At 49.5% G+C, this 70,727-nt stretch overlaps 2 long non-coding RNA genes and 1 pseudogene across 3 annotated transcripts; 2 read left to right on the top strand and 1 right to left on the bottom strand.

Annotated features, from left to right (window-relative positions):
- Positions 1–23,545: 23,545 nt before the first annotated feature.
- On the top strand, positions 23,546–58,453 carry LOC306650227 (phosphatidylinositol 3,4,5-trisphosphate-dependent Rac exchanger 1 protein-like; annotated as a pseudogene). Its single transcript has 24 exons — positions 23,546–23,766; positions 28,434–28,552; positions 29,351–29,496; positions 31,269–31,413; positions 31,491–31,691; positions 33,193–33,382; positions 38,168–38,237; positions 38,461–38,660; positions 38,814–39,227; positions 39,831–40,103; positions 41,783–42,022; positions 44,369–44,457; positions 45,555–45,640; positions 45,738–45,825; positions 47,682–47,809; positions 49,192–49,233; positions 50,151–50,371; positions 51,791–51,890; positions 53,547–53,690; positions 53,782–53,889; positions 55,002–55,068; positions 55,910–56,082; positions 57,267–57,369; positions 58,442–58,453. The product of its transcript is annotated as a phosphatidylinositol 3,4,5-trisphosphate-dependent Rac exchanger 1 protein-like (transcript).
- On the top strand, positions 42,937–43,905 carry LOC306650422. Its single transcript, XR_013760926.1, has 3 exons — positions 42,937–43,095; positions 43,306–43,336; positions 43,835–43,905. It is a non-coding gene; the product is annotated as an uncharacterized lncRNA (long non-coding RNA).
- On the bottom strand, positions 43,011–43,736 carry LOC306650423. The gene is made up of 3 exons (XR_013760927.1): positions 43,685–43,736; positions 43,380–43,440; positions 43,011–43,109 (listed from the first exon to the last, which is right to left on the bottom strand). It is a non-coding gene; the product is annotated as an uncharacterized lncRNA (long non-coding RNA).
- Positions 58,454–70,727: the final 12,274 nt, after the last annotated feature.

Below are 70,727 nucleotides of genomic sequence, written 5' to 3'. Positions count from 1 at the left end.
CTGATCGAGATTCTACATCAGCCCACTGTCTGGAGGCCACCCCTGTGCAGCAAGTACATGCGCCCCTAAAACTTGGAAAAGAGTGGTGACCTGGATTATATACCGAAGGACGTGGCACAGTAGGGACTAAATGCCACTGAGAGAACTTCTTTTCTAGCTCTGTCTCAGATAGTTCCTGTTCTTCAGAGTCACATGCCTGTTCTGAGTCTGAACATCTACTTTCTCTTTCAGAAGCTCAACTCGATTGTTCTTCTTTTACAGTTTATCTCTTACCCTTCTCTTAGATGTTCTTGAAATTTTGGTTTTTGAAAGTCAGACAGAAATGAACTAATGTCCATATAGGCAAAGTACCAAGAGGGAGAAGCATTTTTTCATTTTGTTTATGGAGGTCCTTTCCCAAATGCTCCCACTGAGAGATAATAAGGAGCCCTTCTTCTAAGAACCAAGGACAGGCATCTTCTATAGTTTTAAGGAATGTCCACACAATTTTAGACTTTAACGGAGTTCCATTTTCTCTTAACAATGCCTTAAGAGAGTCTTCCATGCGAATCCATGAAATTTCCTATCCCATGGCTATAATATGGCCTCTCTGATCACCATCACAACAACAAACAGAAACCAAACAAGAAAAAGTAACAAAAATATTAACACAACTAACACCTTACACACATTCATTTACTACAGGACGTCCTTTGCTGTCTCTTGGGACAGCCTTCTGTTAAGTTCCCTCACTAGGAGAGCCTTCCATTAGTACCTTAAGGCCACTGTTTCCTCGAGTAGGGAAACCTGCTAGTTAACTGCTAGTTGACTGTGCTAGTGAAAATTTTTCTACTTTATTACTTACCTAAGCACTCACCGTTCCCCATACAGACCACCAAATGTCGCTGTCCAGCGGGACATAAAGACACATACACCACAGATTGTCATGAAGGAGCTTTTATGTTTTTTATTTGGACAACACCCTCTATATATAAGCAGTCTCATATAAGCAATTTCAGTCAGATATGTCCACCCAATCCTGTTAAAGATCAAGCAATCATGAGCTCAAACATACGTGTAACCAATTGTAATAGCTTCCTATTTTTCTCCAGGCATACCAAGCATGCCCTTTAGCTCCCTGCCAGCCCACAGGCCACATTATTTCACAATAACTAAGATCAGAGGCAAGTGTTGAGTTAGAGCTGAGCTGCACTGGCTTGACACTTTTGCCATGGGAGTGTCCAATGGGTTGGAAGAGAGCTAAGAACCGGGAAGCCAGAAATCAAGGTCCCAGGCTCTGTGTGTTCAGGGCCCCATCATCCTGTCCCTCTAAAATGTAGAGGAGGATCTCTAGCCACCCTTTAGGAAGCCCACAGTGAAGCTTCTCACACATCTTGGGAGCAGTGTTCTTCCTGTGGATCTGAGTCACAGGTGTGGACCATGCTGAGCAGCTGCAGGGACTCAGCCCACCCTTCTCTGTCCCCTTGGTGCCCTGCTGGGGGCTTCTCCCCCACTTCTATGCAAGGGCAGAACTTGCTCAGAGACAGGAATGTTCAGTGTCTAAATGGGCAGAGGTGAGTGCTCTTCTCTCGCACTCCCTAATCATGAAGCATGATTTTCCACTGGTGGAGGAAGCCCAGCAACACCACGAGCAGCTTAGGCAGAAATGGAATCTTCCTTTTTGCAGAACTGCTCCTGATTTTAAAAGATTGCTCTTTTAGAAAGCAGATCATATAGCAATTACAAGATATCTTTTGTAAGGAAAAAATTAAGACTTTGGAATAAACCAGAAAATCTACTTAAATATCTTTTCAGTGGAATGCTGGAGTCTCTGGGGAGTCATTTGATTCTTTAAGGGATTCTGCACCTCCATCACTTTGAGGTCTCTTATAACTGCATGTTGTGGATACCTGATAGCAGTGTAAATAATTCTTATCTACAGACACTGGAACAGATTCTGTCTGGCAGAAAAAAATATACTTGGAGTCCATTCATATCTTCTTTCCCACTTCCCTTATTTACATGAGCAAATGACTCTCTGATCTCTCCTTTGAACAGAGAGAGATAAGGAGAACCAACAATAGTCTGGTTCCCTCAGAAATCAACAGCTAAACAAACTCTTTGCCACATCTTCAGTTTACATCTCTATGAGAGTCATGATTTTATTACTCTTAATGTTTCTCTTTTGACTCTCTAACATGGAATTTTGAAATTAAAGTTTAATATTTTTAAAAGATTTACTGGTTTGGGTTTTCTTTTCATCTTAAGTTGCAATAATTTGGGAAGACAACTGCTACTATCTACTTAATATCAATATAATTATTAATGTGGTTAAAAACAGACAAAACAAAACTTTGATTTGGTTGGTTGGGAAACAAAAGAAGAAAAATGTTGATAATTCTGATAATAGTTCATCTAATTGTGTGATTTAAAGGGTGAGGTGATTCCATATAATCAATTTTAGGCTGTTGGTATTTGTCTCTGTTTCTTTGTTGCTGTAACTGAATGCCACGAACTGAGTAACTTAGGAATCACAGAATTTACTTGGCTCACAGCTCTGGAGCTGGGAAGTCCAAGAGCACAGAACTGGCATCTGGCGAGGGCCCTCGGGTGACATCACAGCATGACAGAGGGTGCAATGTAGCTAAACTGAGCAAATGTCTCCTCTTGTAAGACCACAAAGGACATGATGGTGACCCCACCCTCATCACCTCATCTAACCCAATTCCCTCCCAAAGGCCCACCTGGGATGCCTTTGACATGTAAACTTTGATATTAAGTTTGCAACACATGAACTTTGGGGACACACTCAGCAACCGTCTTGTAGGGTCACAGAACCTGCCCAGAACAAAGAGTTCCATGGATGTCACAGGAGAGGACACAGACATCATGAGGTTGCAAGGTCCCTGGGGGTGGGGATGTTCACCCCCACCGCCTTGCTCTGCACTGTCTGATATGCCAACTCCCTCCTGGCTCCCAGAGGCTCCCCTTCTTTCCTTGTTTTGAAACGGCTTTTCCCAGGCCAAGATCTATCTGCCTAGGAAATGTGAAAACAGGAAAGAGTTCAGGCTTTTAAGATAAAGAATGTGACTCAGATTGCCACTTGCAATGTGACTGGGAAGTTCATACCGATTCTGACTCCGTTTCCCGGTCTTTGAGAAGCAGATAAGGACAATCGAGATGGCGGCCATCATGGCAACCTCCCTCTTCACCAGGGTATTTGCAGGGAGCTGGGGCAGCACAGCACCCAGGTTAGTGTGCCAACCTGTGGGAAATTCCTCTGAGCACCAGAGCTTGTAAACTTCTCACTGGGATTAGAGAGGGAATAAAAGGAAGTCCACAGGCAGGTGTGTGATGTGCAGAGTCCACAGGAGTGAGAGACCTGATCACCTTGCCCTCACCGCCAGTGGCTGGGCCTGCACATCATCTCTGCTCTGTTCAGGTTCACTGGCTGGGCTGTTGGTGTTGCACCACCATGTCTGGAAGGCTGCTATTGAATTGGGTTCTCTCTATTTTGCATATTAATCCCTTCTTAGACACATGATTTGCAAATATTTTCTCCCATTTCATAAACTCTATTTTCACTCTGTTGATTATTTTTACTTTTGCTTTGATGTTTGTGGGGCTACAACCCAAAAATCTTTGCCAAGACCAATATCACGGACCCCCCTTGTGCAGTCTACATTCTTCCTTTAGGTCTTTGACCTGTTGTGGGTTATTTTCACTTTGGCGTGGGGCACCTAGCTTGCTCTTTGTGTGCAGACGTCCAGTTTCTCAGTGGATTACTGGAGAGGTAACTGTCTCCTTGGAAATGCTCCTTCCCACAGAGTAGGACAGAGTCACATGGCTAGCCTGGGCTTTCTGACACCCATGTGGGTGTGGGTGGACCCCAGGTATCCCTGAGAGCTCCCATGGGAGACCAGGCAGGAGTGTCTGGGGGTCATGCTCAGATTAGGGGAGCTGCAGCCTGCCTAGCAGATGGGTCCTCTGATGGATCAGGCATTGGAAGGACTGCGGTGGTAACTGTGGCAGACAGGGTGTGGCTGCAGAGGTGACCAGAAGTGTCCCTTCGGGCTTTGTGTTTTGTCCTGGTGCCTCGCCCCTGAGTCTCTCTGCTTCCTGGGCAGGTCTCCTCTGCTAGGCCCTTCCCTATGACATGGGGATCACCTCAGGCCCAGAGCCCTGGAGCAGGCCGGCCATGGACTGGGTCCCCAGAAGCTGGTAGCCCCAAATCAACATTTCTTCTTCTGAGTTCTTCTGGTCACATGTTTTTGTCATGGCCATGAAGCTGACTAGCACATGTTACCTTTGAAACCCAAGTTCTGCCTTAACACTTTGTGACTCTCCTTATGAAAGTTGACTTGTCCCCAGGAAAGGAAGCCTCAAGATGGAGCTCTTCCAGGGAACTCTGCTACTCCAGTTGGCAGATGGCCTACCTGGTCCTGGCTCAGAACCCTTCTGAGCTACACAATGCAGACCTGTCATGGAACACAGCCAGTCCTGGAGTCCCCATCCACCCTCATCAGACCCAGGAGCTCGGCCAGCCTGCTGCTCCCAGCTGGGAAGAAAGAGAAGGCTGTGCTGAGTGCCAGGCTCCATCCATCCAGATGACCCTCAGTCTGTTCTGCCCTGTGCTGACTCAGCTCCAGAGTGACTCCATTTGTCACCTCCAGGTTTCTGGATTTTGGTGGGGATGAAAAACACAGACCAAGTTTCCAAACAGAGGATCCTGAGTCCAGGTGAAAGGAAATGTAAGTAGCAGGGCTGGGTGAGGGAATTCCGAGGAACAGAATTCCCTTTTCCAAGGTGGTCTCTGTAAGTGCTTGAAATTACTGCCACTATTAAGCTGCTAAGCCTCCCCCAAACATGGCTCAGACAAGCAGGTAGCAGATGGTAACTGGGCCTGTTTTGAATCAGATATTTACCCCGAGTTTTCCTCCAGCTTTCAGTGAGAAGATCAACACCAAATATCTAAGACATGCTGTCTTATATTTTAAAAAATGAAAGCAAAGGAAGGGGAAATTGTCAATTTTTAACTTCAAAATTAAATTATAGATACACAGAAAAGTGTTCTCTGAGTGGTTTTGCCTCCATGACTGCCCCACTCCTGCCTGGCCCCTTCATTAACTTCCAGAGTGGATGTCTGAGGTATCTGTGCTTTTGCTGTCGATTATGAGGAAAGCAAAAGTGAAGGTGAGTCCCAGGCCTCAAGAAAGAGGCTCACTGGGCTGGGAAAGGGACAGATGATGACAGGTGGTGGCTGGAGCTGCACAGGAATAGGGAGAAGAAGTGGGGGTGACCGGGCAAGGCTGTTCAGAAGGAAGGGCCAGAGAGCACCTCTGGGAGACAAACTTCTGAGTTGCTATCTGAAAGAAGCCTGGGGAGACCTGGAGGACCTCCGGGGGTAGGTGCTTCTAGTCCCTATGGTGACACACATGGTGTATTAAGGAAGAATGACAAATCAGTGTGGCTAAGGCAGATGACAGGAGGCTGTGCAGGAGCTGAGCTTGAAGGGTGCTTCTTAGTCCATTTTCTATTGCTCTAATGGAGTATCTGAGGCTTGGTAATTTATAAAAGAAAGAGGTCACTTTGGCTCTTGGTTCTAGAAGCTAGATGTCCAAGGGTGTGGCCAGCTGCTCTCCATACTCTGGTGGTTCTCCCATTGCTTTGGCTCCTGGTGAAGAGCGGAAGGGCCAGCAGACCTGTGTGGAGGAGAGAAGAGACCATGGCAGGAGGAGACTTTAGCCAGCTCTTGGGTCTCCACCTGTTGCTCACATTCCTCCCGCACACCCACCTCCCAACACTGCCTCTCCGAGGATTGAGGATCTGACTTGTGAACTTCCAGGGCACTCCAGCCCCAGCAAAGGGCTTTGTTGAGGACTGTGGATGTCCAGCATGAGGAGAATGTGCTGGAGAAACTTGAGGAGGGAAGAGATGTGATCCTGTCTACATGTAAGACTCCTCTGGTCCACCATTCAGGGACAATCATCAGTGGAGAGGCAGCAGGGCACCCGTTAAGCAGGTGCTCAGAGTTCACACTGGAGGTGAGGGTGATGTGGACAGAACTGGAAGCTGTAAAGACTGGGAAGTGGTTGACATGGGATGAACCTGAAGGCAGAGTCCATGGCAGGCTCATGTTTGGGTGGGATGGTGACCTTCCAAAGGGGTGTCCTCAGCTCTGTCCCTGGAACATGTGGATGTGGCCTTATTTGGAAAAAGGATCTTTGCAGAGATGAGTAAGTTCCAGATCTTGAGATAAATATCCTGTATGACTCAATGGGCCCTAAATACAATGACAAATCTCCTTATAAGGGGCTGAAAGGAGAAGACAGAACAGGAAGAGAAGGCCGATGAGTTCAAGGCAGACTGGAACTGGCAGGGCCAGCAGAGTCCTCATGGTTTTGGCGGTGCACAGCCCTGCAGCTCCCTGGGTTCAGACTTACAGCCTGAACTGTGAGAGAGTAACTGTTGTTTTCAGCCACCAGCAGCTCTGTACAACAGGCTGGGAGACCAGGGATGGTGTGTGAGTCTGTAGCTCAGGGGAGCCCAGGGCTGGAGATGCATCTCTCCAGTTGGTGTCTATGAATACTCGCTTTACAGCTGGGGCTCAGAGCATCTCAGGGGAGGTGGTATGGGTGCAGGAGGGACTTCCGTGCCTGATCCCAGAGCAGGCCAGCTCCAGAGGTGAGCAAGAGAGGAGGCATGGTGGATGGAGCCATGCCCTCTGTCAGGAGAACAAAGGAGGAGACTTGTCATTGAAGCTCAAGGAGGTGTGTCCAGGAGGGAGGGAGCATCACTTCCCTAAGGGCAGACAGCTTGATAGAGACGAGGAGACTTTAGCCTGACAGCAAACCCAGCTCCTGTGTACATGTCATATACAGAAGACACTTAGGCAGAAGTGATCAGAAAGACCAAGCAAAAGGCATAGCAAGTGAAGAGTCTTGGAAGGTATCCACCTGGAGTCAAGCAGGCATTGACTCAGAGTAGAACCTTCATGAGATTGGAGCCCCAATACTCAGTGGAGTAGCCAAACTGGATTATCTATACACCATGAAATGCACAAGCAGTTCATGCAAGGAGAAACACCTAGGATGCAGAGGAATGAGAAATGCTCAAAATGCAGAGAAAGGAGAAGCACCTTGGGTGCAGAGAAAGGAGAAACATCCAGGGTACAGAGGAAAGAGACATGCCTGGGGTGCAGAGAAAGGAGAAGCACCCAGGGTGCAGAGAAAGGAGAAACACCCAGGGTGCAGAGACTGGGACACACTGACATGTCCAAGTGGATAGAAGTTAAGGTTACAGAAGATCTGAGCAAACATAAGCAAAGGAGGCCTGTTGTGTGTGTGTGTGTGTGTGTGTGTGTGTCCACACTTGCTTGATAAAAAAGAACACAGCTTTCTTTCTAGCACACATAGGCCACTGGAGAACCTCACCATGTTGGGTCACAAAGAAAACCTTCCCAAGTCCCTGTAGTGGGCAGAATGTCCCCAAAGACATCTGTGCCTAGAACTGGCAGCCTGCCAGCCCTGCCAGATCCCTGCATGTCTGGAGGGCTTGGCAGGTGTCAGGAGGACTATAAACCCTAAAGTGTGGAGATTATGTTAGATTATTGGGGTATGCCCAGTCTAATCAAGGAGCCCTGGACAATCCAGAACTGTCTTCATTTGAACTGGTAGGGTTGAGTGGAAGGAGAATCCTGGAGATCAAAGCAGTGGAGACTCACTACTGTTGCTTGGAAGAGCCTGTGGAAGGCAAGGGAGGAATATGGGAAGCCCCATGAGCAGATCAGCCATGGCTGCAGCCAGCCACGAAAAAGGGACCACAGACCCAGGGCCGTGTGGACCTGATCTCTGCCCAGGCCTCAGGGAGTGTAAAGGCAGAGTCCCTCCAGATCCTCCAGATAAGAGCCCAGGCTGTGGGCCTCTTGATTTCAGCCCTGGAGGACCAGGACAGAGAAACAAGTCAGGCCCATCTGGACTTCTGCCTGCAGAATAGTGTACAATAAGATTGTCTTATTTTACTACACTGACTTCATGAGGATTTTTATGGCAGCCATAGAAAACTGAGACAATTTCAAATAGCTGAAATGATTTGAATAGCCATTTCTGAGCACAGGATACAATAAAAAATTTAATTAGTAAAAACAAAATTTGGGGTCAAATGGCAAACACACCCCAGACTGTGAAATTTCTGAAAGAAAATTAAAATGAAATTTTATAGAGCTAAATTCTTAAAGCACAAAAAAGAAAATTTATAGCCTTAAATATTTATGTCAATAGAACAGAGAGTTAAACTTCTACCACAGAAGAGTAAAAAATGTATCAAAATAAACTAAATGAGTAAAACAACATAATAAATCACTCTCTGAAAACTGTATAACAGAAATTAATCAGTAATTTTTGACGTGAAAAAAATCATTAGTACACAAATAAATGACAAAGGAGAAAATATAATTTAGTAATTTCATAAGAAACTATTTTATACAAGTCTAAATACATTTGGCAACCAAATGGCATGGAATGTTTTCTATGGAAATACAATATGTCAAAACTGCTACCTATGGAGAGAAATTTAAAAGCCAATTTCCATAGAACACATAGAGAAAATCTCAAAGATGCAGACCAGTAGGGTTTCATGGGGCATCTACCAAATCATTTTGTTGCTGTTCTTTATAGACACACGTGACAGCAGACTGAATTTTGACATATTGTACACACATGGAGTATGCCTTTTTCTAACTGAGATCCCATTCTTGGTATTGTGCATGATGTGGAGTTACTCTGGTCATGAAGGTGATGTTCGATTTACTTTACTGTCCAATCCATTCCCATGCTCCCCTCCCCTTCCTCCCCCTTTGTCTAATCCAATGGACTTCTATTCTTCCCCTCTCCACCCTCCCTGTAGTGTGTTAGCATCAGCATATCAGAAAGAACATTGGGCCTTTGGTTTTTTGGGATTGGCTTATCTCACTTAGCATGATATTCTCAACTTCCATCTATTTACCCACAAATGCCATAATTTCATTCTTCTTTATGGTTATGTAACATTCCATTGTATATGTGCACCACATTTTCTTTATACATTCATTTTTTGAAGGGCACTTAGGTTTGTTCCTTGGCTTAGCTATTGTGACTTGAGCTGCTGTAAATATTGATGTGACTGTGTCACTATAATATGCTGACTTCAAGTCCTTTGGGCATAAAGTGAGGAGTGGGATAACTGGGCTAAATGGTGGTTCCTTTCCAAGTTTTCTGAGGAATCTCCATTCTGCTTTCCATAGTGTGGTTGCACTAATTTGCAGTTCCACCAGCAATGTATGAGTGTACCTTTTCTCCCACATCCTCACCAAAATTTGTTATTATTTGTATTCTTCATAATTGCCATTCTGACGGGTAAGCGGAAATCTGAGTGTAGTTTTAATTTGCATTTCTCAATTGCTAGAGATGTGGAACATTTTTTCACCATTCATGTTTCTTCTTCCATGAAGTTCTTGTTCAATTCCTCTGCCCATTTATTGATTGGGTCCTTTCTTATTTTTGGTGTTAGTTTTTTGAGTTCTTTATATATCCTGGAGATTAGTGCTGTATCTGAGATACAGGATGTAAACATTTTCTCCCATTCTGTAGGCTCTCTTTTCATGTTCTTGATTATTTCCTTTGCAGCAAAGAAGATTTTGAGTTTTTTTTTAATTGTAAACAAATGGAATACATGTTGTTTGTCTGTTTGTACATGGAGTAAAGGCATACCATTTGTGTAATCATAAATTTATATAGGGTAATGTTGTTTGATTCATTCTGTTATTTTTTCCTCCCCCCACCCCTCCCACCCCTATCTTCCCTCTATACAGTCCTTCCTTCCTCCATTATTGCCACCCTCCTTAACCCTAACCCTAAACCTAACCCTAACCCTAACGCTAACCCCTCCCACTGCCCATTATATGTCATCATCTGCTTATCAGCGAGATCATTTGTCCTTTCGTTTTTTGAGGTTGGCTTATCTCACTTAGCATGATATTCTCCAATTTCATCCATTTGCCTGCAAATGCCATAATTTTATCCTTCTTTATGGCTGAGTAATATTCCATTGTATATATATGCCACAGTTTCTTTGCCCATTCATCAATTGAAGGACATCTAGGTTGGTTCCACAATCTGGCTATGGTGAATTGAGCAGCAATGAACATTGATGTGGCTGTATCTCTGTAGTATGCTGATTTTAAGTCCTTTGGGTATAGGCCAAGGAGTGGGATAGCTGGGTCAAATGGTGGTTCCATTCCAAGCTTTCTAAGGAATCTCCATACTGCTTTCCAGAGTGGTTGCACTAATTTGCAACCCCACCAGCAATGTACGAGTGTACCTAAATTTTGAGTTTGATACCATCCCATTTATTGATTCTTAATTTTACTTCTTGAGTTTTATGAGTCTTATTGGGGAAGTCAGTTCCAAAGATGATGTGGTGAAGATTGGGGCCTACATTTTCTTCTAGTAAGTGCAGGGTCTCTGGTCTAATGCTTAGATCCCTGATACACTCAGTTTTGTGCAGGGTGAGAGTTGGGGTTCAATTTCATTCTGCTGTATATGGATTTCCAGTTTCCCCAGCACCATTTGTTGAAGAGGCTATTTTTCACCAATGTATGTTTATTGAGCCTTTGTCTTGTACAAGATCACTGTATTTATTTGGGTTTGTCTCTGTGTCTTCTATTCTGTTCCAATGGTCTTCATGTCTGTTTTGCTGCAAATACTATGCTATTTTTGTTTCTATATTTCTGTAGTACAGTTTAAGATCTGGTGTTGTGATACCTCCTGCTTCACTCTTCCTGCTAAGAATCACTTTGGCTATTCTGGGCCTCTTATTTTTCCAAATTAATTTCATGACTGCTTTTACTATTTCTATGAAGAATGTCATTGGAATTTAAACAGGAATTGCATTAAATCTGTATAGAACTTTTGGTAGTATGACCATTTTGATAATATTAATTCTACCTGTCCAAGAGCATGGTAGATATTTCCATTTTCTGAGGTCTTCTTCAACTTCTTTCTTTAGTGTTCTGTAGTTTTCATTGTACAGGTCTTTTACTTCTTTTGTTAGATTGATTCCCAAGTATTTTAATTTTTTGATGCTATTTAGAGAGGGATAGCTTTCCTGATTTCTCTTTCAGATGACTCATCTTTGGTGTATAGGAATGCAATTGACATATGGGTGTTGATTTTATAGCTTATTGCTTTGCTGAATCCATTCATGAGTTCTAGAAGATATCTGGTAGATTTTTTGGGATCTTCTAAATATACAAACATGTCATTGGCAAATAGGGATAATTTGAGCTCTTCTCTTTATATTTACATCCCTATAATTTTAAGACCACATAATCCCACATGCAAAGTTAAACTTTTCAAGAAAAATTGTGATGGGCTGACAGATCTGGCTCCATGAGAATGTTATAGGCCAGACTATAAGGGAATTAACTAAACACACTCCATTTTGCTTTGAGACTCCATGTTATGTAGGAAATAAGTTTCTCCCATGGGAACACTCCACCTCTGTACCCATCATCAGTTACTTAGTGTGACATGTTTAACAATACAGAAAGACAATTCCTATGTAAAGAAAAATTACTCTCTTTTGATTCCTATTGCTCCTAACCAATGTATCATGTAATCAGTAATTGTGTGGATGTTAGTAACCATTCTTTAGTTTGTACCTAGGTAAGGTCATTTTGACCCACTTCTCCCTGTTGATGATCTCATGATGTTAATTTGTAATTTTGAATCACAGCAACAGACACTTATGATTGATGTGATTTTGGGTATAAGAAACCCTACAACCCTATGGTTGGGGCTGTTCTCCCAATAGCCATTTTTTGGGGGGCATTGTGTGAGACAGTCAGTTGGCCAGCTTAATAATTTGGACTTCTCAGTGGTGATTGGTCTGTTCTTAAGAAATAAAGAAATGCACATATTATTTTTATAAAATGTGTTTATAATGTATAATTTTCACATATAAGTGAGATAAATGAGATAAAACTTTTAAAGTAAGCATTGGTAAAAAAAAAAAAAAAAAAAAAAACCTGAAATATAATTTTCACATTAGGATCCACTGGTACATTAAGCAATTGTGTATCAAATAGGTTTTCTTTCATCCTTGCAAGAATTTTTCAGTATTAATCAATCTGTTAATAGGATGTATCATATCATTAGATCAAAGTGAAAATTATAAGGCATCCCTTAGTACTAAAAACATGTTTGACCAACTAACAGACTGAGAATTGATGGATATTTTGAGATTTTTCACTTAGTGAGGGAAAGTCAGCATCATCCTTGCTAAAGTGAAGAACAATGGGATCACCTCCCTACTTTAAAAAATGTTTGCAATTGTATATAGACACACTTGAATGCATCTATTTGCATTTTCTACCAGAAAAATGTTCTCAAAACTGTCATGAAGAAACTATGTGGGTTGTTTTGGACTATTCAGTTTTAGCTTGAATTCATGAGCATTCTGTGTATCCTATTCCACACCAAAGCAGGTTAGTAATAAACAATTTTTAATTAACAAGGCATATTTTTAGGAAAAAAACAGCTTTGTATAATAGTCACACACTTTTTTGCAAAAACATTGGCATAAAATCTGTGACAATTTGGGGATAAGGTATGGTAAAGTCTGGTCAAATTCAAAAGCCTTCTTGGGTCTCCCAGATCCCTCCAAGGCCCACAGAGCATGGATTCTCTGAGGCATCATGGAAAGCATTTGAATACTCTCTGGTTTGTAAGCAGTCTTTATTCTTCCTAAGCTTTGAAATTAGTCAAAATAATCTTCTCAAATTAGAAATGTCTTACTATGTGCTCAGAATTAATTTTAGGTATAAAATCTCAAACAGCACTTGAGTGTGAACAGTGAGTAGGGCACACCTGGACCCCTGGCCCACAGGGAGAGGTTTTGGGAACAGGATGCTGGAGGACAGGTACTGCTCAGCCAGGGCCTGACCCTGCCTCCCTCACGCAGGAAGCCAGGAGCAGCACAGTCCAGCTGGCTCCCGGCTCAGCACAGCTAACTGCTGGTGGGGTCACTATGAATGGTCTCAGCTGGGCAGCTGAAAGTGTAAGAGGAGGAAAACAGAACAGCTGCAAGGCGCTGGGGTTGTTGGTGATGAGGGGCCTCACAGGCAGGTCAAGGGTGATGCCAGATGTGAAGGACACTTACAAAATCAGAAAAATAGCCTGAGTGAAGCTACACGCTTATCATAAAGCAGTTCATCACAGGTTTTCCCTGGGCAGGCCTGTCTGTGTGGGAGCCTCCAAGCCTGGCACCTTGAAGGTGAGCGTGTACCCGGAGCTCCCCAGTCACAAGGCCTGGCCATGCCACCTGTCCTGACCAGACATCCCCAACCTTCAGCTGTTCTACAGTCAACCTTTTGAGATCTGGATTCAACATTTGGAAACCAGAAACTTCAAAGCCATGTGTGCAGACAAGGTGAAGCTGGTGGGATGCCTGGCCTCGGGGTCGGGCTGTGGGGCTGGCTGGGCTTAGCCTCAGTCTGCTAGAACGACTGGGGTGCTCATCAACTTAAGGAATTACTCATTTTCTAGCTTAATTTAATTGGAGTCTTAAATATTTGCAATCACAGTTTTAAGTTGGTTATAAAAATATAAACTTTATAGGCCAGCATGCGGCTCAAAGGGGAAGCCCACTGCCCATCGCCCAAGGCCCACCACCTCCCCATCTGTGCCCCAGGTACAACTGCTCAGTTTCTGTGTGAAGCAATTTGGTTTATAAGAGTTTTGAAAAGTAGTCCACTACAATTTAGACAAAAAATATGCAGCACACATAACTGAGAAAAAAAATGTTTAAAATTTCCAAATTAGCTTTGCATGTTGTGAGTGGGAAACATGTTAAACACGAATCAGACTGCCAAGGTGGAAAGGAGTCCACCAGCGTCTATACTCCAGACTCCAGACCCAGGGTGAGGCTGGGGACACACTGGGGCTTTCAATTAGAGCCACAACTAATCACCCTGCCTCCTAGTTTAATCCAGGTAATGATATTTGCCGAGTGTCACTGTGTGCTGGGTACCATACAGAAGCCTTATATGGAATAATTCAGTAGCCTGTGAGGCAGATGCTGCAATGGCCTCAATCTGGACTGAGGAAAGAGGGGGACAAAGACATGAAGCAACCCACCTAAACTCTGGAAAATAAATGACAGTCATAGGCAAACCCAGGGGATTCCAGGATGTATATGACTGTGCATGGGAAGGTGGAGAATGCCTGGCTGCCTCCTGATGGAGTCATGAGACAGAACCAGGAATTGAGTGCATTCTCAATACAGGCTTTAAAACTGCCCCAGGTGATGAATATGCTGATCACTGAGTGATTACTACCCAACGTGTGTGTGCATTGAAAGGTCCCACTGTACCTCACAAAAATATGCAAGTGCTATGGCATCAATCGAAACAACAAATACAAGTTGCACATGAAAGCAATCCAAACACTACAAAGTACTACATAAGATACAGTGGCAAGCATATATAGAAGCTAGAAATATCAATAAATGCTGAGTCTAAAGTCAGTATTTGATCACTGTGTTCCAAAGTACCTTTGGAGAAAGTACTTTGGAGAATCAAGACACATTGTATAACTTAAACTGATGGATATACATTTTAATTAAGTACACTTATATGCACACAACCAAGAAGTTAACTCCATACAATTTTTCAGTATGATTACAAATATCTATATTTGATATCAGTTACTTTGTAAAATTAAGTAAAATATAAAATTAGGGTAAAAAGACACTCAAGTGCAAATATTTCCCATTGTGATATTTGGGTCTGTTATGATTTGGATCTGGAATGTCTCCCAGAGTCACGTGTCAGAGAGTGGATCACCAGGACTCTGACCTCATTGGAGGATTAATCTACTGGATGGATTACTGGGAGATGGTGGCAGTTGGGGGCAGGAGGGCCATGGGTGCAGGAAGTAGATCTGTCTTGTTCCTGCCCCCTCCTGGCTGCTGCCCCCAGCTTTCCACTGCCACGCCCTCCCACCATCCTGTTAGGTGACCCCAGCACAGAGCAATGGAGCCAGCTAACCATGGACCCAATCTCTGAAACCCTGAACCAAAATAAATGTCTCCTCTCCTAAGTTGCTTTCCTCGGATATTTGTTACAGCAACATAAAGCTGTGACATGGATGGTCCCTATAATGAGGTGCCATCCTCTCAGGAAGAGTGGGAACTCACTAATCTAAGATTATGGGCAGGACTTTGGAGCAGGGCAATGAGGGTGATGCAGAAACCAGCGTCCCATGTCCCTGCTTTACCTCTGGTGGCATCAAAGCCCCATGATTGTCACTGCAGGCAAGGGAACAGACAGGTGATGATGAGGCCAGGGAAGTTTGTGTCTGGAAGATGAGTTCAGCAGGTGGGGAGCATCAGTCAGCGGGACCCAGCCTTCCAAGGCCCCATCCACAGGCTCCTGGCCATGGGTACATAAGCTGGGTCCACTGATTGGCACTGGTGTCCCCAGAGCAACCTAAGCACTCACTCACATGCAGCTCAGATGAAGACCCCAGCCCCTGGTGTCTAAAATAAAATACTGTAAGTTCTGAGCTGCTGGACTCCATTAGTGTAAGGAATCCCACGAAAACCATGCCAGACACGGGAAATCATATAAGGGAGTTTATTAAGCAAACAGAGTCTCCCTGCAGGGTAAGAGAGAAAATGAGAGGAAAAGAAAGGGAAAGAGAAAGGGTGCACTGCAAGAAAGAGTGTGAAAAGTGAGGAGGAGAAATTAAGCAAGCGTGTAGGAGAGAAAAGCAAGAGAGAGAAGATGGCAGTGAAGCTATCTTTAAGAATTTCGCCAGGCTAACAGGGGACCAATAATGGAGAAGGATACTTGCAAGTTGACTGATGAACCAATAGCTAGCTAGGATGTTCACAGACTGACAGTAGTTGGGAGGTGGGGAAAATGGCTGCACCAGAAACGGTGGGGAAAGCAGCTTTCAGACTGACAAGCTAGTGATGAAAGGGAAAGGGCGAGGTAGCAGCTTTGTATTACAATTAGTGTGGACTCCATTTCCCAGGAGGGAAGAGAAAGCTGCAGACAGGAGGCCCCAGTCACCTGCCCTTCTGGGAAGACCCTGGACCCTGGGTTCTATGTGGATGCACACTTGTGTCACTGTGTCAGACACCATAAAGGATGGAGCTTAAAGCAGAGTGGGCAGGTGAACCTTGCTTCTGCCATCTGGGTCACCTCCCCCAGTCGCCTCCACTGTGTCATCTCACCTGAATCGCCTCACCTAAGTCCCCTCCCCTGAATCCTCTCCCAAGTCACCTCCCCCAAGTCTTCTCCTCTGAGCAGCCTCCCCTGAGTCCCCTCCCTGATCCCCTCCCCTGAGTTCTCTCTCCTGAGTCCCCTCCCTAAATCCCCTCCCCTGATTCCCCTCCTTAAATCCCCTCCTCTGAGTCTCCTCCCTGAATCCTCTCCTCACATCCCTTCTCCTTTCCTGATCCTCTGGACCCATATAGCTGAAGCTCCCGCCATGCTCTGACAGTGTGGTGCCAGCAGGGTCTCACCACAAAACCTGCTCAGGGGGCCATTGGCCCATTGAGACAGGGCTTGTGACCAGTGGCCCAGAGCTCCTGAGCTACAGGGTGCCACCAGTGCTCCCCAAGCACTTCTATCCCAGGGGTAGACCCTGCTGAATTTGGGCCTGGGCTTCTGGACTCTGGGAAGCCAGAGCCCAGGACGGCATGAACGTTTTCCAGGGGCAGACACTGACCAAGACTTCTAATTTAAAAGGCTATCTCTGTCTTTAACAGAGCCAACCCAGACAACTCTGAGAAGTGCTGACCGATGCACTGTCATGACTAACTGTGTATCGAGGCTGTGCCTGGCACACAAGAGGAAAAAGCAAACCAGGTTCGCCATGGCAGATGCCAACACTCCTGGATACCCCTGGAGCAGATTTTCTGAAGGGATCTTTGTCTTGTTTTCTCCCCTCTGAAAGCCAGAGGTGGGGCCTGACTGATCACACCATTGTTTCTGGTTCCAGTTCTCACCCACGATGCAGTCAGGGAGATATCTAACCCAGAGCCACGAGGAGAGAAGAGTACCCCTGGTTGACTTACAGACACAAATGGTTTAAGCCTGGTAACTGCTTTTCAAGAAAGATCCTTCAATGGTCTCTGCAGAGGAAGAAACTGTGCCCAGGTTTCCCCAGCAGGCATGTGCCAGAGTAGGGACAGAGACCTAGGCACTGATGAGTCATGCCTGGCTTAACATGTGGGCTGCCTCCCACATGGACCTGCTGAGACTGATGGCAGGTGTGATCTGGATGGTCACGTGCATTTCATTGTGCACTGAAATGCAGGTGACCACACAGTGGTTGCAAGTTCCAGGTACCTCTTTCTCCTGAGAGCTGGCAAGATCCTATAAGGAGAGAAGCTAAGGAGCTCTTGCCTCAAGGCAGAGTCTGAACAATGATGGTTACTTCTCACTTCAAAGTTCCTGATAAAAATTTTCTGTCTTTGCTTATTGTCCCAAGCTTGATCTTTAAGCAGTACACAGTTGATTTCTTCAGGAAAGGTTGCCTGCACCCTCCAGACTGTCCAGGATCCTGGCAGCCTGCCCTGACGCCTCAGCTTGGGCCTAGAAGAGCTGACTCTGATCTGAGCACCCTGCTGCTGTTCTGCTTCCTGGTTGTGGACCCAGCATCATCAGGCTCTGCTGTGCTGATGACCTGAGCTCTCTCCCCTGCCTTTGGCCAAAAGAACCATTTGCTACTCAGGCCCTGAACTGAAAACTGATTTTGCATTGCACAAGTGACAAGTGACACTTGTCACTTTCTGGAAAATGAAGTGCCAGTGACTATTTCTGTAGCAGCACCTGAGGAGTGACTGGCTGGGGCAGAGTTTCTGTTTGAACTGGTAGTGTGTATGCAATACTATCTGGGGAATATCAGCAATCATGTGTCACCCACACCATGAACCTACACAGAGAAGAAATAAAGACTTATGACTAGAATCTTCACATAAGTAACACACACAATTCTAAGCAGAGGCAATTCCCCGCCCGGGGTTTCCTTGACAAAGCATCTGCTCAATTGGTTCTCTGATCCACTGACTTGGCAAGTATTTACTGGTTTGCAGTACTTTATGGTCATTCCCAAAGGATGAGAATCCATAAAACAAACACAGATATAACACTATCACCTCCAAATTGGGGCCACAAAGCTGATTCTTTCCAATTGGTTCTTTATCTGCAATTTGATTAGCTATCATTAATGGATAGATTAGACTAACTTTTGATTTCATTATAAAATTATCTTCAACAAAGCACTCTTATGATAAAGCAAGGCAGTGGTTATTTATATTAGTGGTTCTCAGACTTGATTACCTAGAGTCCTTTGGGAGCCCATTTTCATCCAAGTTAGGATCATCAGCATTTCAGTGGGTCGGATCCACATATGACACTGTTCCCCAGATGATGCCAACATATAGTTGAATTTGGGAACAATTATATACAGGGAGAGTTTAAAAACAGTAATGTAATTTAGTACAATTGAATGATGGGGAACACTTGTTATCTTGTTCTTGGTGTGCACCAGGCATTGTGGACAAAGTAAAAGCTACTCCCTATTATTGTGAATTTTATGTCTACCATCTGCATTTTATTAGCACTTATTAATATAAACACATTTAATCCTCCCTTTCACTCCATGATTGCTCTATTGCTGTCTCCATATTAAAGCTGGTGAAACTCAGGGTCGCTTCTGTAAAGTTGCCCACATTACAAGTGACAATGATTTTTGCTCCATTCTTCCAGCTCTTAACCCAGTGACCTCCCTCTGGTGAACTTGCACATGTTCAGTGGAGTGGGAACAAGTGGCTTTGATCCTGCACTTACTGTGAACAGTGCACTCCAGAGAGCTTCGCAAAGAGAAGCAGGGGTAGTAAGAAATTCTAAGTAAGTGCCACTCTTAGAGTAACTTCTCCATTTAACTAATGCTGATTTTGATCGTTCTCTCTCTGAATAAAACTCTTCTTCTCTCACCAGTTCCAGAACTGGAGACTGCTTGTTGGAAGCTCTCTCTGCTGCTGCTGGCTTCTCCTCCCAGGCCCTGGCCTCCCCACTTTCCCCACGACCTCCTTTCAGCTTCATTGACACCTGGATTTCACAGAAACCATTACCTTGGCCCCTCAGGGCACAGGGAGGAGGAGCTGCCTCCCCCGGCCAGCCTCAGTCCAACAGGCACCTCTGCTTGCCCTGCCCCTCCCACTCAGAGTCTGTAGCAGCTCATCCAGGTGGAGTCCAAAACCCTGTCAGTGGAGAAACCTTTAGTACCCTGCCCTCTGAGGATCACAGGTCAGCACATAGCACCCTGCAGAGCGTGGGCTATTCCCTCTCATGATCCTACAGCTGACTGCGAGCCTCAGTTTGTTGCCCTTGAACATCATGAGAGAGTGTTCCTGATTGTCACTAGCTTGGGGAGAGATCGAGTCCAAATTCAAGATAAATTTCTACTAAATGTCTTATATTCTCAGTGTTACAGTCAGGGGCCTTCTGAACTTTCATCTTGTCCTGTGGGGACAGGTTGGCTCCTGGCACCTGTTCCTTGGCTGGGCTGGGACCAGCTGGGTCTGGTTTGGCCCTGGAAAAGGCTCAAGAGATCCCTTGGTAAGGTTGGTATATATTTGTGTGGTGGTGCATGACCTGAGCTTGGCTGTGGTGGGAGTGCATGGCCTGAGCTTGCCTGTGGTGATAGTGCATGGCCTGAGCTTGGCTGTGGTGGGGGTGCATGGCCTGAGATTGCCTGTGGTGGTGGTGCATGGCCTGAGCTTGACTTGCTCCCAGTGAGCAGTTGACTTATTTCTGTGTCCACCGTGCATCTTAGCTTTAAGAATCACATCTGTTTTTCTCTTCTCTGCACCTGACTTCACATTTGAGCCTCTGATGTGGACTAGACAGGGACTGTGGTCCTTTCCTTTTCCCTTACACTCACTGGTGTCTGTTGTCCAAGTCCCCAACTCCAGCTGCCAGCAGGATGGCCACCTGTTGCCAGGTCTCCCTGGGCCTCTGATTGGTCTTCTTGCCCCAGATCTACCCTCGGGCCCTTCTACCTCCAATTGCCAGGCGCTAGGTGTGCTTCACTTCACTGGCCCCACCCTGGGCCCTGGGGTGCTTCTGGCTGTTCTCCTTCCCAACCTAGCTATCCCCCAGGCTGCCTTACTGTCTTGCAGCCTTTCTCCCTCTATAGCTGGGTTTTGTGATAAATTGTTGACGTGTTACTGTCATGTAACCTAAGATAGTCTCGGTTGCTGGAGCGTTCTCAGGACCCACAGGAAGTCCCAGATACTTTAAATCAGCAGGGAGTTTCAGAACTTGTGGTGCTCTGATCCAAAACCAAATATTGTGATCTTTGTGAAAACTTCTGAAGCCCGTGAAATCAATCACATTTTTCCTGCAGCCTCTCCTTTCTACAGGTGAGAAGAATGTGTATACGCTCATGGTGACCTGATTAATGCATGCACAGAGCATGCATGCCTGGCCTGTTGCCAGTGAGTGACTCATTTTGCATGTGCCAGGGAGCCACAAGAGAAGGTTGTAGGAGCTCAAACCTCTTTCTCCCACTGAGGCCAGGAACTCCTATTGACATATAGTGCTTCAATTAAGAGAAATTATTTCCCACCTAGATGACTGAAGCCAGCTGAAATAAAGTGCCAGGCTTGCTTGTTAACTTTTACCTTTGCTTTCAGTGGAAGATTCACCAGATTAAACTGGAACCCTGAGACCCAGGCAATCAAAGCCTGTGTGCCCTTTTACCCCTGTAAGAGCAGGCTATTTCTGGAGCAGTCAGTTGCTCACCTGCATTGTGTGAGGCCTTCAGGAGAGCAGGTAGGGGAGTGCCAGAGGGCATTTGACAGAAGAAACAGCCTCTGGACAGAGCTGAACCAAGTAAACCCAAGGAAGAGATGGTGACCAAAAAGCACTAAAAAACCAGTTTTTAAACAAATGAGGTTCTGAAGAAAAACACATTCTCAGAAAATACCTCTCTGAATTCAGAGGAATGAATCCCAGCCACAGTCTATTGCCATAGGCAAATGATTTGTAGGATTTTAAAATGCAAATTATTTTAAAATCCACATTTTAAATTTGTGTAAGTTTCTTAAAGGTATATTCTAATAGTGATATGGTTGTAGAAATATTAAAATAGCTTCCTTGCTAGTACTTTATTATATGATGGTTTAGGCTGTCCTATGAAAATCAGACTTAGTCTGCCTCTTGCCGCTCTGATTAAGTGCAGGTGGTCTCTCTTGGAATCTGGCCACCAGAAGCATGGGGTCCTCTCTTGGTCACCTTCCTTCAGTGCATGTCGGCTGGTGGCCACCGTTGGTCAGGTCTCCATCCCTGTTTCTTTGTCCCCCTCCCCGCCTAGGCTGCAGCCATTTATTGTTGAGAGACTGGCTTAGTTAAGACCAGATGCCTCAGTCCACAGATCCATCCAGCTGATGGATGTGGGAGCAAAGCATGTTAGGCCACCTTGGAGGGGTGGCAGGCCTCCTGCACAGTGAAGGCCTGGACAGTGGTGAGCCTCCCTCACAGATGGCCGGCGCACTGGGCTCCCTCTTTGTAGATGAGTAGCTTTGCTTGGAGCTGCTACCCGAACCCCCTTAGTCCATCCCTGCAGAGGGGCCTCCAGATGCAAGCCCCGGAGGGACCTTTGCAGGAGGGTCATGGTCATGAAAGGGACATGTGTGTTCTCAGTAAGAGGGAAGCAGGCACCTACCTTGCTGGCCCTGGGCAGGCGGCAGTCGGCTGACCTGTTCTCATGGGACATGGTCAGGGAAGGGCATGAGGATAGCTGCTCATGTTCGCTTTCCTCTATATTGAACTTCGTGGGCCTCCACATTGGCCTTTAATGTTGGCTCAATCACTTTTAAGCATGACCACTGCAGCGTGGCTGGGGTCTTGTGTCTGGGTGGATGCCTCCTGATGGATCCTGCCCTGGCTGGTGGACATCTTGGTGCTTGGCCTTAGGACCCTTAGGACCACCTGTGGCCTGGTCTCATCTCTCCAGGGAGACTGCAGGGCTGGCATGGAGGGGCTCCCCTGCCCCAGAGTGTCTTGGCATTTTGGATGCACTTTGCTTATGTACTTGGCCACGCTGAGGAGCAGCTTCCCGAGCTGAGTGTTCTTCTCTCCCAGGCCCCCTGGACAGCCATGGCTAGAGGTTCAGATTCAGGGCTGCATGACCCTGGGGCTCTGCCATTGGGTCAGATACCAGGTCCTCCAGAGCCTCCCAGCAGGTGTGAGTGAGGCGGGGCCAGAAGAGGATGCTGCTGCTCTTTGCTTTGAGCTGGGTGACAGAGCCCACCCAGGGAGCCACTGTTTGTGATGACAGGGGTCCCAGAACCCTCCATGGCAGCTCTGAGTGGATTGCAGTAGGTTCCCTGCCTTGCCAGTGGCCGTCAGAAATCAGCTTTCAAGCTGGGTGCAGTGAGGCATGCCTGTGATCCCCATGACTTAGAGGCTGAGGCAGGAGGATGGCAAGTTCAAGGCCAACCTGGGCAACTTAGTGAGACCTTGTCTTGAAATAAAATGTTAAAAGGGCTGTGGATATAAATCAGGAGTTAAGTGCCCCTGGGTTCAATCCCCAGAAATTCAAATAGATAAAAATAAAAAATTAAATCAAAAGCTCAGGAAAACATATCTGGCTGCATCCAGTCCTGTGTGTGCATCCAGTCCTGTGTGGCCCCTCGGCCAGGAGTCTGTAGGCCCCCTTTGGATCTCACAGCCTGACCCATGAGCCAGTGGTTCCCAGGACTCAGTGGGCTTCTGACTTTCCTGGTGAGTGAGTTTGCCCCCAGTGACTGGACCAGGGGCACAGGGAGACAGAGCAGCCCCAGCCATGGTGATATTCCATGGCCGGTGTGGGTAAAGCCAGTCCCCAAACTGGGTCTCAGGCCCTGTCAACAGGTCTCCCTGGGATATGAGATCCTCCTTGGTTCCTTGTTGAGTGTTTGTGGAGGAAGATCTTGTGAGTAACCCTGACCCCTTTCCAAGTTCATTTCCAGGCAGGGACAGCAGGGTGCCCTTTGTTCTTCCCCTTGAGGAATCTGCTGGGTTTAGATTTCAAGGGCCCTGCAGTCCTCCAGTTGGATGTGTCATCCAGCCCCTGCCTGCCACAGTGCTCCTCCACCACAAGGGCTGCCTGCCCACCTTGGAAAGGAGGCAGTGAGGGAGGCAGGTGTCTTCAAGTGGTGAGGCCAGCAAGCATGATGGTCTTACCTCAGTCAGGTGCCATGCCTGGGGGAGGGAGGCTACGGCCAGTACCCAAGTGCAGCTAAAACCCCATCCCCAAGATGGCAGAAGGAAGGTGAGAATCTGGTACCCTGCAGCTAGCCTCCCACATCCACCAGGAGCTAGTGAGGCCCCAGCTCCTGGCCCAGTCTCCCTGCTCAGTCTCCTGGTCCCCTCTGGCTTGTGCTCACCACAGTTGGAAGCCAGCCCACCTGAGGGTGCTGGTTGTCTGCTGAGAGTTGCCTGTGGGGTGCATCAGGCTCTCTTGGGATGCTGAGGGGCACAGGAAGGGGAGGGTTGTGCCGGCTGCTCCTCTGGATTGGCCCACTCATCCTCAGCCCCTCCCTCCTCTCTCAGGGCTCCAACCTCAAGGACATCTGCACCCAGCTCCTCCTGCAAGGGACTTTGTTGAAAATCTCTGTAGGTAACATCCAGGAAAGGGCTTTCTTCCTGTTCAACAACCTCCTGGTCTACTGCAAGTGGAAATCCAGGTGACTTGCTGGGGAGGCTGGCACCTCAGCTGCCTCTGTGGGCCAGGAGGCGGGGCAGGGCTGACCCACAGCTTCCCCCCAGGGGTGGTATCTTGGGCTTGTTGCTTCCCTCTCTGGGCCTCCCTTTTCTTCCATGACTTGAGGGGTTTGTTCTAAATCCATATATAGTGAGAGCCATATAGCTATTACAAATTCTCCAGGAGCCATATTTAAGAAACTTAGAGACAGGCAAAATGAATTTAAGCAGTGTATTTTATTTAACCTAATGCAGCTACAATTGTTATATTTAGTTGAAACTGTGTGTGTGTGTGTGTGTGTGTGTGTGTGTGTGTGTGTGCACGTGTATAACAATAATCAGTTTGGAAACTTGGGTGCAGGTCTCCCTTGGCACCACTGGTGTGTGTAGCTGCGTGGTGAGTGCTCAGTAGCTCCACATGGCTCGCAAATGAATGGCCTTTCAGGCAATGTGTTTCTAGATGGTCATGAAGCTGGAGGTGACACCAGCATTCTGTGATTCTAAGATCAAAGGTCGAGGGTCCAGGGGAGGGAAGCTATTTCCTGCTGAGCTTCAGGAGGGAAAGAATAGGGTCTTTATCACCTTTGCCCCATCCCTGGAGCTCCTCGGTCTTCCTAGAGCCCAGGGATGAGGAGACATGATGGGACATGGCAATGGTGTTTGTGAGTGGTGGTGTGAATGGCGTGTGGGTATGGCCGGGTGGCTGGAGGTCTGGGAGGTGGCTGCAGGGAGGCAACAGGAGACGTGGCTGTGGCAGTGGAGATGTGGAGGGGCCTGCAGAGGTGCCATTAGACATGGGGCTGGCGTGTGGCTGCTGGGTGAGCGGGTGGCAGCTATGGATGGAGGTCTGGAGGTCGGAGGACAGATGGGTGGTTGCTGGTGGTGGGTGAGGCAGATGGACTCTGGAAAGGTAGGGTAGGGTGGTGGGTGGGACATGGACCATGAATGGAGAGAGGATGGGTGGGATTGACGAGGGTACAAATGGGCTGCTGAGTCACAGTGTGGTTGGTGGATGGAGATTTCTGCCTTTCTGTGCTCTTCTTCTTTTTGGTGCCAGGGATTGAACCCAGGGTGCTCTACTGCTGAGCTGCATGCCCGCCCTTTTTATTTATTATGTTGAGACAGGATCTCACTAAGTGGCCAAAGCTAGACTCAGATTTGCAGTCCTCCTGCCTCAGCCTCCTGAGCTGCTGGGGTCCCAGGTGGCCCTACAGATATCCTGCCTTTCTGTTTCCTGCTCAGCATAGAAGGTGGTCTCAGTGACCAGTGCAGGCTTTCCAAATTCTCTTCCCTGCTACTTTGTCTTTGAGGTGGAAGTGACTTTCCAGAGACTTCCTTGGCTCCCAGAGTCTGGGGTGCAGGCTGGTGCAGACCCCAATCCCCTTCATCCCTGCCTCTGGCTTGCCCTGTGGTGCTGGTCTGGTCACTTATTGTCTGTTTCTTCTGGCAACTAAGGCTGTGGTGAGAGACCTGACCATGGGAAAGCTTCCCACTGTCCCTGGGGGCCTGACTGAGCCTCAGTTTTCTCTTCTGTGGAGGGGGCATCAGCTGGTTTAGAGCTGGGTCCTTCCACATCCAGGAGTTTTCTAGCCTCCGGCTTTGCCTCTTGCTGTCTACACTCATCTGTAAAGCAGGGTGCATGATCAGATGTGCCCCAAGGGTCACTATGAAGATGACAGTGCCCAGCCTGGTATATAGTAAGTGTATAGGACTTGGACTGTCACTGTCACCATCGACATCTTCAGCCTCTTTGGGGTCTTGTTCAGTGGCCCTGTGAGTGCAGTCCTTATGGAGGAGTCTCCAAGCCATGGCCCCAGACACTCGCCCTTTCCTTGGTGCTCTGGGGCCAGGAGGCCTCGGTCTCCTCATTCTGTGGTCTCCCATGTACTGCCCCAGGTCTTCCTGCCTCATTTGCTTTGTTCTTCCTGCCCGCTCCTAGGGCCTTTCTCTTGCTTCTTAGGGTCTTTCACTTACCTTCTCAAGTACTCCCATTCCTCCTCTGCCCTGTCAGCTCCCTCCTTCCTCCCTGACACCTCCTGCTTTCCCTCAGGCCAATGAGTCCTCCCTTGGTGGTTGCAAGGCTGTCCTTCTCCAGCCATTTCTGCTACCCCCCTGGTCTGTTGGAAGCAGACACTTTTTCAGAACACTGGGGTTTAGGACTGTCCCTTTGGGACTCTGGGACCTGGTCCCAACTTGTGACTGAACTCACCCTCTGGCCTCCCTGATGTGGCCCATCCTCCTCTTACTATGAGTATGGCTGCTGGTTGCAGTATCTTCCATGTGAGCCCAGGCCCTCCCTGGGCTGCCGGGATCTTCTTTCAGGCCAGGCCCTGCCTTGGTCCTGAGGGGAGCAGGACTGGTTGGAGGGACAGTGCACACCTGTCTGCTGAGAGCCTGGCAGCAGGCCATGTGCCTGCCTCTGGAATGAGAGCCAGAGATGAGCCTGGAGGCCTAGGGACTGGGTCATGTTGAGTGAAGTCCCAGCCCCAATGGTATGGCCAACAATGCAACCAGTGCCTGCTGACTTTGGTCCCTGCATGGGGTTGCAGGGCACAGCCTGTCTGGGACATGGGTCAGGGAGGTCTCTGACACAGTGCTCTGATCTCATCCAGAAGCAAAATTCCATGGGTGTCATAAATGATCAGGAGCACTTTAAAGTCCACCCTGCACCTTGGCACGGTGGCCCATGTCTGTAATCCCAGGGGTTCACTAAGCTGAGGCAGTAGGATTGAGAGTTCAAAGCCAACCTCAGCAACAGAGAGTCACTGAGAAACTCAGTGAAACCCTGTCTCTAAATAAAATACAAAATAGGGCTGGGGATGTGGCTCAGTGGTCAAGTGCCCTGAGTTCAATCCCTGGTACCAAAAACACAAACAAGCAAAAAAAAAACCAAAAAAACCCAAGTTCACCCTGTAGTTTTGAAGGGGGAACTGAGGCTGAGAAGAACTCACCCCAGCTGGGGCTTAGCACATAGTGGTCCAGAGCATGGAGGCTGTCACTGGCCAGTCACCAACCTCGGCCACACGTGGCTACTGCTCATGTGTTTTTCCAACTGGTCCTCCTTTCTCAGGGTTGGTGAGCAGGATGTGCCCGGGGTGCAGGTGTGCCCAGATGGCACATGGCCTGTGCTGTGGGTGGCGAGAGTGTTAGTGTCTGTCTTCTCATGGGTGCACACACCATGCACACACCAAGTTTGCAAGAAATGCTCCTCTTCATCCAACTCCTGACCTACCCCTTCACTCCTCAGGCCTTGCCCATCCCCACAGAGGGACCTGAAGTAGGTGCTCTGGGGGAGAGGAAGGGTTTTCCCGTGGGTGTGTGTGCACCCCCCAGAAGTTGTCCCAGGGTGAGCTCTGAGCTCTTTGACTGGCAGGACCCAGGCCTGCAGCTGACATGCTGAGGACGGAGGGGAGTCAGTGGAGTTTCCTGAGATCTGCTGGCTCAGGACCCAGCAGGAGCTCTTGTGTCTGAGTCTGAGCAGGAAAAAGCCCCAGCCAGGCTCTGGTCCCCCTGGCCAGCACTGCCCTCACTTACCCCCTCCTCACGGCAGTGTGAGTTTGCTTCTGTCTCCAGCCTTATTTGATCAGGACTCAAGGATGGGCTTGTGTGTGTGAGTGTCAGTGGATGGGGAACACACCCAGAGAAGCAGCGAAGGGGGTACAGGGCTGGAGGAGGCTCATGTGGAACCCCAGGTTTGTGCCTGGCAAGGACTTCCTGTCTGCCACCCAGGCAGTGCCTACTTGTGCCTCACAGGGCAGAAGGGACAAGGCTGCTATCCTACAAAGGGATGAGGCCTCTTTTACAGAGTCACTGATCTGTTCATGAGGGTGCTGCCCCCATCCTAAACACCACCCAAAGGCCCCTTCCTAATATCATAGCATCAAGGTTCAGGGCTTGGGGCTCAGCGTATGAATTTGGAGGGACACCAGGAGATCATAGCATTGATCAAACTGGTGAGCTGAATTCACCTGAGTGAATGAATGAGTGGTGGGTGGCTGGGTTGATGGGTGGATGGGTAGGTCAGGTACATGGGTGGACTGGTAGGTAGACTTAAATGGATTGGCCTGTGGACAGATTGACTGCTAGATGGAAGGGTGGGTAAACTGGGTTGGTCAGTGGAGGGACTGGTGGGTAGATGATGGGTTGGTAAGATGTGTGGGTAGATGAATGGACTGGTGGGTAGATAGATTTAAATGTTCTGGCATGTGGACAGATTGGTGGATGGAAGGATGGATAAGCTGGGTGGGTGGGTGGACTGGTGGGTAGATGGTGGGTGGGTAAGATGGGTGGTGGGGTAGGTGGTGGTTGAGTGGCCCACTCCAAGCTCTCCTCCATCTGGTCTTATTTCAGGAAGTGCTTGTTAGGAACTCTGTGTGCCACTTTCCCCTTGCTAGTTAGGAATGTGTTTCTGTCACTTCTCTTTGCCCTCCCTTGACACCTCCTAGTGGCTGGCTGATGGCTCTGGGAGGCAAGCCAGGCTCTGAGCCTGCTTTTCAGATGAGAGCACCATGACTGGGAGAGAAGTGGGTGGCTTACCGCCTGTGCACCAGCCCACTGTCCACACTGGCCCAGCCTGATGCTGCCCCTGTCCCTGGAGTCACTCTGTGTTGCTTTCTCCCTCAGGGGATGATGACTTCCCAGTGTCTTTCAGGGTCACTGGGAGCAAGAAGTCCATCATGAGGACCAAATCCATCAATGACTCCCTGTATATCATCAGGGGCCAAATCAACACTGAGGTCTTGGAGGTGGAGATCGTGGAAAATGGCACACGTAGGCCAGGCCTGCCCCTGCCACACTCCCTTGGCTCTTAAGCATTTGCCTTTCCTGCAGCACATGACCTACCTCCAGAAAGGTGTCTGGAGCATGGGTACTAAAGGGAGCACCCAGGGCACATGGTCCCCGAGAGAGGGCAGCACCTCCCATCCTTCCCTGCATGGTGTCCACCTCCCCAGGAGGAACTGCTGTCTTAAATTTGTGATGATTACTTCCTTGCTGTTATCCACCATGTATTCTTTACTGAACATTTTAATTAAAATTTCTGTGACTTTGAAACTCACGTGGGCGTTTATATACATTTAAGTGGCTCTAGATGCACGTGGTCAGGTGTGGCTTCTACTCATGGATGTCCAGGTGTTCCTGCCACTGCCCACCCTGGCCCTGGATCTCAATATGCACTGCATTCCTTGGCTGGCGTCCACTGAAGGAGTGTGCCAGTTCACCTTGGGGGCCTTGTTCTTGGCTTGGTAACCCTCATTCTCGAGTGGCCCAGGGAGAGACTGGGAGACCCTCCTAGGCTCCAGACGAGGTACTGTCTTCATGCCCTTACAAGCTGTCTTGAAGCCCCATATCATTTAGGAGCTGGGAGGGGTCTTTGTAGGTCTTCCTTGCCCCCTAGAGAGCAGCCAGGAAAGGGGACATTCCAAGGGTTGGATGTTCAGCTCAGGGCCCTGCCCCTGCTGCTGACCCTGCCCCTCCACACAGGCATGGAAGGGCGGGTCACCACCTGGGCTGCTGGTGGGAGGGGGTGTTGGGGTCCACATTACCCATCTCCACTCCCGTCCCTGTCAGCCGATTACCACAACAATGGCTACACTGTGACCAATGACTGGAAGATCCACAATACAACCAAGAACAAGTTGTGTGCATGGCCAAGATGACAGAGGAGAAATGCAAGTGGCTGGACACCATCATCTGCAAGTGGGAGCAGTGTGACAGTGAGTGCCAGGCCCTCCTGGTGGCCCCATGCCTCCGGGTGCCTGGGCTGTGCAGGGCTGTGCAGGTCACTGCAGGCCAGGGCTTTCCAGAAGTGCTCTGTGGGTGCCTTGATGCCAGGGCCAGCAGGAGGGCTTGCCATACCTCCAAATGCCTGCTTTCCCTGGACCCTCGTCAGGAACATTCTGGGCACAGATACCCCTAGAAGGTTGCAGAAGGAAGCCTAGGGCTGGCTCTGACAGGCAGGTGGGCTAGGTTCTGAACTGGGGGCACTGAGGGTTGGGGAAGGGGCTCTGTGTTTCTGGAGAGTGGCCTCAGCTTCCCAGGCCCCAGTGCCCTCATCTGAGGAGGGCATAGATGTTCCTGGGCAGGGCTTGCACTTGAGGACCTTGGGAATCTGACACAGGGTCCCGAAAACTGCCCACTGCCAGGTTTTTCAAGCAGGAAGGAGAGTCTTTGTCTCCTCCTGTCAATGCAGCATGGCTGTGTGGTAGACAGCTTACTCCTGTCCCACGCAGAACTCATCACCCGACTGTCTTCTGCCCCAACTGTCTTCTGCCCCAACTGCTCTTCCCTCAGCCCCCAGGGAGCAGTCAGTGGGTCCTCCATTGGCCCAGAGCACAGTTTGACTTCAGGCCCATACTTGACCCTGCATCCCTGTGCCTCAGATTCTGCTGATGGGCAAGGAAAACCCTCAGGTCTACCTTCCACATGGGCCAGGTCCAGGATCCCCACTCCCCAGCCAGATGTCCATCACCATCACTTCTCGGGAGTGTGAGTCCAGGTTGGCCACCACTGAGGGTTCCTCTTCTAGAGGAGCAGACACCTGGGTCTTTGGGAGGTACTTCCAGATGTTAAGTGTAGCATAGAAAGGTACAAAAGACTCAATTAACCACTGAACTTGGCCCTTGATGGGCAAAGTTGTGAGCCCTGAAACTGGTCAGGATACGTGTGTGGTCAAGACTGGAGTGGGGTTCAGCCTCCTGGCCTGGCTGGGTGGGACTGATAGGTATCTTTGTGGTTGTAATCCAGAGCTGTGGTCAGCCCTGGGTGTATGTGAACCCAGGTCAGGTGTGGTCCAAGGGGCCCTTGTCGTTAGATTTGGGTGTTGTTTAAACCCTGACCTGGGACTTGGCACATAGGATGGTGTGTGCTGTGGTCAGGAGCCCAGATCCAAGTTCACTTCCTGGATCAAATTCCTGGTCCAACATTTTGAGTTGGGCCATGTGGACTGAGAACCTGACTTCTCTGGTCCTCAACTATGATGTGGGGATGACCACAATGCATTACTGCAGGTTCTCTCAAGGGCCACTTGGCATGTCATCGCAGTGTAAAGGTGTTGGCCATGTTGTCTAGGTTGAACAGGCCCACAAAATGTGGGCCTAGATGAAGGCCAGGGTCCCTGCATCTGTTTGGATGAAGAGCCATCTTCCAGCCAGGCTGGTGTGAAGAGGGTGGCAGGTTCTCTGCTAACCTGTGCAGGTGGAGCTGCGCCCTGGGGTGGGCATGGCTCTGGAGCTGGGCTCATGGTGAAGGCTGGATCCCGTTCCTATAGGGCTCAACCTCTCTGGGCCTCCACCTTCCCATTTTGAGCGGTACTTTTGAGGAGTCCATGGTAGGTGTCTGGAGCCATGGATGAGAGATGGGAAGTGCTCGTAGCTGTACTGGGGTGGCCATGGTGGGGCAAGTGGGGCAGTTTTCAGGAGCCATGGGCGACTTCCTTTGGCCCGCTGGGTCTGGTGCCTTCTCCAGTGCCGATGATGTCCCCATGCAGGCCTGAAACTGGGTGTGGAGCAAAACGCCTTCATCATGATCGTGGAGAAGGCGGAGAAGCTGTAACACTGATGATGAGAAAGAAGGTGAACCTGATGAAGGATGGGCTGCAAGTTGAGCACCGTGCTCAAGTGCTTGCTGGGCAAGTGAGTGCCACTGGTGACCAGCTCCCAGACCTCCACGGCCCCTCCCAGCCCCTCTCAGCCCTGCCCTTCCTGGGCAGAGTCATCCAAGGACCACCAGTCCTTGTGGAGCTGCCCTCGGAGGTTAAGGGGGCTGGGGTCCTGGGTGGGACTTCAGCCACTGTGCCTTCTGTCACATCAGAGCCAGCAGGTGCACCGAGGGCTGGGATGAAGCCAGAGCTTGCTGTGCTGGTGCCCTGGGGCGGGGAGAAGCTCCTAGAAGAGCAGCAGGTGGAAGGCAGGTGGGGCTCTTAGGATGGTGCTGACTGGTAGCTGGGTATGAAGTCTGGACCTGGGGAGGAGAGATTGAACCCTGGGGGTAGGAGATCATTAGAGTAGCTGCAGACCAAATGGACCCTGGCTGACTATGTGCGAAGGAGGATGGAGGAGGTGGAGGGGGCATAGTAGCCAGGTGAAGAGGAGGTGGGAGAGTGGAAGAAGGTCCAGACCAGCATGCTTGTCCCTTGGGGCCTGAGCCTGGAGTGGGAGGAGCCCAGGGTTGTGCCTGGGGTCAGACAGTACAGGACACACAGCAGGTGGCTTCCAGAGGTGGCAGGGCCTTGGGCTGGGCTGCCATTGCCCTCCAGGTTCAGCATCTCTCCCTGAAGTGTCTGGAGAGGAGAAAGTTGGAGTCCCAGGAGTCCTGGGAATGCTCAGGGCCAGGAGGCAGGGGGAAGGCCCTGGGTGGTCTTTATCAGCTGATCCCTATTCCCAGCTGAAAGGAGGCTCCTCTCCTGGAGGGGCTGATTCCTGCCCTCTGGTCAGAGAACCTTCCTGTCTCTTGCCAAGCCCTTGCCCAGCCAGACTGGATAGCCTGTCTGATGAGAGCTTCAGGGGCATTTTCATCTCCTCAGGAAGGTTTGGGGGGTGGCTTCCACTGCCCCTGTGAATGGGGGACAGGATCCCAGGATGGTTGACCCTGGGGTCCAGAAAACCAAGAAGGAGACCTAAGAAACTCTTCGTCCTGTGCAGCTTCCTCCTCATTTGTCCTGGCAGGTGCCTCTTTCCTACTCGGGCCAGCTCCTGAGTCCTCTGGGAGCCCTGGTCCCCTTGGGTGGAAGGAATTGGAGGCCACAGAGAGGGTTTGTCCAGTCCCGACTCTCTGCTGCACAGTGCTGACAATCTTTCAGTCTCAGAACACTGTGAGGTGGGTCACTGTTGCTGTCCCACTTTAAGGGTGAGGAGAAAGCCAGAGCAGCTTGTGCAGCCCAAATTAAAGCAAAGCAGCTACAGGCCAGGGCAAGGTCCCAGTACACACTCACTTGGCCCACATCAGGCCCTGGTGCTGGGCGAGTGCTTCATGGGCATGTCCCACCTTTCTGGAGACAGACACCAGCGGGTCAGTCACAGAACTGCAGTGGGCAGGGTCGTTGAGTCCACCTTGTCTTCCATCCCATGCAGCACCTGGCATGTATGAGGGACTGAGGCTCTGTCCCCAAAGAGCCCCAGGACCTTTTTCCAGCAGGAGGGGGGCTGCTGCTCCCTGAGCTGCTTTCCCACATCCATTGTCATGTTCCGGGTCTGTTTTATTCATTAAGTCATTTATTGAGCACCTGTAGTATGCCAGTGGATGGGGAGACAGTAACATGGAAGGAAGGAGATTGTCTCCTAGGCTTGCAGGAGGAAGGGGTGACAGACAGATTGGACATATACACCAGGCTCTGGTGGGAGTGGGGTGATATCCTCACTTCAGGTATCTACTGAGCTGTGCTCAGTTGGCCTGGTCTGGCTGCTGTCCTGCAGACCCCCCATCTGCACCCCACCCCACTGGCTCTGGGACATGAGGATATGGCAGAAGCACAGTGCCATGGGGGTCAGGGTGGGGTGCCTCATCAGGTCTGCTCTGGGCCCTCAGATCCTGCCCCAGGAGGAAGACTATGGTTTTGACATCGAGGAGAACAAGGTCATGGTTGTGAGGGGCTCGCTGGCTGAGGTGAGGCCTCCCAGCTGCTGGCAGGGGCAGTGTGGAGGTGGGAGGGGCAGCTTGGCAGGTCTGGGTCCATGGGTCCTACTTCTCTTTCGTCCACTTGAGGAAACTGAACACAGGACCCCTGCAGGTACTTGGGAGCAGGGGCGAGCCCCCCCCCCATTCAGTGTGCTCCTGCGTGGCACACCTGCGCCCTCTGCTGGCTCTGTGCAGAGGCACCGGGAATGCTCACATTCTGAGCCAGATTTCCAAAGAGCTTTGATGATGAAAAACCCAAATAGTGGGCAACTCTAGCAGGAGGAGTTCCTTGCTGTGCCCTGGGCAGGGCTGGAGGAGGGCTGGGTGGGAGGCAAGACTTAGCCCCAGGCTCACAGCTTCTCCTGGGTGGGAGGTGGGGCTGCACCTGCCATGCCAGGAGCCCTTGTGAGAGAGGCAGTCACCAGGTGGCCACCCCATTGGATGCCAAGCTTGGCTGCTGTGCAGATCCTGTGCCTTCAGTGCTTCCCACAGGGGAGCCGCCGTGGCCTGCAGCTGCCCCTGTCCTAAGAAACACAAGGAGGGTCCTTCACTGTGGAAATCATGGTTAATAACAACATGCCCATCTGGCCTGTTGTCCCCAAGATGGCTGGCCTGCAGGAGGGCAGGAAGATCTACTCCAACAACATGGACCTGATGTTGCTGTGGCCCTTCTCCAAGTGGAGTCCCTACTAAACCAGTGCTTCAGCTCCCACCACCACTCCCTGCGCCTCCTGATGGCCACCAAGGCCAAATAGTGAGTGTCCCCTGCCTCTGCTGGCATGCTGAGGAGGTGCCATGCTGAGGTGCTGGTGGGGCAGGAGCTGGTGGCCCTTTGGTTGACCTGTTCCTGCAGCCACCAGCCACCATGGGACTTGAGCTGACAGTGCCGAGGTGCCTTCAGGCCCTGGACATGTGTCCCTGTTGGTGTGGACACAGTTCCTACCCTTTGTGGACCTCCAGTCAAGTTGGGGGACAGGGCTGGGGACAAAAGTACACAGGTAGGAGCATGAGATGCATCCCAAGCTGGGGCACCTAGTGCACTGTGGACAGACAGAGCTGGGAGTGGACTGGGCTGTGCAGACACAGAGAGGTGGACAGGAATTGGGGCTTCTTTTGTGGATTCTGGGGGAGGAGGTTCCAGACAGGTGTACCTAGGCCTGTGTGGGGCCAGCCCTGGCATGTTTGAGGACCAGCAAGGAAGCTGAGGGGTGCAACTGAGTGACGGGGTGAGGAAACCAGCCGGGCAGTGGGGCTGGCCTGTGGGGCTCTGAGCCCTCTGGAGAGCAGCTGGAAGTTCTGGGGTCTGGTGGCTGTAGGTGGTGCAGATCAGGGTTCAGGGCGAGTTCTCTATTTTCTAATCATGCAGCTGGTGTCCAATTTTCCCTTTTACTCCAGGCAGTGTCCCCCAGTGGGAGTGTGGGCATTGTGAATGTGGTTATTTTAGTCCTAGGCAAGCTGGTTCAGGAAGTCAGGTCCCTGTGGTTGCCAGTTCCAGTAGCAGAGGGCACCAGGCGTGACCTTCTCTTCAAAGTTCTGAAGCACCTGGGGCTGGGGCACAGGCTTACGAGATGGTTTCATTGAGCAGGCGGGAACAGGAGGAATGAAGACAGGACTGGGACACAGCCTGGGCAGGGGCATCCCAGACTGAGGACACCCGCCACCCATTCTGGTAGGTACAGCCCTTCCTGCCATGTTGAGGAGCAGGGCTCAGTGTGGCTGTGACTGAGACATCCATCCCCTTGCTAGGGGCCCTGCTGGGTGTTTCTCTAGGGACAGCACCAAGCTGAGCTGGACCACTTCTCATTCTGCCTCTTCCACAGTGAGTCAGCACCTGCTGGTGGGGTGCTGTTCTGTCCACTTGGGGCTCCTGGGATGGGGAGTGGTGCAGGCAGCCTGGTAGAATTTCGGGGCTCTTGGTCCCAGGATTGGTGGTGTGGACTCTGGTCAACTGCATTTCTCCTCCTGTGGGAGTGGCAAGCCTGGGCCGAATTTCCCAGAAGCCTCAGAGGCAGGGCCCCCAGGTGGTCCTGGGTTGTGGGAAGTGAACTGCTTTCCTTATGTCTTACCTGTCCCTGGTGCCTGCTGTAGGACCATCAAAGTCCCCGACCACTCCAAAGCCCTGTGTTTCCAGATCTGGAGAGCTGCCCCACCCTGTGTCTACACCATGGGGAGAGGTGAGTGAGAACCCCGCTGACCAACAGCGGCCCTGGGGACAGGCTGTCTGCATCATATGAGTCCTGAGTGGCCCGGACCCTTACTCCCTGGCTCAGCTTGCCAGTGAGCCATGGCATTTGTGTCCTTCCTGAAGCAGAGGTTGGAGACTCTGATCACACCTGGGTGGAGTGAGCCCAGAAGGATGCATGGAGCAGAAAGGATGGCTCAGCAGAGATCCCCTGTCCCTCCATGAAGTAGCCGATGCCCTTCAGGCTTCGTATTCCCAGGCAGGAATTGGGCCCACTCCTGCCAGACTGGGCTTGTGGTGAGGAGACCGAAACATGAATCTTTCTCCAGCAGGGACATGCTGTAGCCCTGGACAACCAGCTCTAGTCCTCTGCCCCCTGCACTGCCTTCTCCTGTGGTCTCAGGGGCCCTCTGCCTTGGAGAGGAAACTGAGAAGGTCCACGATGCTGGGCCAGCATTGTACACATAGACCTCTTCTAAAGTTTCAAAATTAATTGTCACTTTTGAGGTCAGAGTTATGCTTCTAGAATCTGTTCTCTAAGAAAGTACAAATAATGACAGAAGGCTCCTGAAAAGTCAATGACGTTTTGAAGGGGTCATTTACCTTTAAAGCAGTGGTTCTTGACTGGGAGTGACTTGCCTTCTCCACATGACATCTGGCAGGACTGGGAAGGATTGCCATTAGATCTGGGGAAGACCAGAATGCTACTGGCATCCCATAGTGCCCAGGGTGACCCTCCAGCCCTGACTGTGCTAGTGCAGGGGGAGGTCTGCCCTGAAGCAGCAGCCACATTTGTGATCTCCTGTGATACTGCAAGAGGGTGTCAGTCAGCTTTGCACCTGCTGTGACAAAACACTCAGAGCCATTGACTCATAGGAGGAAAGGTTGGCTGGCACAGCACATGCATGTGATCACAATCCCTCAGGAGGCTGAGATGGGAGGATCACAGATGTAAGGCAAGCTTGGCAGCTTGGTGAGACCCTGTCTCACAATAGAAAGGGCTGAAGGGTTTCCACATAAGGAAAGCAGCATGCTTCCCACAACCCAGGGCTACCTGCCTTGCCTCTGAGGCTTCTGGGAAACTCAGCCAAGGCTTGCCACAAAAGAAAGGAAACACCTCTTTGTGTTTCCACCCCCTCTGAGAAAGCACCCAGCTGGGTTCAGGCCTTTGGGGGACAGTCCAAGTCCTTTCCTTGCAGTGGATGGACCAGCCAAGCATAGCAAGGCTGCTAGTGTTTCCTGAGCCCTTGCAGAGAGCCGCTCACTGCTGAACCTTTTCCTGTGCCAACTCCCTGGATCCCTTAGGAACCCCGTGAGTGGTTGTGTCGATGTCCCATCTTGGAGACGAGGACCTGAAGCCCAGGATGTTGAGTAGTGCTGGATGAACGATGGTAGAAAGCAAGGTGTGACCCAGCCCCAAAGCCACGCTGACCTTGTCACCTTGCCCGCCCAGGCAGAGACTGCATGTCATGTCAACCCCAAGGCCCCAGGGGCAGGGGCTGTCGCTCGTGAACCATGAGAGGGTGGACATGCTCCTGGCGACTGGTAGCACTGGCTCGAGTCCCGGCTTCTGATGCTGAGAACTTGGGGGCTGCTGTGCCTCCCTGAGTCCCTGCTTCCTTTGCCACATGGGGCTGACCCTGGTCCAGGACCACAAGGTCATGCAGGACCTTGAAGGAGAAAACACTCTAGTGAACTTGAGCCTGGGTGCAGAGCCAGATGCCCCTGCCATGTGACCTTGGCTAGTTGCCCCATATCTGAGCTGCTTCTTCTGCAGAATGGGGTGCCAACTCCCTTGCTGCCCGTTAGGGGCCCGTCGGTTCCAGGGAAGGAGGTACCCTGGGTGTCTGGGGAGATGGGGTGGGTGCAGTTCACCTGGCAGCCTGCCTTGCTCACCACACCCTGTTCACTCCTGTCCCCAGGCTTTGTGGCTATTACTGCAGGACTGAGTGCCAGCCAGTGCATCCTAAAGGTCAACTGCAGCAGCATGGTCAGCAAGGGTGCCCTGGGTGTCCTGGAGCATTTCCAGGCATTCCGGATTTGTGGATAAGAGGTGAGTGGTCTTTGGCCAGGCAAGGGGAGCCCTCCTGGGAGTGACAGGGGGGTGGCTGCCCCTCAGATGCAAGGACAGCCCTGGGGGCCCTATCCATGGGCACAGGAGAAGCCTGGCCTCAATCCCACAACCTGGTATCCAGAACCTGGATGGCGGGACTGGACCTCCCTCCTCACCCTTGGGTGTGGTGGCAGAGTGGTGGCGATAGCCAATGTGTCCTAGTTGGGGCAGGGGTGTAGGAGGGCAGCTACTCCATTGACCATCCCCTGGATCTCGAGGTGTTCCTTGGGTACCTGTTGTGCTCAAGGCTGCGACTTGGCCCTAGGGACACTGGAGGCCTGGCATTTTTCAAAGGCTTCCCTCCCCAGGCTGATGCATGGGGCAGTCACTGTCCATGCTGGAGGCCCTGGGAGACTCAGGTGGCATCTGGGAGACCCTTCAAGGTGGCGTTCCTGGCAGGCCTGAGCCCCAGGTAGTCCCTAGGCAGCTGGTCCCCATTCCCTCTCCTTGGACATCCTCTGACAGTGGCTACCCCCAGGGCCTTTTCCACTGGATGGACCACACCTACAAGGATGCCCAAGAGGCACAAGCCAGCCAGGAGGCCCCTGGTGAGTACCCCCATTGTGAGGGGGCCCCAGAGGAAGACCAGCCTGACTTGCAAAGCAGGGATGTGGGGGTGACAGGGAGTGACTGGGGTGTGTCCTCTGTGCCTGGCCTCTGAGCCTCCACAGCTGCATTTCTGTACCCATTTCCTGGGCCTCCCCAGTCCCACAGAGCCAGAGGCTCAGGGTGACACCATTGTAAGCTCTGGATGGGAGTCTCCAGGCTCAGCCCAGGTGGCTGAGGGCCATGTGCTTTCTGGGCTTGGGGGTCTGTGTCCTCGCCTGCCTGAGCTCTTGGTCAGCCTGATGGTGGATAATGTGGACCTGGAACCCAGGGTGGTGTATGAGTACGTGAGCACCATGGGCATCCAGTGCCATGTGCTGGAGAGGATCATGGAGCCCCATGGCTGCTTTGGCCTCACCGCCAATGTATCTGGGGTGGGGTCAATTCTCCCATGGTGGGTGACTGTCCCTTCAGCCCTAGTCTGTGGTGTGGGCAGCAGGCTTGACCTGGCAGCGTGGGCAGAGCACCGGGCTCCTCGCCGCCTGGTGAGTGCTCAGTCACTGCTGCTGTCTCTGCAGATCCTGGAGGCCTTTTGCTGCACACGACAGCGCCTTCCTGCAGAATTGTGTGTGGCTCATGGCCATAAACAGTGCCATCATGACCACGTCCCACTATGACTTCTGCAACATCTGTGACACCAAGCTGGAGAGCATTGGCCAGAGAATCGCCTGCTACCAGAAGGTACCTTCTCCCCGTGGGGCCCCACCACAGATTCTAGGCATGGGATCTCATCTGGGTTGTTGTTGTTCAAGCGGCCTTCAAGCAGGCTGCCCTGGAGTCCCACCTGCTGTGCGGCCTGAACTACTGCCCCACCAACTGCCATGTCAAACTCATGGAGGTGTCCTATCCCAAGATGACCCCCTCTGTAGGCAGATCCTTCAGCATCCAATTTGGGTGCAATCCCTCCCTCATTGGCCTTGACACTGAGCAAGGTACTCACCTGTGTCTGTTAGAGATGGTGCTCCCACCCACACTATGGTACCCACAGAGAACAGTGTCTGAGGGCCAACAGTCCAGGGCTGGAATGTGGCTGCATAGGCATCAGGGTCCAGGCCCTGCTCTCTTTCTGGACCCCATCTCTAGATGGGGACTCTGACTTTCAGGGCACCTCATGGTAGAGTGTGGCTGCTGGGGTACCAGCCACCATGTCTGCATTTCCAGGCAGGAAAAGCCACAGAAGTAAAAAGTGTATCAGTATCAAGCTGAAATTGTCTTCTTGGGGTAACTTCATGGATTGAGTTCCAAAAGGGGAGGTTGGGCCCTGTGGCTTGTGCCTATGACTCCAGCTAATGGAGAAACAGATAGAAGGATCACCAAGTTTGAGGACAGCCTTTGCAACTTAGTGAGACTCTGTCCCATCATTAGAAAATAAAAGGCTGAGGCAGAACTAGTGGTGGAGCACTTACCTGGCATGTGTGAGGCCCTCAGTTCAATCCCTGGTACCACGAGAAAACCCAAGTCCTGTTTAGGAAGTTCTCTTTCCTGGGTCCTGGGAGAGCCTGCTCCTGCCTCATGGGACTGGCCTTCGCCCACAGGCCACCCAAACCCCATGTCCTACACCCAGCACTGCATCACCACTGTGGCCGCCCCATCCTGGAAGTGCCTACCTGTGGTGGACAGGGTCCCTCAAAGGCAGACCCTGAGCAACAGCTCTGGGATGACCAGGGGGACCCTCAGCCAGGAGGACTTGGACTTGAGCTCTCTGCTGAAGCAGGAGGATCATGAGGTGCAGGATGCCTACCTGCAGCTCTTCACCAAGCTGGATATAGCCCTCAAGGAGATGAAGCAGTACATCACCTGATTAACAGGTGAGCCTTCAGCATCCAATTTGGGTGCAATCCCTCCCACATTGGCCTTGACACTGAGCAAAGTACTCACCTGTGTCTGCATGCCTCTGTGTGGATACCTTGGAGGGGAGCTGTTCTGTCACACCGGCTGACTGCAACAGCCCTGGACTGCACATTCAGGTGCCCAGGCCCCCACCCCACTGTGACACCCAAAACATCTGCAGACTTGGCCAGATGCCCCAGGGGCAGGTCACCCTACAGTGAGCAGTGAAGGCTGCTGCGTCCTCAGAGAGCCCAAGGTCGCCTGGTAAAAGACTCGGGAATTAAACATCACAGGAAGGTGGACAGCTGGAACTGAGGCCACCTTGCTGTGATACTGCAGGACACATGCAGAACCCCAACCACGTCTAAGGAGTGCCTGGGGTCTGCTGGGGCCCATCAGGGTTGAATGGTACACCCTCAGATGAGCGTGGCCAGGCTAGAGCTGGGCCATCATGCAGGACAGTGACCATTGTGGGAGGAGACAGGCCCCTTAGCCATTAGGACCCTGAAGTTGAAGCCACCAGAAGCAGCCTCTGGATGGGACTAGGGACCTGCCTCTGACACACCGCCTGGAGGAGACAGTTTGGGACAGTTGGGGACACTGGAACAGGGATGGGGTCCCAGGGGTGCTAAGGAGCTGATTCTGTTCTGCAAGATAAGAGTTGTGTGGTCACCTTTAGGGCAGGGTGTCTACCTTGAGCCTGTTGGCATTTTGGGTGAGTGGTTTTGTGTGGCAAGGCTGCCTTGGGCAGCGTCCGTGACCCCAACCACTAGGGGCCCAGCAAGTGCACTCCCTGTGGTGACAACCAGGCTATCTCCACAGTGTCCCCTTGCAGCACATTTCCTGTGGGAGAGAAGCATTTCTGAACAGGCCTGTGTGTCAGAAGTGTATGGGCCTTGCTCACTGGGTGGGAAGCTGCAGAGCCTGCATGCCCTGCACACCTTCTCTCTGCTTTCCCCCTGCAGGAGGCTGGGTTGCAGGCTCTGGAACCAGAGGCATGGGCTTTACTCCTGGCCCATGACCTGTTGGCTGCACGATCTCAGGCAACCTCTCTGACCCTCGGTCTCCTCATCTGCAGAGTAGAGTCAGTTGTGACACTTACCTCATGAGAGGTGAGATGGCGTCTAACACGGGTTTGTGGATCCCGTGAGGCACGGGATGCTGTTCTGTCTAACACACAGCATGTTCTATTCCTCCCATCTCACCCAACCCTGGAGGCACACGCAAATTATTGCATTTTACGGCTGAGGTTCAGAGACTGAACAGTTTGCTTTAGGCCTCTGAATCAGGAAGAGGTGGCCTTAGGGCTAAAACTGCCTTTGGAATGACACTTCCTTGTGACCCAGCCATGCCATGTGTTTACCTGCCACCTGTCCATGGGGCTTTCGTCCATAGTGGCAGAGCCCAGGGGTGATCCCGAGGCCCTGCAGACTGCTGACTGAAAGCCTTGCTCTCTGGGCCTCGTCCAGTGCCCTGGTCTGCACACAAAAGCCAGAGCCCAAGCTTGGCCATGAGCCACGGTCCTGTGTGTCTTGGCCCCAGTGGGTACCCAGCTGGGCATCTTCAGAGTTGCAGTGGGCCTTTCAGGGGAGGGACACAAAGCCCTGGATGGCTCCCCCTGTGCAGGGTTGAAGGTCAGAGACTGGTGAAGCCACAGCCTGGGTCTTCACCTTGAGCCCTTGCCCTGTATGCTGCTGTCCACCATCATGGAGCCCACTCCTGATGGGGCCTGCAACATGCCTCTGCCTGAGGAGACCTCTTCCTCCCTGCTTCTCAGTGAGGACAGTGAGATGGACAGGACTGACCAAAGGGGCATCAAGAAAGTATGCTTCAAAGTGTTCAAGAATGACCAGGAAGACTAGGGCCATGACACCATGAGCTACCGGTTCTCCTACGAGTGGGTGTGTTCACCGTGGCCTGAGGCTAGATGGGACAGTCAGCAGGACAGTTGAGCCTCTGACCCCTGGGGAAGACAACACTCACCCCAGAGGGCCCCCAGCTTCCTGTCCAGGCAGGCACTTCCGGCCTGGCCTGACAGATGCTGCCTGTGCAGCTATACGTGCTGACGGAGTGTTGGAGAAGGTGTCTGATGGAATGCATGGTGTGCTTTCAGACTCCTGTAAGACTGTGTTTTTTCTAGGTACAGGGACACATGCCTGTGATCCCAGAGCTGGGGAGGCCAAGCCAGGGGAATCCCAAGTTCAAGACCAGCCTGGCCAACTTAGTGAGGCCCTGTCTCAAAATCAGTAGACAGATAGATGGACAGGAAGGGCTGGGGTGTAGCTCAGTGGTTGAGCACACCTGGGTTCAATGCCTAGTGCTGCAAAAAATACCATGGTTTTTGCAGCAAACACTGTTTACTTTTACTTGATCCAATAAATAAGGTGGTTTTCTTTTTCTCCTGAGGGGCTGTGAGCTGTATTGCTGCTGATAAAAGTAATTGTAACAAGATCAGCGTGGCCTTGGTTAGTGTTTTAAGTGAACTAGAGCTGGGTCCCATACTGACCTTGTGATGGGTGTGGATACCTCCTCATCTCAGCCCAGGGAGAGCTGAGCCACCTCCGCCTGCTCCTAAGGGTGTATTAGGCAGCTCAGGCCATGGACGCACCCGGAGCTGCAGGGAGATGCAGTCAGCAAACCTGCTTACTGTCCCAAGGGCCATGCCTAGTCCTGGTGCCCAGCTCCCTGGGGTCTGTAGACTGGGCCTCCTGGCTGCGTCTGTGCCCAGGTCCTGGAAGCTTCAAGGGTCAGGGTTTTTTATGGGCCTTTGGGTCTTCCTTCTTACATCTCTATGTCCTTGGGCTTTTCCTTTAATTGTCAACCAGTGGTAAGATGCAATTGTGGAACAGTGACTTTTGATTATGGAGCTTCTCGGTCAGGTGGGTGGGAAGGTCATACCCAGGGCAGGGTTGTCCCCTGAGAAGAACCAGGCACTCAGGGAGCACTGGGGACCCTGGGCAGTGGTGACAGGTGAGTGTGGGGCACTGGTGTTGGTGACAGGCAAATGTAGGGCCCTGGGCGGTGGTGACAGGTGAGTGTGGGACCCTGGGCAGTAGTGACAGGTGAGTGTAAGGACCTGGACTGTATTGACAGATGAATGTGGTACCTGGGCAGTGGTGACAGTCGTGTAACCTGGGAAGTTGTGATAGACATATGTGGGACCCTGGGTGGTGTTGACAGGCGAGTGTGGGACCCTGGGCAGTGGTGACAGGTGAGAGTGGACCCTGGGCAGTGGTGGCAGGTGAGTGTATGACCTGGGCGGTGGTGACAGTTGAGTGTGGGACCCTGGACAGTGGTGACAAATGAGTGTGGTACCTGGCTAGTGGTGACGGTTGAGTGTGTGACCTGTGAAGTTGTGATAGGCAAGTGTGGGACCCTGGGCGGTGGTGACATGTCAGTGTGGGACCCTGGGCAGTGATGAGAGGTGAGTGTGGGACCTTGGCAGTGGTGACAGTTGAGTGTGGGACCCTGAGCAGTGGTGACAGGCGAGTGTGGGACTCTGAGTGGTGGTGACAGGCAAGTGTGGGACCCTGTGCATTGGGGATAGGTGAGTGTGGACCCTGGGCAGTGGTGACAGGTAAGTGTGGAATCTGGGCGGTGGTGACAGGCAAGTGTGGACCCTGGGCAGTGGTGATAGGCATTTGTGGGGCCCTGGGCAGTGTTGATGGATGAGTGTGGGTCCCTGTGGGAACCTGGGCAGTGGTGACAGGCAATTGTGGGGCCCTGGGCAGTGGTGACAGGTGATTTTGGGGCCCTGGGCAGTGGTGACAGGCGATTGTGGTTCCCTGGGCAGTGTTGTCAGGCAAGTGTGGGGCCCTGGGCAGTGGAAACAGGTGAGTGTGGGGCCCTGGGCAGTGGTGACAGATGAATGTGGTACCTGAACAGTGATGACAGTCTAGTGTGTGATTTGGGAAGTAGTGATAGGCAAGTGTGGGACCCTGGGCAATGATGAGAGGTGAGTGTGGGACCCTGGGCAGTGATGAGAGGTGAGTGTGGGACCTTCGCAGTGGTGACAGGCGAGTGTGGGACCTGGGCAGTGGTGACAAGTGAATGGAAGCAACTCACCCCTCCTCTTTCTGCATTTCCACGCTTGCTGCAAAGTGCATCCTGGCCCTCAGACAGGAAGGAACACTGGGTGGTCGTTTCCATGGGCCGGGGTTTTGACCACGCCCCAGAAGGGGGTCTGTGTCTGAGACCAGGGGTGGGAGCAGAGGGTGACTTGGCCATCTCTCACCCCATGCAGCAAGTGCAACAGCAAATAGGATTCAGTCCTGTCCTACACCAGAGTGAGAAGCAACAGCTCCTACCTGGGCAGTGATGAGGTGGGGTCTGGTGAGTGGCCACCCAGCACAGGGAGGGCCCCTGGCCATTTTCTTAGTGGGCATTTCTGAGCCCCCTTCCATGTTTGTAGTGTGTTGCTTTGAGTTGCTTGGAGTCTCCTTCTGTCTGCTCATTCAGCAGGTACTTAATCAAGCACCTGTCATGGTCCGCATGCTAGGACACTTAGTGAGTGAAATAAAGATCCCAGACACAGAGCAGATAGAGACCCTCAGGCAATCATGCATGATGGTGCACAGTCATATGGGGAGTGGGTGTGGCGGGTGCCATGAATTATCTCAGACCCCGGGAATCAAGGGGACCTGACACACATGCCAACCAGAAATCCAGGCAGCACAGGCAGATTTCAAGACCAAGTCCCCTTGGCCCTGAACCCTCACGCCCCCACGTGTACCCACTTATGGTACCTGGAGAACATGGGCATATGTACAGAGGCGGGCCAGCAGCTGGGCAGACAGACAGATGATACCAACGAGGGCATGCTGTACTTGCAGCGTTTCCTGAAAGTCGGGTGTGTTTTTTTATTTTAGTCTTGTTCACTCAGGTTTAAAAATGAACTTTGTGAGTAAATAGGTCAGACATCCTCACAGTCCATGATTGAAAGGCCCATGGTGGGCCAGGCGGCAAGTCCCTCCCACTGTCACTGCTGGGTCCCACCAGAGGAAGTCTGCGTAAAATTTAACTTTATTATGCATCACTTTAGCAGAAGAAAAGGAAGTTCAGGAAGACAGAATATGTCGCTGAATGTTAATGTCTTGTGACAGATCAGGCCACTGAAGTCCATCCCCAGGGAGGTTTAGTGGCAGCTGTTTTTACTGGAACAGGGGACAGTGACCCAGTGGGTTTGTGATCCAGCTCTTTGTTCTCAGCGGCCTCATTTGTGGAGTGGGAATATCAACACCTCACCATCTTGTTGGGCATTAGTTCCTCTTGCCTGGTTTTGTGATTAAGAAACAGAGGCTCAAAGAGATCCAGGGATTTTCCCAGTGACTCAGCGGGGACCTGGGCCTGGCAGGCTGCACATCTCCTGTGAGTTTGAAGAAGCAAGGTGTGCAGCAACAACCAACAGTGGCTGCTCTTTTTCCGGCCAGGGGATGAGCTGCCCTGTGACATGTGCATCCTGTGGTACAAGAAGGACAAATTCCATGGCTGCCTGGTGCACATCTTCAACCACGTTGTCTTGTCCTGGGGTGGGGTCCCTGGGTCCTTGCAGTCCCCTGGCAGTGGGATGGGTGGGATCTGCATTGTGCCATGCTCACAGGACTTGTCTTCAGGTAGACATCAAGGTGCTGCTTAAGGGACTGGTGATGGGCAGGACATTAGAGGAGACCAAGAATTTCCCCATGGAGCACAGCCTCCAAGGTGAGGGGCAATGTGGGGGCAGCAGGCTGGATGCCAGGGCACGCACTCCTGTTGGGTGGCCCTGACTAGACCAGGCCAGCGGATTCCTGCCTGTGGGCCAGATCCAGCCACAGCTGCTTTTGCTTAGAATCGGATAATATCTTTCATTTTTTAAAAAAATTTTAAAGCATCATACAAATGAAACAATGTCCAGTAGAAGGTGCAGGTGCTGCAAAGCAACTTTGGTGGTCCAGATCTGGTCCCTGTTCCCTCTGGGCTGCCCCATCAGGGCCACAGGGACAGGCCTGGAGAACACTCCCCAATTCAGTCACATCACAGATTCTGCTTCATCTTCATACTTACAGTCCATGTGCATTTGCTGCCTGGTTTATTATTGATGCAACTTTTCTTTCTTTCTTTCTTTCTTTCTTTCTTTCTTTCTTTCTTTCTTTCTTTCTTTCTTTCTTTCTTTATTTTTTTATTTATTTCATATCTCCTGCTGGGTGCGGTGGTGTATGCCTGTAATCTTAGTGACTTGGGAGGCTGAGGCAGGACTGTTGCAATTCTGAGGTCAGCCTTGGTAATTTAGCAAAACCCTGTCTCAAAGAAATTAAAAAGTAAATAAATAAAAAATTACTGGGCTGCATGTAGCTCAAAGGTGAAGTGTCCCTGGTCCATTTCCCCAGTACCTGAAAGAACGAATAAGTAAATTTTAGAAAGGTATCTTCCTTTTGGATAGTTAATTTCTAAATGATTTTATCTTATCCTCCCCATATATGAAGAACCAGTGTAGTAGGCAATAAATTAATGACAACCATAATGAAGAACTTAAAGGAGATGGCAACACCATCATTGCACTGTGGTTGTGTACCATTACCTGCCTGAGGCCTCCTCAGAAGAGGGCTCTGAGCAGACAGCTAGGGCCGTACCAGCACCAAACTGAGACTTTCTTCTTGCAATGATTGATATGAAAACTGGAATTTCTATGTCCTCCTGTCTTTCCTCCCACTAGCTCACCCTTCTGCCCACCATCTGTCCACCCTTCCATCCCCCAGCTGCCACTCCATTCATGCAGCTCTGCAGCCAATAAATAGTTCCCCAGAGCCAGCTCATGCAGGCCTGGTGCTGGGTGCTGGTAACCCTGAGAAGGATGGACACTGCTGGCCTCGGGGACTATCAGTGGTGCAGGAGATGGGAATACAGACAGCAGCTGCCTCCAGGCAGGAGTTGGTCCCTGCTCAGCCAGCCCTCTGCAGTGTCAGGACCCCCATCCAGGGGTGAACCTCAGGAAGAAAAGCAGGGAGGGTCCCAAACCACACATACCTCAGAAACTCAGGAAGAGGCCAAGAGAATAGGGGCCTGTGTCTCCCTGGCCTTTGGCCCTGTTAAGGCCACATTCAATTCCAGTTCTCCCTATACCCTGTGTGACTTTAGGGAAGTCACTGTGCTGGGCTGCCTTCTCTATATAGGGAAGGTCTAGGTCACAACTCATGTGCCAGCTAAGTTGATTGTGGTTTAGTACCTGTGACCTAGTAACTGAGAAGTCTTCTGTGGCTACAACATTCAGATCTGGGAGCAAAGACTGCTGAATCTGATTTGTGCTTCTGCACTGGATTGGTGTGTATCATGGCCTTAGACCAGCAGGAAGGGTGCTGAGATTGATTAGTGATGTCTGTGATGGGAATGGAACATTGATATCATAGCACACTTAACATATACTTATCCTCCGAGGCCTGGATTATGTCCAGAGTCCTGCTGACTCTCTGGATCTAGGGTTATGAATTTTGCAATCTGGTGATGGGGCAGGGGCCTTTGTGTCACTGTTCTACAAATCCACCTCTGTCCCTTCCCTGGCCCTCATTACTTTCCTGCCCTAGAGTTCAAACAGAAAGAAGAGTGTATGGTCCGTGTCTGGAGCTTGATCCAGATCAGCATCCAGGAGGAACCTGGAACCTCCCCAGCTCCATCAAGACCCTGGTGGGTAACATCCAGAGAGATGTGGAATGTCAGCAGGGAGGGAGGGTCATGGTGGGGGTTGTGGCCTTTGCCTGGGACTTGAATGCAGTGGGGTCCATCTCCATACCCCTTCCTCTACATGCTCAGGGAAGGGCAAGAAGCGTAGGTATGCGTTCTCAGCTGAGTGACCTGCTCTGGCAGGTCTGGGCTGTGTGCCCTTTGCCAGGGTGTTGCTAATGCCTGTTGCTGGTCATGCTAACCCTTTCTCGTGAGTCGAGGCTTCAGAGGTTGAGCTGTTCTTCACAGCTTCCAAATGGGGCTTGGTTCAGTCCTTTTGTTTATCCTTGAGATCACAGCTGGCAGGTGGGGTCACCAATGGATCTGATGCTGCAGGATCAGAACAGGGAGTGCCAGTGCCCACTCAGGTTTCCCTGGGAATTGGATTTCTCCTGGCTGCTCAAGGTTGCAGAGGCCAGCTGTCCTGCTCTCATGTGGGGCAGGTGATGAGTGGCGGCTTCCCGCTTGGGAGCTCTCCAGTTCCCGCAGCCTGGTGTCTGTGCCCCACCTCTGATGTCACCACCTTGGCCTTCATTGGCATTTGAGTCTAGGTCTCCTGGGTTGGAAGTACCCAGGACATTGGACCAGAAAAGCTGGATGTAATGGCCCAAGGGCCCAACACCCAGGCAGTAGCTGCCTCTGAGCTGGAATCTCTGTTGACTCCAGCTGTCCTGTTTACAAAACTGTGATTGGTAACGGGTTTGGGCTTTGTGACCAGAGGGCCAGTGCTTGAATTCCAGGCCACGCACATTTGACCATGTGACCTTCGCACACCCTTGACTTCTCCAGCCTCCATGTCTGCCCATGTGCAGCCCCAGGGCTCCTAGCCCCCTGCAGTCATGAGGATAATCCAGTCTGTACCCATTAGCACTTAGTGCCCTGCCTAATGGGGGCATGCCCTCAGTATGGCATCTGCTCTGACTGTCGCCACAACTGACCAGGCCTCCCTCTGGCCTAGGGAAGATAGTACCTCAAGTGACATAGGGGCCATTCAGACTTTCCTTCAAAGGCTTTTCTGGCCCCAGGGCACCTTTGAAGGAGAGGCGCCTGGCTGGCTGGCAGCCACAGGAGCAATGGCCTTCTCTCCAGGACAGCCGTGCAGTTCAGGACGCACACTCATGTGCACTTGAGGTCTGCTGGTGTGAGTGGGTGTATCACAAATGTGTGTGTGAGTGTCCATAGAGGCTCTGGCTCCAGAGACGGAAGCACTGGTTGTACTCCCTGCCGGATGGGGACTTGCACCAGCCTTAGGTAAAAACCGCCAGAGTGAAGCCTTAGCACTGTTCTGGAAGGGTCAGGCACGTGGGTTGGGCCAGCTCCGCTGTCACCTGCCAACCTCACTTAGTGCCCTCCTTCTTGTCCCCCTCCTTCCAGATAGGAAGAATCAGCTGCTCCTGGCCTTGCTGACATGCACAGGTGAGTACACATGCCCAGGGCACCAGCAAGGCCCTCCTGGCTGTGCGCGTCCATGAGGACAGCCCCGGAGGCCTCTTCTGTGGCCAAGGTGACTTGTCCTTGGCCCATCAGGACCTGGACTGGGGAAAGCAATATTTTGGCTTCCTGCCCCTCCAGGAACAACTTGAACCTCATGTCCAAGGGACAAGTCTTGGGACCCTGGAACTGGGATTCCTGTCTCAGGCCCTGCTACCTGGGTAACTGTTGACAAGGATGCAGGATAGAGGATGAAGGGTGGGGAGGCTCTTTGTTAGTAGGAATCCAGCCCCAGCTGATAGTGGAGCCAGGGCTGCAGGTGGGGAGGGGGACCCTGGGAGATGACTGGTGTCCCTCACTTCTCCCAGAAATTTTCAGTCAAGTGAGGGTCCAGGTCAAAATAGACCCCTGCACTCCACTGAGTTGAGCTGGAAGTTGAGAGTAATACCTTCCAGCAGATGAGCCCCTGTTACCTAGATGCCTCAAGTGGGTGGGGTGAAGAGGCGGGGCGGGGCCTGCGCAGGAGGCAGGGCTGGGCGGAGCCAGTGAGGGTGGGGTGGCAAGGGGAGGGCACAGTTCTGAGGGCGGGCAGGCAGTTCTTCATGGGTGGTGCTAGATGGCAGAGCAGCACCACAGGCATACAGTCCACCACGCCGAGAAGTGCTCCCCAGAGAGCGCCAGGGGTCTGGGGGTGCTGCAGGGAACCCACAGGCCTGCCCTTGGGCAGATGCTTGGGTCTAGGCTTGGGGTCACCTTGTTTGCTGGCGGAGGGGAATTTTGTGGACCTGGCTTTTGACCCCAAGTGAACTTTGGCCTCTTCGCCCTATGGGCTCTGCAGGGGGCCAGGGCCAGACTCTGGCAGCCTGCTGCCAGCACTGCCCAGCGGCCTGTCCCCACCTCAGACACAAAGCTGCAGCTGCACAGGGACATCATCTTCTGCCAGGCCCTGGTGGCCGCCCTGTGCACTTTCTCCAAGCAGCTACTGGCAGCCCTCAGCTACTGCTACAATAACAATGGCGAGTATGAGGAGAGCAGCCCCTTTGCCAACCGCAAGTAGCTGGAGTAGGTGGCCACTACTGTGGTCCTGCTGCCCTGCCAGTCCCTGCTTGCGGCGGCTGCAGTGGTGAGTGGGCCAGGGGGGTGGGAGGCCCCTCTACCAGTGTCCCTCCCAGCTGGTGCCCATGACCTAGTCTGTTCACACATCATTTATTAATTGAGCACCTACTGTGTACCTCTGTTAGAAAACTGGGGTCTACCAGTGATGAAAGCCCCTGTATTTGGGGATCTTATCTCCTGGTGGGAGAGAAACAGACCACGAGCCATAGCTCAACCTAGGCAAGGTACAGTGGCTGCATCTGGAGACATTTTTAGTCATGGAAACTGAGGGATCCAGGAGTAGGGCTACTGGCACCTGCTGTGGAGAGGCCAAGGATGCTGCTTAGTGTCCTAACACAGTCCCCAGAACAAATGCCTGTAGTTCAGGTTGGCTCTGTGCTGGCCAGGCCCAGTCACTGGCTGTTTTGTGGGAGTGTGGCCTCAGAGCGCCCTCTGCTGGTCGAAGTCACACACAGGCACACTGCTGGTGAGAGGTCTGCTCTCCCTGAACCCAAAAGGTAGTGGGGAAACCAGTCCTCAATGTCTTCTCAGAGCCAGAGACTTCTCCATCACTTAGTCTCTGATGACAGGAGGTGCTGGGTGCTGACTGCTGGGGTCTGAAGCTCACTTTCCAACTGGGGAAACTTGAGAAGAATGGATGGAGGAGGGAGGGGAGACTGCAGGAAAAGTGGTAGACTGTGTGTGGAGTTGCTTGGTGACTCAGGGTCAGAGCTGGTCGTGTTGAAGAGGTGACATTTGAACTAGTTAGGTGGATGGTCAGAGGAACAGCATAGGGAAGAGGGAGCGGCATGTGCTCAGGTCCCCAGGCGTGTCCTGGGAGCAGCAAGGCAGTTGGGAGGAGAGGTTCACAGGCCCTGTCTGTAGGACTGGGGCTTAATTCTAGGGAAGAGGAGGCAGACAGTCTTGGGGGCAGGTGAGAAATGGGATTTGGTTTGATTTAAAAAGGTAACAGCCCAGGGAGATGTGGGTTGTTTGGGGGAGGATGACGGGGATGTGTGGTTTCCTTCTGGGATGTGGATATTGCCCCTGTGGGTGTTGGCTGGGAAGTTGAGGGGTATGTGGAGTATGGTCCACCTGTCAGGGCTTGGCCCCGTTTGTGTATGGGTGAGGGGAAGAGAAATCAGGTGTTGTGATTTCCTGGAGGAGCACAGGAGGCAGACAGGAATTGTTAAGTCAGTAACCATTGTCTGAGTAGGAAGGAGGTGGCTTTACCAGGTCACTCAGCAAATCAGAGCAGAGGCGAGTTCTGACACATGGGGCCACAGGACAAGCTGTAGGGTGAGCCAGGATTTCGCCTGCAGCACACCTGGACCTGGTGCTCAGGAGGCCCCAGTGTAGCCTGATGCCTAGATTCGGATCCCAGCACTGTGAGGTGAAAGCCTGGTGTGGGTGGCACAAGAGGTCCCTTCACTGTGTCTTCTTGCAGAAGGAGGAATGAACCATGCTGGAGGACATCTGGGTGACCCTGTTGAAGCAGGACAGTGTCACCTTTTCCTTTAAGCAGTTAGACGAGAACTGTGTGGCCAGTGAGTGATTCCTCCCACCCTCCCTGTAGGAGTTGTGAAGCTGAGGCCAAAGGGGATGCTTGGGACCCTGGTCTCCTGTGTGCAGGTCAGCTGCCCAAGGTGAACCTGAACCCAGCATGTCAAGCCTCATGCCCCAAATTGAGTGGAAAAAGAGGGGTTCTCTCACATCAACCCAACTGTCTTCACCAGGTCTTAAAAGAGGTCTATTCTACAGCACTTCTCATTAAAATTCCACCCTGGAGTCATCCTTTGGAGCAAAGAATTCAGATTAAGGACTAATGGCATAATTGACTGAAGTTTTTCAGTCCTTTCTCCCTTTGTCCTGCCCCCCCCATCCATCTGACCACACACTAACCAACACTCACCACACACACATCGATAGCAGTGAGCACTCAGTAGTCAGGTATGTGATCTGGGCCACAGTAGAGGCAGCATAGCCATGGTCCCACCCTTCCCATGGGTCTCACCTGGAGTCAGCTGGGGGCATTCCAGATGCAGATCCTGGTTGCTGGCTGCTGTGCATGGGTCCTGGGAACTTGCGAGAAAGGCTGATTCTCAAAACCTACCCCAGACCTCCTACCTCAGAAACTCTGGAGTGGAACTGGGGTGTCCATATCACAAGCTGTCCTCAGAAATGTAGCGCTTGTGAGGCTGAGGGCCACACTGTATGTCAGCACTTCTCTTCCTTTCATTTCACTCCATGAAAAACCCCTGAGTTCCCTTTTTCTCACTGCCATACCCCCTTGAAATTACAGTGCTGCCATGGCTTGCGTGTCCATGTGCTGTGTGTCTGGCTTGTGAGGTCTGCCCTCTCTCAAGGACCTACTTGCGCCTCCTTGGGGCAGTGTGTCCCTGCCAGAACTGCAGACTGCTGCACGCAGTTCTACTTCTGGGGGCCAGTTTGAGCTGACTGCGGTGCCTGCCTGTCTGGGGCTGGGCTGGGCTCAGGAGAACCCAATCAGCTAGTGATGCCTGCAGGATGCAGCAGGGGCTCCCATAGCTTCATTTTGCCCTCCCTGCCTTAAGCTCTTCCTCATATGGTGAATAAGATGCATGTGCTGTTTGAGGGCAGCTTTTTTTTTTTTTTTTTTTTTTTTTTTTGGTGGTGCTGGGGATCGAACCCAGGGCTTTGTGCTTGTTGCAAGGCAAGCACTTTACTGATTGAGCTATCTCCCCAGCCCCTTGAGGGCAGCTTTTGCCAGGTGTGCCTGAGCTACCAGGCAAGGGGTGACTAGAGCACCATGGGGGGAGGGTCTCTGATTACACTGGTGTCTTGCTTGCTGGGCAGTGTCACGACAAAGAACACATGTTGAAGTCATCCAAGAGGGAGGTCACAGGCTGCTGCAATGTGGGGCTGTCTGAGACTACACCTGTGGGACAGGAAGTCTGAGGTTGCCCCTCTAGGCTGGAGGGAACATGTGGTCATAGGATGCTACTCTGGCATCATTGGACATGAAAGTCCCAGGGTGCCATCCTGAGGCTTTGAAGAGTGGTTCTGAGGCTATCCCTCGGAGCGGGATCAGAGAGCAGGGAGGTCTGAGGCTATACCTCTGGAGTGGGGAGGGCAGAGATGTGCTAGGGTGCCAATCTGGCACCAGCAGAAGGGAGATCTAAAGCTGCTGTGTCAGAGGGGGTGGGGCTCTGAGGCCACTGCAGACACCAGCGTTTTCTACCACATAGAGGGCAGACAGCAGGTGCTGAAGTTGGTCTTCTACCTTGACAGCTACCACTTCTCCAAGCTGCCCTCCTGCCTGGAGAGTGGGGTCAGCCTCTGAGTGCATGTCATGCTTTTCATGAAAGGTGAGCTGCAGGCTGTGGAGGACCATGGGGGCCAAGCCAAGGCCACCGAGCCTTTGGGACCCAGCCCTGCCCTCCCTCCTCTCCTCCATAGCTCTGGAGAATGTGGAAGGGCCTCCTCAGGCAGACAGACAGCAGAGGATTTTCAGCAGATCAATGCCCAGTCCCTGGAGAACATCCAGCAGTATTACCACAAGCTCAGGTATGTATTTGGGCCTATGTCAGGGCAGGATTCAGAAAGCCACGAGAGCAGGTGGCAGGCAGACCCTCAGCATGAGGAGTGGGCCAGATGCTCTTTCTGGAGTACCTTGCCTGCATGAGAGTCTGATGACAGTGTGCACTGTAGGTCATGCTAATCCATTCTTCAGATGGGGAAGCTGAGGCTCAGGAGCATACACAGCATGCCAAAGGTCACATGGCCAACAGTCTGGCTTCAAAGCAGGTCCTCTCTGCTGAGCCGAGCTGCTGGTCAACTCTGCATGGGGGCAGGAGCTGAGATGGGACTCTGGGCTTCTTGGGCCTTGAGAGAGGGGTGTAGTGCCCTGGGCCTCATCCCATTTACAACCCACGCAGGGAGAAGTGGAGGGAACAGATTTTGTCAGGAGGAAGCACAGGTCTAGGGGAGTAGCTCCCCGGTCCCCAGCAGCTTGCCCATGGCCTCTCCCGAGTCCTGCCTAGGTGACAAAGGGTGGTTGAGAGGGACTTTATCTTCTCTGGGCCTGATTTTGCCATTTGGAAATGGGAGACTGATGCTTCTGTCCATTTGCTGGGCAAGAACATCTTGGGTGCCCTTCTGGATGGCCCAGGCCATGAGTCTCTTCTGTGCTGTTTGTGGAGTGTTATAAATACGGGCTCTGGTCATTCACTTTTTGGCCCAGCATGGGTTTATCAGGACCTTATGTGGACACACACTGTCCCCATGTGTGGGAGTCTGTCCTCTTCTGGGGCAACCCATGCTGTGAATAAAGACATATCAGCTTGAAGGTGGCTCACTGCTATCCTCCTGTCTGTGGCCTGTACTGCATTCCACAGCCCAGCTGTGCAGTGTCCCTGAGACCGCCTGGTTCCCAGAGCCTTGGGCTTTATGGTCGGCCAACCCTTGTGGTAGAGGGGGACAGAGTTGGAGCCAGTGAGCACAGAGCTGCGTCCAGTGCCAGGTGGGGACAGGGCTCCAAGGAGGAGAGGAGAAGAAGGCTGGGTGGAGAGCCAGGTGGGGCTGTCAGGCTACCTCTGATTCCACCTGGAGCGGGGAGGCCAGGCTGCCCAGCTGGGAGCTGGGGGTGGGGCCCCCTTCAGCCCATCTTTCTCCCTCAGGACATTTTACCTGGAGCTGTGGAATCTGCCCACGGACGCAAGCACCACTGCCATGAAGACCGACCAGGTGTGTCCCCAGCCTGAGGCTTGGCTGGGCAGGCTCCCAGGGTCAGGATTCTGCTGGTGGGGTTTCCTCCAGACATCCCTCTGGCCATGCCCTCCAGTCCTGGGAGTCCCCAAGGTGGTTCACGCTCACCACGGCCTCAATCTCTCTCATGCACTGTGGTCATCGCAGGTTTCTCTGGAGCTGGGGCCCCTGCAGGCAGCCGTGGGCCCCACGCCAGGCATGGCTGGGCCCTGCTCTGGTTTCTTCCTTCACATTTTTTACTAGCCCTTAGAAATTGAAAAATCTCATAGAAACAGGTTTCCAACTTTTTTGAGAAGTGGAGAGACTTGGGGCTTCTTCCCATTTGCTGTGCTTGGCTTGCGCTGGGCATGACTGCCCCTTGGGCCCTGCTGGCCTTGGCTCCTGCTGCTCAGTGGATCATGCCTGGCCTTCCAGGTTTGAGGCAGGCCTCACCCTTGGCTGGTGTGCTGGCCTTGGGGCTTTGGCTGCTGTGAGAGAGGTGGTAGGCATGTGCCTTGGGACTGAAATGTGGCCGGCAGGATCTTACAGAGCATAGGAAGGAGGAGACACCAACTTTACCTCCACACGTTGTTGGGGAAGCAGGACAGGGAAGGCTCCTCCTCCTAAGGGTTTGGAGGGCATGGCTGTTTGTGCTTAGTCAGGGACACACTGGGCAGTTATAGAGAGCAGGCCAGAAGGCGAGACCTAAAATACACGGCGAACATCAAGTACCAACTTCAGAGTAGTAGGGAGCCACAGATTGATCTTGAGCAGGTATTATTGAATGGCTCTTGCCCTCAGCTGCATCCAAGCATCTTATGTGTCTGTCCCATGCCTGCAGCTGAACCACCCTATCAGCACCCTGGATGAGCTCTGCTGCCTTATGAAGTCCTTCGTGCACCCCAAGCCTGGCACCAGCAGGAGCTTAGGTGCTGGCCTCGTTCCCATCTCCTCTGAGCTCTGCTACTGCCTGCGGGCCTACCAGATTACCATGTGCAGCATGGGCATGCAGAGGTGGGCCGCACCAGGGCCTGGGGTTCTGGGGAGCAGGGACAGGAGGCAGGAAGCCTGCATCCATGTCCTGAACCTCCTGGCTTGCTGGACCTGGGCAGGGACTCCCAGCTCTGGACCACAGGTTGTCTTTAAACTGGGTTGTCTGTGTCAGTGGGTGAGAGGGCTGCGGGCTTCCTGGGTCCTGGGCCAGAGGGCATGAGGGAGACTGAGCTCTGAGCCTCCATCCCTGCTGTGAGTGGGATGGCTCACCCGCAGGGCAGAACTGCCTCTGGCCTTCCTGGACACTCCTCCTCTGTCCTCTGCCAGGCTGCTGGCCCCAGGGAAAGATATCTCCTTTCCTGGGAGCCCTTCCCCGTCATGTGTCCTCATACCTGCCACTCGTCAGGCTCTGCTACCCTGGTGTGGGTTGTCTGTAAGGGCAGAGAAACTGTTCTCTGCTGTGCCCAGCTGACTGGTGCCTGGCACCAATGGGTCTGATGAACAAGCATCCAGTCATGTCTCCTCGAGTGGTGGGCAGGCTCCTGCATGCCAGGCATTCCGTGGTGTCTGTGTCCCCAGCCTGTGTCCCCTGCTGTGGACTAGTGCAGAAGGGTCTGTTCCAGAGGACATCAGCCAGGGGCAGTTTTGCTCCCCAAGGGACATTGGCCATGTCTGGAGACATTTATGGTCATTACATCCATGGACTGTGGCATCTAGTGGGTGAGGGCTGGTGCTCAGCATCCCACAGTGCACAGGACAGCCTCTTTCTCATCCCCTGTCGATGCTGCTCCAATTCTGGCTCTAGTAGGGAGACTGGGGTGCCCTGTCAACTCATCTGTCAGGGCTGCAGGGAGAAGGGTACAAGCTGGCTTGAAGTCCAAGGCCTGGTGCAGAGTTGGGTACTAACAGCCTGAGCCACGGGTCTGTACCCGGGCTGCTGAGCAGGGGCCAGGCCTCGGGAGTCACCCCACTCAGCTGATGGAAAGCAGGGCCCTGCCTGGCAGTGCTGCTGTCCTGGGTGCAGACCCCTGCAGAGACAGGCCAAAGGGTGGATGCTGCCAGGAGGGGCTGGTGGGGAGGAGCAGAAAGGTGGGGAAATTCAGCCCGGAGAGAATACAGGGCGGATGACCCACACAGCCATAGAAGGGGAGGTGAGGCCTGGTGGGGGGTGGCTGCTGTCCCATGGCCTCTCTACCCCTCCACAGGAGCACCCTGAGCATGCCCCGGGAGCAGGCAGCTATCCTGGCATGGAGTCATAGGCTGCTGCCCATGTACATGATGCAGGCCACGGACATCATGAAAAAGCAAGTGAGGCCAAGCAGGGCTGAAGGCAGCTGCATGCACCCTGTGTGGGGTGAGGCCACCTGGAACTGGACGCCTTCAGCCCAGACCTGGCCTGCCTAGGGGTCGAGGGTGTCAGCTTCTGAAGCACTGCAACCCCCAGCCAGGTGTCCCTGCATGTCCCGAGCTCCTCCAGGGGCCCTAGGCCTGATGGCTCTTTCCTTCCAGGGCCCGAGTGGAGATTCTGACCAAAAATCTCTGAGTCAAGGATCAGATGCCCCAGGGTGCACCACGGTGAAGGGCCCCTGCCCCTTCCCCTCCAGGGGGCCATCAACCCTGGCAGACCCCTGGTTCTACCCTGTGCCCCACTCTGCTTTTGAGGACTCAGCTTTAGGAGCACCAATCCAGGACCAATCTGTACCCTCACAAGGGCCCCCTTTCGGGGGAGGCTTGGAAAGGGTCCCTGTGGGCCCTGAGGTGAGCCTCGGGGTGTCTCCCCATGGTGTTCAGCCACTCTGCAGCCCTGGGATCTGGGCTCATTTCAGGCAGTCTCTGCTTTCCATCCATGCCCAGTTCCTCATCAAAATCTGCCCACAAGCTTTAAGTAATGTTTTATTTTGAAGTAGTCCAAGTATGCAAAAGTAGCGTGACATTCCTACGCACCCTTCGGCTGCTTCCCCAGTGGCCATGTCTCCTGTGACCCCAACACGGGGTCAGGACCAGGCTGCCCTTGCAGACCCCCTTGTAAACCTGGTTTGTACCATGAGAGTCTCCACATGTGCTCTCTAAGCCTCTTTTTCTTTCTTTTTTTTTTTTTTTTTGTGTGTGGTTTCCATGTCCCAGACCCGTGGCCCATTTGACCCAAACAGGAGTGTTGTGAGCAAGGTCCTGCTGCTATTCCCATTTGACAGGTGGGAGTGCTCAGGCCCAGAGGAGTTAAATATCTTTTCCAAAGGTCACATAGGAGACAGCAGAGCTGGGTTCTGAATCTAGGCCCAGCTGCGACCTGAGTCACCTGGAGGTTGGGCTTTCCCATTGGCAGTGGCCTATGCCTGGCATTCCTGCCTCCACAGTCATGACCCCTCTTGTCCTGCTGCAGATCCAGCAGTGAGATCCCATCCCAGGGGTGCAGTGGGGACGTGGTGGTGTCTGCATCCCCAGGAATTCTGCAGTGACTCTCACCAGACCATGTGCTCACAAGTGCCCAGACAAGGGCAGGAGGCTAGAGTCAGTGCTTTCCTCTCCAGGGATCTCTTCCTGTTGGGTGCCTCCAGCCCCTAAAGCAGACCTTGTGTGGTTTGGGACTCAGACATATGTGGCGAGTCCACAGTGGGCAAAGTCATGTGGGGGCATGCCCAGGCTGCCTGTACTTTTTGCACATGCCCAGCTCTCAGGCGGCTGAGAAGTGTGACTGGACAGGTGGTCCTGACCCACTCACTCCACGTGCGCAATTGTTCTGGAGGCCTTCTGGACATGTCAGGTGTTGGCGTCTGGCTGATTGGGTTTTGGTGGACACGTATTGCCTGGACACATGTCGCTGTGCCCTGCCCTCACGAAAGTCCACACTCAGAGAAAGGCAGCCGCCTTCCACTAACACGACTGCCCCCAGATAACGCTGCCTACCACCGCCCTCAGGTAAGTCCACCTGGGTAACACAGCTGCCCTAGGGGAAGGCCGCCTCCCTTGGGAAAGGCCTTTGCCCTCGCATGGGGTCTCAGGTTGGTGTGTACTGGGGCGGAGGGAGCTCGATCCGAGACTGACCCCAGGGGTCTGGGCCTGGTGTTCTGGGATCTGGGACATGGAGGCCTTGGCGGCTGGGCACAGATGGACATGAGGCCAGGGACTCCGTGTGCTGGACCCATCCTATGGCAACGACCACCATTGGTAATACACCCCCTCCTAGTAAGGTCGCCGACCTCAGATCAGGCTACCCACCAAGTCAGAGCAGGGCAGGGCAAGGCAGTGCAAGGAATAGCGGGGTAGGGCAGATTCGGTTGGGGGGTTGGGGCATGGCAGGGAGAGGGTGAAGTGATTTGGAGCACTACCAAAGGCTGCTCAGTGTGGGTCAACTGTGTGCACATTTCTGTGGCAGAACACTTACTTAGCATGTGAGAAACCCTGGCTTGGTTCTCAGCAGGATGTGGGCACACACACACACACACACATGCCTACCACACATACCCCAATAAATCTTCCTAATTCAGATGACTTTATTCTTTTTTTAAATTTTTTAAAATTTATTTTTATTGTAAACAAATGGGATACATGTTGTTTCTGTTTGTACATGGAGTAACAGCATACCATTGCATAATCACACATTTACATAGGGTAATGATGTTTTATTCATTCCGTTAAGTTTTCCTTCCCCAACACCCTCCCACCTCTCTTGTTCCACTACACAGTCCCTCCTTCCTCCATTCTTCCCCCCTCCCACCCCCTTATTATGCATCATCATCCACTTATCAATGAGATCATTCGTCTTTTGGATTTTTGAGATTGGCTTATTTCACTTAAGATGATATTCTCCAATTTCATCCGTTCACCTGCAAATGCCATAATTTTATTATTCTTTATGGCTGAGTAATATTCCATTGTATATATATACCACAGTTTCTTTATCCATTCATCAATTGAAGGGCATCTCGATTGGTTCCCCATTCTGGCTATTGTGAATTGAGCAGCTATGAACATTGATGTGGCTGTATCTCTGTAGTATGCTGATTTTAAGTTCTTTGGGTATAGGCCGAGTAGTGGGATAGCTGGGTCAAATGGTAGGTCCATTCCAAGTTTTCTAAGGAATCTCCACACCGCTTTCCAGAGTGACTGCACTAATTTGCAGCCCCACCAGCAATGTACAAGTGTACCTTTTTCCCCAAATCCTCTCCAACACTTATTGTTCCTTGTGTTCTGGATAATCTCCATTTTAATTTGGGTGAGATAGAATATTAGGGTAGTTTCAAATTGCATTTCTCTTACTACTATAGATTTTAAACATTTTTTTATATATCTGTAGATTGCTTGTACATCTTCTTCTGTGAAGTGTATGTTCATTTCCTTAGCCCATTTGTTGATTGGATTATTTGTATTCTTGGTGAAGAGTTTTTTGAATTCTTTATAGATTCTGGAAATTAGCACTCTATCTGAAGTATGAGTGGCAAAGATATTCTCCCACTCTCTAGGCTCTCTCTTCACATTGCTGATAGTTGACTTTGCTGAGAGAAAGCTATTTAGTTTGAATCTATCCCAGTTATTGATTCTTGCTTTTATTCTTTTGCTAAGGGAGTCCTGTTAAGGAAGTCTGATTCTAAGCCAGCAAGGTGAAGATTTGGACCTACTTTTCCTTCTATAAGATGCAGGGTCTCTGGTCTGATTTGAAGGTCCTTGATCCATTGTGAGTTGATTTATGTGCAGCGTGAGAGATATGGGTTTCATTTCATTTTCTTGCATATGGCTTTCCAGTTTACCCAGCACCATTTGTTGAAGAGGCTATCTTTTCTCCATTGCATATTTTTGGCACCTTTGACTATAATGAGAAAATTGTATTTATTTGGATTTGTGTCCATGTCCTCTATTCTGTACCATTGAGTTACATGTCTATTTCGGTGCCAACACCATTCTGTTTTTGTTACTATTGCTTTGTAGTATAGTTGAAGTTCTGGTATTGCAATACTCCCTGTTTCATTCTTCCTGCTAAGGATTACTTTAGTTATTCGGGGTTTTGTATTCTTCCAGATGAATTTCATGATTGCTTGCTCTATTTCTGTAAGGTATGTCATTGGGATTTTAATTGGAATTACATTGAATCTTTATACCACTTTTGGTATTATGGCCATTTTGACAATATTAATTCTGCTTATCCAAGAACATTGGGGATCTTTCCATATTCTAAGGTCTTCCTCAATTTCTTTCCTCAATGTTTTCTAGTTTTCATTGTAGAGATATTTTACCTCATTGGTTAGATTGATTCCCAAGTATTTTATTTTTTTCTGAGTCTATTGCCAATAAGGGGGGGGGGTTACTCGTTTCCCTTTCACCTGTTTCATTGCTTGCGTATAAAAATGCTTTAGACGTATTCGTGTTGTTTTTATAGCCTGCTATTATGTTGAATTCATTGATGAGGTCTAGCAGTTTTTTGGAGGAGGTTTTTGGATATTCTAAATGTAGAATCATGTCATCCACAAATGTAGACAGCTTAAGTTCCTCCTTTCCCATTCGTATCCCTTTAATTTCTTTGGTCTGCCTAATTGCTCTGGCTAGATTTTTGAGAACAATGTTGAATAGAAGTGGTAAAAAGGACATCCCTGTCTTGTTCCCATTTTTGAAGGGAATGGTTTCAGTTTTTCTCCATTAAGAATGATGTTGGCCACAAGCTTAGCATAAATAGACTCACAATGTTCAGGTATGTTCCTACTATCCCTATTTTTTCTAGTGCTTTGAGTATGAAGGGGTGTTGTATTTTGTCGAAAGCTTTTTCTGCATCAATTGAAATAACCATATGACTCTTATCCTTAAGTCTATTGACATGATGGATTACCTTTATTGATTTATGGATGTTGAACCATCCTTGCATTCCAGGGATGAAACCCACTTGATCATGGTGCACAATTTTCTTAATTTGTTTTTGGATACAGTTTGCCAATATTTTGTTAAGCATCATTGTGTCTATATTCATCAAGGATATTGGTCTAAAATTTTCTTTCCTAAATGTGTTTTTGCCAGGTTTGGGTATGAGGGTGATATTAGCTTCATAGAATGAGTTCGGTAGGGTACCCTCCTTTTCTGTTTCCTGGAATACTATTAGAAGTATTGGAATGAGTTCTTCTTTGAAGGTCTTGTAGAACTTGGCTGAGAATCCGTCTGGTCCTGGTCTTTTCTTGGATGGTAGATTTTTAATGCCTTCTTCTATTTTATTGCTTGATATTGATCTGTTTAACTTGTGTATGTTCTCCTGGTTCAGTTTGTGAGGAGCATATGTCCCTAGAAATTTGTCAATGTCTTTGGTACTTTCTATTTTGTTGGAATACAGATTTTCAAAGTAGCTTTTCATTATGTTCTGAATCTCATTGGTGTCTGTCATGATATTTCCTTTTACATCATGTATTTTAGTAATTTGAGTCTTCTATCTTCTTCTCTTTGTTATTGTGGCTAAGGGTTTGTCTATTTTGTTTACTTTCTCAAAGAACCAACTTTTTGTTATGTCAATTTTTTGAATTGTTTCTTTTGTTTAAATGTCATTGATTTCAGCTCTGATTTTAATTATTTCCTGTCTTCTACTACTTTTGCTGTTATTCTATTTTTCTTTTTCCAGGGCTTTGAGCTGCAATGTTAGGTCATTTAGTTGTTGACTTTTCATTCTTTTCTGGAATGTGCTCCATGCAATGAAATTTCCTCTTAGTACCACATTTATAATGTCCCAGAGATTTTGATATGTTGTATCAATGTTCTCATTGACCTCTAATGTTGGAGACCGCTGCCCTGTAGGGCCCACAGTGGTGGCTGGCCTCACCCTAGATGGTGCTGAGAAGCCCACCTGCAAACAAAAACAACTTTAAGGAAGTGCTTTCTATTGGCTGACTGATCCCCTCTGCATCCGTGCTTAGCTCGTGATCAGTACATGTCCTTATTGCCCACCATTAAGTCACCACGAGCCAAATGCCTGACCCGTTAAGGTGATTGGCTATTACATCCCATAAAGCTGCGTACTTTGCACGGCAAGGGCAGGCAGCAGCTGTGTGATGAGAGAAGAAGAGAGGCAGCGGCGCCTCAATGAGAGAAGAAGAAGAGAGGCAGCAGCGGCACGACGAGAAAAGGAGAGAGAGAGCTGAGCGAAAAGAGAAGAAGAAGAAGACGGTGGCGGTGGAGGAGGAAGAAGAACCAGGCACTCGGCTCAGAAGCTCTCCCATAAAAATAAAGACCTTAAAAATTCATATGAGAGCCGAGTCTTCATTGTACTCGCTGAACTAGACACTCTAAGAATTTTTTTTTATCTCCTCCCTGATGTATTTTGTTATCCATATTTTATTCAATAGCATATTATTTAGTCTCCAGGTGTTGGAGTAATTTCTGTTTTTTATTTTGTCATTGATTTCTATTCTCAGTCCATTATGTTCTGATAGAACACAAGGCAGTATCTCTATTTTTTTTTGCATTTCCAAAAGGCTGCTTTGTGGCATAACATATGGTCTATTTTCAAGATGGTTCCATGTGCTGCTGAGAAGAAAATGAATCCAATCGTTGATGGATGGAATATTCTATCTATGTCTATTAAGTCTAGGTTATTGATTGTGTTATTGAGTTCTATGGTTTCTTTGGTTGTTTTTTGTTTTGAAGATCTATCTAGTGGTGACAGCAGTGCATTAAAGTTGCCTAGAATTATTGTGTTGTGGTCTATGTGATTCCTGAAATTGAGAAGGATTTGTTTGATATACAGGGATGCAGCATTGTTTGGGGCATAAATATTTATTATCATTATGTCTTCCTGATTTGTGGTTCCCTTAAGCAGCATGAAATGTCCTTCTTTATCCCTTCTAACTAACTTTGACTTGAAGTCCACTTTATCTGATATAAGGATGGAAACCCCCAATTTTTTACTGAGTCCATGTGCATGGTAGGTTTTTTCCCATCCTTTTACCTTTAGTCTGTGGATGTCTTTTTCTATGAGATGGGTCTCTTGCAGGCAGCATATTGTTGTTTTTCTCATTTTAATCCATTCTGCCAGACTATGTCTTTTGATTGATGAGTTTACACCATTAACATTCAGGGTTATTATTGAGATATGATTTGTATTCCCAGTCATTTGGGTTATTTTTGGTTTTTATGTTGGCTTGGTTTCTCCTTTGAGTGTTTTTTTCTCTAAGGTATTTCCTCCCTTTGCTGACCTCCATTGTTGTTTTTCATTTCCTCCTCATGGAATATTTTGTTGAAAACATTCTCTAGTACAGGCTTTGTATTTGTAAATTCTTTTAACTTTTATTTATCATGGAAGGATTTTCTTTCATCTTCAAATCTGAAGGTTAGTTTTGCTGGGTATAGGATTCTTGGTTGGCAACCATGTTCTTTCAGAGCTTGAAATTTGTTGGTCCAGGCCCTTCTAGCTTTTAGAATCTGGGTTGAGAAGTCTACTGCTATCCTTATTGGTCTCCCCCTATATATAATCTGATGCTTTTCTCTGGTGGCCTTCAAAAATCCTATCTTTATTTTGAATGTTAGGCATTTTCATTATAATTTGCCTTGGAGTGGATCTGTTGTGCTTCTGTGCATTTGGTGTTCTGTAAGCCCGTTCTATTTGATTTTCCATTTCATTCACAGGTTTGGGAATTTTTTTTTTAATATTATTTCATTGAATAGGTTGTTCATTCCTTTGGTTTGTGTCTCTGTGCCTTCCTCACCCCAATAATTCTTAAATTTGGTCCTTTCATGATGTCCCATAGTTATTGGAGATTCTGTTCATAATTTCTTACCATCTTCTCTGTTTGGGCAACTTTATTTTCAAGATTGAATATTTTGTCTTCATTGTCTTTTTTTCTGTCTTCCAAGTGGTCTAGTCTTTTGGTGATGCTTTCCATTGAGTTTTTTATTTGGTTTATTGTTTCCTTCATTTCAAGGATTTCCATTTTTTTTGAGACTCTCTATCTCTTTGTTGAAATGATCTTTTGCTTCCTGCAGGTGCTCTTTCAGCTTTTGGTATTTTTATTCATTGCCTGCTTTTGATCTCTAATCTCATCCTTTGCTTTGCAAATCATCTTAATCATGTATAATCTGAAGTCCTTTTCTGACATTTCTTCTAACATACTGTCATTGGATTCTATTAATACAGAATCTAGATTTGTTTGGATCTTTTTCTTCCCTTGTTTTTTCATGGTGATCATGTATCTTCCCTTCTAGCAGTGCAGATCTGGGGTATTACAGATTTCCCCCTATAGGCTTATATTGGCCCTATAGGTTTCCAAGACCCTCTCTTTAAGGGGAGATCAATATTAGCAGTGCCCAATTCAGACACTATGCATTCCTAGACCAAATAGGCCCTATGGGGACAATAACAAAATTGTCATAGTAAACAGAATGAATTCAAATATTATCTTTGGTAAAACAAACAGGTTTGCAATAAGGTCTGCAGTTTCAAATGGAGAATAAAAGAGGATGCAGAGGGATGTAGAATGGGGCCGTTAATGGGATTAGAAAAGAATATACAGAAGTTCTAGTTAATAGAAAGGGTGAGAGTGTAATCAAAAGAAATTGGATTTTAGCATGCAAAAAATGGAGAAAGAGACTCTGAGGGAACAGGTAAACAAAAGGAAAATAGAGCAATAAAAGAAAAGAAATAAAAACTTAATTTTTTTAAAAAGGAGAATAAAGAAAATCTACAGTATAACATTCATATACTAATGAAACCTCCTGTTCATTAGCCTGATTCATGAGAGGTACCTGACAGTGAGCTCCAAGCCTCCAACAGGTGTCTCAGTATTGGATTTGTCCCACCCAAAGATCGTAGCTGTGGCTTCCAGGATTATCCAAGATGACTGCTCTGGCTTTGAAATGTGTTGGCAAATGGAGAGTTGCAGCTCAGGTATGGACGTTGTCAGCTGGAGGTCCTGGAGCAGAATGTGGTTGGTCTTGCCAGGGTCCTGGAGGTCTGGTGTGTTTGGTGTGGTTGTGGGATCCTGGATGCCAGGTGCAATCATTCAATCTGGGGTCCTGATGATAGGGTGCAGTCAGTTGGTCTGGGGGTCCTGAAGGAAGTGAGCAGTCAGTCAATGTGAGGGCCCCAGAGGCAGGGAGTGATCACTTGGGCTCAGGAATCCTGGAAATGGGGCTCAGTCAGTCCAGCCAGGGGTCCTATGGGGCCTGGCTATTGTCTCAAAATGGCGGCAGCCACGTGTAATCAAACCTGCAGGTACTTTAACAGTGAACTTCCAGGCAGCATCAGGCAGCTGGTCCTCCATTGGCGGTCTTAGGAGATCAGTTTGCTGACTGTTGTTGGACAATTGGGAGTTGAACCTTGTGCATTGGGTGATGGATAGGTGTAAGGCAGGTGATGAAACGGCCAGGGGCAGGCAAATGGTGGATGATAGACCCAGATAACTTTATTCTAAGAAAAATTTTCAAATCCTTTTAAGAAGATAGAAGCAGAATGGTCATATGTTTAATGTCAGCAATTATATGGCATGATATTTAAAACCACTCAATGAAATTTCCTCAGGACTCAAATCATTATGGTATTTAAGAGACAAGAGAGCAGTTGCTTTTTGTAATTCTGATACATTTATAAAAACAATCTTTTGAAAATCATTTTCCTTTATAATTTTCAAACTTAGAAAGTGTATCCATTTGTATTTCTAAAGTTGTACATTCATCAGAAAGTTTTTCTCTTATTCCTTGCCATCAAGGGGATGGGCCTGTTGTCACAGGAAGAGCAATGACTAGGTTTTATCATAATACCAGTGCCCCTATGGCTTTCAGATCAAAGTCATGTATTCCTCTCATATTTGTTGAATTTATTAACAAAGAACATACATTTTTTTATTATATTTGAAAGGTCATCAAATTTGAATTAGTAGAAGCAGGGGTTTGACATATTATATTATGAGCTAAAAACAGTGCAATTTAGTTTGCTCATTTTGGGAGGTTGGCATAATGACTTCTGCCCTCTTCTCTGATAAATGTCTGGCCTGCACCATTTTTTGGCAGTGAGAATTGAACCAAGTGACCACTGTAGGCAAACACTGTGCTACATACTTCCCCAGCCATTTAATTGTTTAATTTTGAGACAGGGTTTTGCCTAATTGCCCAGGTGGGTCCCAAATATGTCATCCCCCTTTCTTATCCTGCCAAGTGCTGGGGTAACAGACATGTCAAAGTACCTGGCTTGTTTTGGAGGATTTGATGTCACTATCATATGCTTCTAATGTGTCCTTTCCTAAGCTAGACCACGTCCATTTTCCCCTGTCAACAGTCAGTAAAGGCTTTTTTTTTTTTTTTTGATATATGCTTAAGATGAACATGTTTTATGATGAGGCACTACTGTTCATGATAGTCTAGGTATGCAACTAATATATTTAAACTCTGAGAAAATATTTTTATCTTGATGGTGTCCATTCTTTCAGGACTAACACGTTTTTCTAGAAGAAGCGATTATTCATTTTGTACTTGATTATGTAATTAAGACATAGTTCTTTTTCTTTTTCTTTTTTCTTTTGTGGTGCTGGAGGTTGAACCCAAGGCCTCCTTCATGCTAGACAAGTGCTCTTCTGTTGAGCTGCATTCCCAGCAACTAGATCTTTTACTTATCATAAATTTTATGAACATATAGAGTGATTACAAAATCACTTAGAAGTTCAACTCAATTTTGAACCATTCGAGAGTTTGGGCTTCCAATAATGGTTTGTGATTTCTAAAAGGAAAAGTAATTTTCCAAAACATAGCAGCATCTAAGATTGTCCATTGACCATGTTTCCACAATTTCTTCACTTCCTGCAGAGCATCATGGAGGCAATGGACTCTGGTGTCCTTCTAACCTCTTCTGCTTACGAGGCATCATCCACTGTGATTGCCAATCCTGTTGATCTCTTTCTTCTCTTTGACTATTACTCAAATGAACAATTTGAATCTATTACTGCTAAAGAGAATGAATAGAAATAAAATAGGACAAGTATTCTTTGGGAGATAAGTGATCTAGTCACAGTGAAAGTCCCTCTCTAGAGGAAGTTCAGTCATGAGTTGAAATAGTCTCTAAAATGTTATTTGAGTGCAAAGTCGTCAAGTTTTAGAAGTCACACCTAGTACCTAGTGACTGCATGAAAGTATAAGTTGACCTATGTGTGTTCTTATTTGAACATAAAACCTGTAAAAGTGGAACTATCTTGAATCATATTACATGAAATGGTTTATTTTTCTGTTAAAATACTTTTTGAATTCATGGTAAAATAACTAGTTAAGATGTCAGTTATCAGCAGTTATAATTGTATAAACAACCAAGTATTTGAAAACATATAGCCATGTATTAAGGATTTATTTTTGAGTAGCTTTTATCTTTATACAGAAATTGCAGAGAAAGTGCTGAGATTTCCCAGGAAGCCTCATCCTCATTTTTCTTTTAATATGATTTATGTGCACTGTCTCAAATGGGTTAATGTCCTAGAAAAGTTGTCATGAAGAACCAACACTAGTGTGTTATCACTAAGTGCAGTTGCATTTCCTTTGTTTTCTCAGGTCTGCCTCTTCGTGTTCCAGGACCCCAAATGATATTCAGTTCCTGTCCCTATAGACTACTTTTTGCAGGTGAACACTTTCACGGACCTACCTTGTTCCAATGACCTTAACAAGGTTGAGAAGTGCCTTTAAGGTACTTTTTACATTGTTATCTATTGGGGTTTACATTTTATTTTCATATTTATCCTGGGGCTGTGGGTCTGGGGGAGACAGGTCATGGAGGTGGACAGCATCTCTGTGATCTCAGGCCCCAAAGGGGAATATCCTGTTAGTACTGACTCTGCTCATCTGGCTGAGGCAGGGCCTTTCAGGTTTCTCATTAGGAAGTTTCTATCTCTGTGTGTCCACATTGTCTATGATCTTCTGGAGGAAGTCACTCTGCATAGCCTGCACATAAGGAACAGGGAGTTAATTCCTCCTCCTTGAAGGCTGAGTGCATGCCCCAGTCATCTGAAATTTGTCTGCAAACAAGTAGTTTCCAGTCAACACATTTATTTATCTATTCAGTTACTTATTTGTATTACTGTGGACATTGGGTAGTTACCTTATGCTCTTATTTATTATCCAATTCTGTAGTTCCTCATTACTTAATTCATTCTTGGTTTAACCTTTGGGGTCTTTCCACTGGGATCTTTTTTCCATTATCTCCTGTTGTCCTTTAGCACATTTTCATGCTTTGTCCCAAAGTTATTTCTGATACTTAAATGTTACCCTAGCTTTATACTTACTTTCTTGGTTCTAGTATCTGCCACTTCTTCAAAGAGCCCTGATTCCTTGGATTAGAGCATGATATAAAAATCTTATTTCTGACTGGGTATGGTGGTGCACAATTGTAATCCCAGTGGCTTGGGAGACTGAGGTAGAAGGTTTACAAGTTCAAAGTGAGGCCCTAAGCAAGTTAGATCTGATCTCTAAATGATGTAGCAAAAAGGGCTGGGGTGTGGCTTAGTGGGTAACTACCCTTGGGTTCAGTCCCTGGATCCAAAATAAATAAGTAAATGAATACATTAATAAAGCACAAATATCTATTAAAAATCTTTCATCTGACAATTAAATGTGCACACTGCATTTTTTAGATGCATATATATATACATATATATGTATATATAAGCTGTCTTATTTATTTATCTAATTCTAGCTGCAGACAGACATGATACACTCATTTTCATTTATTTATTTTCATGTGATGGATCAAACTCAATGTGTCACAGGATATAGGTGGGTTCTTTGCCGCTGAGTTACACCCCCAGCTCCTTCCCATTGCATCTGTTATTTTTTTCTTTTTCTTTTTCTGCATCATCTCCTGGTTTTATTAACTAGCATGAGGCCACCAAGATGAGGGAGGTCATCTCATTCCTCTGATATTTTAGCTTAAAAGGCGTGATTGCCATAACCTAGCTTAAGCACCAACTACATATTTAACACTAATGAAATAGCTGTGTTGTGACCTTCAATACTGTTATAATGCCCTTAATATAACATCTAAAATAATCCTAACAACTGCCCTGCAGCTTTTAATATGGATATAATATACATACTGTAGAATCTTACATTAATATTTGTCCTGTGGCCTTTAATAGTAATATGATAGCCAGGCATTAGTACCTCAAACTGATGAAATAGCTGCCTTTCACCTTTAACATCAATGTAATACCCATACTTTGCTATCTAAAATTAATATAATAGCTGCCCTGCAAGGTGTCTTTTTATACTAATATTGTATGCAGAGAATAACATTGAAAATGAATATAATGGCTGACTTCTGGCCTTTGCATTAAAGTGATATTGATGCAATAACATAGCTCATATAGTAGTTGAATTTTGACCTTTAGTATTAATATAACATGTATACTACATCATCTTATACTAATACATTAGAAGTCCTTTGGCCTTTAATATTAATAGAAAATCCATGTATAGCAATTTGATCTAATATCTACTCTGTGGTTTTAATAATATGTAATATACTTCTTAAACTAATGTGACTTATTAATGTAACATTCATACTATAGCATCTTGGCTGCACTGTGATATTTAATATTAGCATAACCATCTATAATAAAGAATGGTTTTCCTTTGTTCAGTTTTGGTTTTTGTTACAAGGAATTGAACCCCTGAAGCAAAGTTTTGCATTTTTTAATTTATTTTTGTTTGAGACAGGGTCTTGCTAATTTACT

Source organism: Sciurus vulgaris (genome assembly GCF_902686455.1).
Source record: "Sciurus vulgaris genome assembly, chromosome: 19".
NCBI classification, from domain to species: domain Eukaryota; kingdom Metazoa; phylum Chordata; class Mammalia; order Rodentia; family Sciuridae; genus Sciurus; species Sciurus vulgaris.
This window is presented reverse-complemented; position numbering and strand designations above follow the sequence as displayed.